The sequence below is a fragment of the Monodelphis domestica genome, chromosome X (assembly GCF_027887165.1).
Source record: "Monodelphis domestica isolate mMonDom1 chromosome X, mMonDom1.pri, whole genome shotgun sequence".
Classification (NCBI taxonomy): Eukaryota; Metazoa; Chordata; class Mammalia; order Didelphimorphia; family Didelphidae; genus Monodelphis; species Monodelphis domestica.
Genome location: NC_077235.1, coordinates 43,430,169 through 43,500,813, shown reverse-complemented (window position 1 = coordinate 43,500,813; position 70,645 = coordinate 43,430,169). Strand labels below are relative to the sequence as shown.

The 70,645-nt window shown below is 45.1% G+C and overlaps 1 protein-coding gene across 1 annotated transcript; it reads right to left on the bottom strand.

Annotated features, from left to right (window-relative positions):
* Window positions 1-33,181: 33,181 nt before the first annotated feature.
* LOC103101901 (uncharacterized) lies at window positions 33,182-67,700 on the bottom strand. The gene is made up of 9 exons (XM_056808718.1): window positions 67,639-67,700; window positions 63,036-63,130; window positions 62,759-62,881; window positions 61,818-61,910; window positions 46,278-46,370; window positions 43,211-43,333; window positions 41,056-41,155; window positions 38,394-38,596; window positions 33,182-33,528 (listed from the first exon to the last, which is right to left on the bottom strand). The coding sequence occupies exons 2-9, from the start codon at window positions 63,118-63,120 to the stop codon at window positions 33,257-33,259; spliced, it is 1,092 nt and encodes a 363-aa protein (XP_056664696.1). The 5' UTR covers window positions 63,121-63,130; window positions 67,639-67,700; the 3' UTR covers window positions 33,182-33,256.
* Window positions 67,701-70,645: the final 2,945 nt, after the last annotated feature.

Below are 70,645 nucleotides of genomic sequence, written 5' to 3'. Positions count from 1 at the left end.
TGTATTCATCCATATCACTTAAATTGGTATATTTATTGCCATATAATTGGGCAAAGTAATTTTTAATGATTGCCTTAATTTCCTCTTCATCAGAGGTGATGTCCCCCTTTTCATCTTTGATGCTGTTAATTTGCTTTTCTTCCTTCCTTTTTTTAATTAGATTGACCAGTACTTTGTCTATTTTGTTTGTTTTTTCAAAGTACCAGCTTCTTGTCTTATTTATTAAATCAATAGTTCTATCACTTTCGATTTTGTTAATTTCTCCCTTAATTTTTAGGATTTCTAGTTTGGTTTTCTGCTGGAGGTTTTTAATTTGGTCACTTTCGAGTTTTTTTATTTGCATTTCCAATTGATTGATCTCTGCTCTCCCTAGTTTGTTAATATATGCACTCAGGGATATGAATTTACCTCTGCTTATCGCTTTGGCTGCATCCCAAAAGGTTTGAAAGGATGTCTTGCCATTGTCATTTTCCTCGATGAAATTATTGTTTCTATGATTTCTTCTCTAACTAAAAGATTTTGGAGTATCATATTGTTTAGTTTTCAATTAGTTTTTGATTTGGTTTTCCATGTACCATTACTGATCATTATTTTTATTGCCTTGTGGTCTGAAAAGGCTGAATTTATTATTTCTGCTTTTCTGCATTTGTGTGCCATGTTTCTGTGACCTAATGTATGGTCAATCTTTGTGAATGTGCCATGTGGTGCTGAGAAGAAGGTGTATTCCTTTTTATCCCTATTTATTTTTCTCCATATGTCTATTAATTCTAATTTTTCTAAGATTTCATTCACTTCTTTTACCTCTTTCTTATTTATTTTTTGATTTGATGTATCTGTATTTGATAATGGTTGGTTCAAGTCTCCCACTAATATGGTTTTATTGTCTATTTCTTCCTTCAATTCTCCTAGTTTCTCCATTAGAAATTTGGGTGCTATAGTATTTGGTGCATATATGTTGATTAATGATATTTCCTCATTATCTAAAGTCCCTTTTAACAAAATATAATTACCTTCCCTATCCCTTTTGATCAGGTCTATTTTTGCTTTGGCTTTATCAGATATCATGATTGCCACTCCTGCCTTCTTTCTGTCAGTTGAGGCCCAGAAGGTCTTACTCCATCCTTTAATTCTGACCTTGTGGATGTCTACCCGCCTCATGTGTGTTTCTTGGTAGGGTTTTGGATTCCAATCCATTCTTCTATTCGTCTACGTTTTATGGGTGAGTTCATCCCATTCACGTTCAACGTTATGACTGTCACTTGTGGACTCCCTGGCATTTTGATATCCTTCCCTAATTCTAACCTTTCTTCTTCAGCTCTACCTTTTAGTCCAGTGATTTACTTTAAATCAGTCCCCCTTGTATTTCCCTTTCTACTCCCCTCCCTTCTTATTCCCTCCTTTATTTTCCCCTGTAGTCTTTTTAAAAAATCCCCCCCCACCCTCTCCCTCCCTTGTACTGCTTCCCTCCCCACCAGTCTGTTTTTTACCTTTCTACTCCCCTATAGGGCGCAAATCTATTCTCTTCCCCAATGGATTGGATTGTTCTTCCCTCTTTGGGTCAGTTTCAAAAAGTATGTAAGAGCTGAGTATTTCCTATCTCCAACCTCTTTACCCTTCCAGTGTATCGATTTTCTCCCCCCTCCCGCCATGAGCTTCTTTGTGACATATAAATTTACCCCTATTTGTTTCTTTTCCCATTTCTTTTAGTCATAACCTCTTTTCTTTTTTAGCTTTAGTCATGTGTGTATATATATATATATATATACATACACATGTATATGTATTTATGCCTGCATATATCTATATACCTATTTATGTCTTGTCCTTTCATCCTATACAGTTTGTCACTGTCCCCTCTGAGCGTAGTTCTTCTAGCTGCTTAGGTAATAGCAACAGTTTTTAAGAGATGCCAATGACCTCTTTTCTTATAGGGATACATATCATTTTAACTTATTGAGTCTCTTAAAAAAAAACTTTTTTGTTGTTGTTGTTGTTTTTCCCCTCTTTTTTAATTACCTTTTGATGATTCTCTTGAGTTCTGTGGTTGGACTTCAAATTTTCTGTTCAGGTCTGGTCTTTTATTTATGAATGCTTGGAACTCTTCTGTTGTGTTAAATGACCATACTTTCCCCTGTAAGAATATAGTCAGCTTCGATGGGTATTTTATTCTTGGCTGTAGGCCTAGTTCCCTTGCTTTCGGGAATATCGTATTCCATGCCTTTCGGTCCTTCAGTGTGGATGCAGACAGATCCTGTGTTATCCTCATCATGTTTCCATGGTATCTGAATGGTTTCTTCTTGGCAGCTTGTAATACCTGTTCTTTCATCTGATTGTTTTTGGATTTGGCTATAACATTTCTTGGTGTTGTCCGTTGGGGATTAAATACAGGGGGTGATCTATGGATTCTTTCAATCTCCACTTTCCCCTCTTGTTCTAGGATCTCGGGACAGTTTTCCTGGATAATTTCCTCTAGTATTATGTCCACGTTTTTTCTTTTGTTGTGGTCTTCTGGTAGTCCAATTATTCTTAAATTGTCTCTTCTTGAACGATTTTCTATATCGTCTGTTTTGTGAATGAGATGCTTCACATTTTCCTCAATTTTTTCATTCCTTTTGTTTTGTTTTATAATGTCCTGCTGCCTTGTGAGGTCACTTGATTCTAGTTGTTTTACTCTGGTTCTTAAAGATTGGATTTCATCTTTGGCTTTTTGGTCGTCTTTTTCCTTCTGGTCTGAGTTTCTTTGAAGATCATCTTTCATCCTCTTTATCTCGTCTTTCATCTCCTTTGCCTCATTTTCCAGCTGGATGATTTTGGCTTTCAGGACACTATTTTCTTGTTTTAGTTCAAGTGCCTCTGTTTCCAGATGACTTATCTTAATTTTTAAGTTCTTTTCCCAATTGTCTTCAGCCTCTCTTAGTTGTGTTTTGAGTTCTTCCACAGCCTGTATCCAATTCGCTGGGATTTCTGGTTTATCGTTTGCTGATCTCTCCCCCTCTGTTCCATTTGGTGAGTAGTAGCTGTCTACTGTAATTTCTTTCTTCTGTTTCTGTTGTTTGTTCAAATTCACCCCTTCTTTCTTCCCCGTATTTGTCTGTGCTCTTGTTCCTCTCATTTTTTTGTTTTTTAGGGACTTCTATCAGTCTCCCCTCTTGGAGCTTTAACAGAGGATCTCTTGGTGTAATCTCTGGGGGAGGGTTGTTGGGGGTTTGAGTTTCCTGTCCTCTGGAGGCATTTGATTGGCTTAAAGTCCAGCATTCAATGAGGATGGATGGGGAGCCTGGGCTTCCCTGTGTTCTGGAGACTTTTGATGGGATTGAGTTCAGCTTAGTTGGGCTGGGTTTACTCTGAGTTTTAAACTTCCTGGACAGCTGGAGCAGATATGGAGGATCTCCAAAGCTCTGGCCAGGCTGCCAGGTCTATGCTCCTTCTAGGCTGCCATCTTGACTTCACCTCTAGGTTTCTGTTTTTTCAGAAGACCCTGCTCTCTAAGGGGGGGAGGGGTCGTGGCTTGCCTGGGCTCTGAGGGCTCCTGATGGGATTAAGTTCAGGTGGTGTGGGCCAAATGATCACCTAGCCAAAAAAAGGAAGAAAAAAAGCAGCAACCTCCTCTTCCACAGTCTGTGTTCAATGCCCAGAAATTGGCCTGGGTTACTTTCAAGGTAAGCTCTTTGGAGCAACCCCTTTGCCAGCCCTGAGTTTTCTGTCCTTTCAGTAGCTCTGAGGGCTCCTGATGGGATTGGGTTCAGCTGGTGCCCTAAAGCTGGGACCTCCCTTGAGACTCAGATGGAAGGACCCAGCCAGGGGGCTACAGGCTTCCCCCTTCTCTCTATGTTTCCCTGCCGTCTGTGTTGGGGGCCCGGAGACTGGCTCAGGTTGCTTTCAAGGTGAGTCCTCAGAGCCCTGAGGTTCCCGCTGCGTCCGTGGACTCAGCACTCTGGTTTGGGGGGATGGGTCCTGGGACCTTCTTTCTGTCTACCCCTTAGATCCGAGTGATCTAGGGTTCTGGCTTTTGGGGTGTGGTACCTTTTGATCCAGGTCCAGGAGGAGGTTTCCCCAGGTCTATCCTGTTGTTCAGCTTGAATTTAGGTGGCCTAGGAGCACTATGTTTGCAATCGGTAAGGAAGGGTTTCCGAGGTCTGAACTTTCGCTGCTTCTACACCGCCATCTTGACCGGAAGTCCAATGTGCTCAGATAAGCATTTCTTAATCACTTATGATGTGCCATTTATGGTAGGGTTCTCAGTGCCACCAGCAGGGCTCCAGGCTCTCACTAACTAGATAACCTGGGCACATGGTAGATTATTTCATAAATTAGAATAAGCACTAGACATCTGATTTCTTTGTTATCTGGAGCTCCTTGCAATGGAACCTCCCTCTCCCAAGGTATCTTGTAGTTAGTATGTGTCAGAGGTCGGACTTGAACTCAAGTCTTCTTATTGCTGAGGCCAACTCTTTTCCTATTACATTATGTTGTGTCTCACATCATAAATTGTTGGTTATAAAATAAGGAAAGCTTCAATGAATTCCTAATAACTTTTTGTAGAATTTTTAGTTTCTCCTGGATCAGAGGAAAATTTCCATGATCATTTGACTGAAAATGGTCTAAAAGAACAAACCTAGATAGTTAATAAGGGATGGGCATTGTCATGTCTATTTTATTTATATTTTGCTCTTATGCCTTTTAAAAAAAACCGGCATGACATTTGGATATATTTTAGTACAAAAAGATAGGCCTTTGCTTCATATAAAAGCTTGGAGTCATTAAAAATCTTTTCAATTTCCCAAAGGCATTCTAGCCTGCTTTCCTCCTCCTGTTGAATTTTGGGTTGAACTCATTGTTCATTTTCAGCATCTGTCCAAGATGTACATACAGGTGTAACAACTCTGTGGATTATTCATCCAAATTTACATCAGACTTGTATATCTACTAGGCTTTTTTCATTCACCTGTGTGGGTATTTGGGTCAAACTCTTTTTGAGTTATTATGATTCATTAGGAGGCTCTGTAATGGTTTGGGGCTTGATGCAATTAACACCTCCATCAAGAGGATCTGGAATATCTCACCATCTATAGGGAGTTCCTCTTCAGTTTGGATTTTGCACTGACTTTCCTTTGTGGTGCTGAATACCTTTGGCAAGAATGTAGCTCTGTGTTTTATGCCCCACTTGATACTGACATTCAGAAAATTGTTGAATAAAGTTATCTCTGTGCTTGCACCTATCAAAAATCTTGCGTTCTGAACTTGTACATGGGAGACTCCTTGTTGAAGAACTTTTAAGACTATGTATTGCTTTACTGATTTCAATGCTTTTTTTGTAATCAACATAAAATTAAACAAATTTGATTGAAAAAATAATAAACAAAGGAAAGTCTTGTGTTTTCTACCTACTTAGTTGGTGACTTGGAAGATGTGCTCTTTTGCAAAGTATCGTTTAAGAAATGGAAACTTTTCCTATTTTCTCTCCCTAATCATACTTTCATCAGGTGCACTATCTAATGATATTTTACCTTCTTTCAGAATTTTCCCCTCATTGAGTTATCTTAAAAAACAATTTCTGATCAAGCCCAGCCAATCTTTCTCCATGTTTTTTTTTTTTGCATATGTTTCCATGTCTTCAGGCTTGCATGTCAGGTATTAGAGCTTTATCACCCAGATGTCGTAGAACAGATTGTTGTAGAAATGTCAGCAAATCTGTTTAATTGCACATTGATTTGTTGGTCTTCTAGTTTCATCTGTAAATAACTTTGGCATGCATGATCTGACCTAGTTCACTCTCATGCCAAAGTTTCTCTTGGTTTGGTTTGTTTATCTACTGGGTGGTTTTTTTGTTTGCGCTTTGTTTTTTGCTGTTTTGTGAGTTATACTAATATATATATATAATCTTCTATCATCCTTTTTTGTGTCTTTTACAAATCTATTTTAAGGTGGGTGTGTATTTTCCTGACAAGGTAGCTAATGTGGTTCTTGAAATACTTTGGCTCTCTTACTTGTAGTGATGGTCTCTTGCCAATGCCACTTCCCTAACAAATGGAAATAGCTCAAAGCATCATCTTTGCTTTTCAGTGTGACCAGCTTGTTTTAATTGGTCTTGGTAAAATTTTTGTACACACACATCGTGTCTTACATCTTTTTTTTCCTTCTCAAGTAAACAGAAAGTTTCCCCGTACTGGTGAATGAAATTGCTGTAATTGGAGCTAATGCTGGACCTAGGGGAAGGCAGATGCTCAGTGTATAACAGGCATGGGGACGCAATAGTGCATTTTATACAAATTCAAATTGAAATATTTTGAATGTCAGAAAATTCTGCTTTCCATGGCCTGTAGATTATTCTTTCCTGACCCATTTGGTGTTCAGGGAAAATCCAGTGTCTTTTTATCTTTTGCCCTGGGAACAGTAATAAAATCAGTACTACAGTGCGCGTGCACGCATGCGTGTGTGTGTGTGTGTGTGTGTGTGTGTGTGTTTGTGTGTGTGCAACAGGTGGGACAGTTGACTGCTCAGTATCCCCACTTACCATATCTGTTTCTCCTGAGCCCATAATGGCCCCACCCCCTTCTATGTGTTGCTTCTCCTTATTAGACTGTCACACGTTTTGTGTTTGTATTCCCCACATCTAGCACAGTGTCTCGAATATGGTAGGCACTAAATTACTGCTTCTTCATTCATTCAAATCTATACTTCTATACCTTCCATGTTTATACATTACATATATGCATATACATTTGTACATCTTACACAAAATATGTTCATAACTCATGAAGTCAGTAAATAAGCATTTACCATATGCTAGATGCTGTCCTAAGCACTGGGTATGCCAAAAAAAGCAAAAACCTTTGATCCCTCCCCTCAAGGAGCTTATGTTCTAGTGGAGAGAGCCAGCATGTACACAAATAGGTGCATACAAGATGTGCTGGGGGGTTGGATAGAAGAGCTGATTTGAGCTAAGTCTTAAGGACTTAAAGACTTAAAGGAAACTAGAGAGGTGAAGAGGTGGAGCTGCTGGGGCAGAATATCCCAGACACCATTGTCAGATACACAGAGATGGGAGATGGAGAAACAAGAAGTAACCCCATGGAGCTGAATCATAGACTGCATGTAGGAGAGGGAATGTAAGAAGTTGAAAAAGTAGCAAGGCACCATCTAGTTAGAAAGGGCTTGAAAAGTTTATATTGGATTCTGGGGGCAAGAGGAAGTTCCTGGAGCTTACTGAGCAGAGTGTTGCCACGGCCAGACATGTGCTTTAAGAAAATGGCCTTGGGATCTAAGCGGAGGATAGCTTGAACAAGAGAGGGAATTGAGATATGGAGACCAGTTAGAAGGGTATTTTAATACTGCACAGGACAGGGGACAGGAGCATGAACTAGGTTAGTGACTGTGTGAATGCAGAAAAGAAGACCCCAAAAGAAATTATGTGAGGCCAATAGAGTAAGAAGTCAAGGATAGCACCTAGTTTGCAAGCCTGGGTGACCAGAAAAGTGATAGTGCCCTTCTCAACAACAGGGAAATTGGGCAGAAGGGAGGAAATGGGGGCAAGACTGAGTTCTCTTTAGAATGTGTTGAGTTTGAGACGGGATATGCAATTTTAGATGTCCAAAAGGCAGATGGTCAGGTAGGACTTTAGCTCAGGAGAGTGAGTAGGGCTGGCTTTATGCATCCCAGAATCACCCACATAGAGATTCTAATGAGACCCATGAGAGCTGATGACAACACTAAGTGGAATAACATGGATAGAAAAGAGAAGAGAGTTCAAGATAGAGGCTTAGGGAACACCCACAGTTAGTGACATGAAGAATACGCAAAGAAGACTGCGAAAGAGGCAGACAGAGAACCTGGAGAAAGCAATGTCATGGAAAACTAGAGAGGAGAGAGTATTGAGCAAGAGATGATCAGTAGGATGAAATGCTATAGAGGATGATGGGGACTGAGAACAGCCTATTGAGATGCCACTGGTCATTTTGGAGAGAGCAGTTTCAGCTGAAAGAACACACCAGAAGTCAGACTGCAGAATGTTGAGAGGAGAGGGAAAGGATACAAACTGGAGACACCTAGTACCCTCAAGGAGATTAGGTGAAAAGGAGAAGAGAGGTGTAAGATAGCCCCCAAAGGGAGTGGTTGGTTCGAGTGAGGCCTTTTTAAAGACGGGGGAGACATAGGTGGCAGCTTGGGGCAGCAGCCCATTTTCCAGTGTTGTAAGTTTTTAGACTGTCAGAGTGATGGAATGGTCTTTTGGACTGAATAATTCCCAGTAGCATTTGGGAGTTGTTTTTTTCTTTTTTATATCCCAGGTGATCCTTGACTTTTGAACTCTGATGCTTATGAATCACCTAATGAAAAATGCAAAGAAAAGACCCAGAGTTGAGGCAGGTACTTTGCAAAGACTAAAAACAGATTAGACCTTCCTGTTGGATCTCTGCAAATTATAGCAATTAAAATAATACTTGATGGGGCTGATCCTCCTTAAGGAGGCAAAGAAGGGAGGCAACTATTTGGATCATACAATCCCAGCATTTCTTCACTGAAGGGAATCTCAGAGGCCATCTGACCTATATATAACAAAGAATCTCCTTTTCAGTGTAAAAAGTGATCATTGAAATTGACCAGTGACAGGGAGCTCACTACCTCCTGAGGCAGTTTCTTCCATGTTTTTATGGCTCTCATTTTAGGAGGCTTTCCCTTACATCCAACAAAAATCAGTCTCCAAGAAACTTTTACTCATTGCTTAGAGGTCTACCCTCTGAGGCCAAACAGATAAAGTCCAATCTGCCTTCCATATAACAAGATTTAACATACTTGAAAACAACTGTCATGTCTCCTCTGAGTCTTAGGATCCTAGATTTAGAGGAAAGAGACCTTGAAAATCATCTAATCCAACTCTCATTTGATGATGAGGGACCTGAGGCCCGTGGAGCTTAAGTGACTTGTCCAAAGCCACATTAGGTAGTGTTAGAGGCAGAATTTGAACTCAGACTCTCTGACTAAAAAATACAATATTCTTTCTAATGTACCATGCTGCCTCTTCACTTCTCCAGGCCATTTGCCATGATAGAAACTATGCTTTCCTCAGTTATGTAGACCAGAACCCAAGTTTATTCTGCCCTACCATGTGCTTTTATGGTCTCCTTTAACCATTTGTCATTTGTTCTATCTGAGCCAAAGGGACTCTAGTTGTTGGCAGATATCCAACCAAATGACCTCCAGAGCTTTATTTTGGACCAAGAAAGACCCAAACCAATTGTTCTAACCCTCCTTCTCTACTTGGAAAATGTCGAACTTGGCAGAAAATGGAGCCTTCATCCTTTTGGTGGGACTTCTGAATTTTACCCTGGCTAAGTATTGAATAAACCTTGGATCGTTATGGTAATTAAGCAAGTGTTTCCTCGTTTTCAAGTACAATGGCATCAATAATGAGTGAAGGAATTAGAAACCAGAAAGGAGTCACAGTCATCTTTTTATGTGACTTTTCTTTTCTTTTGCTTTTCCCCCAATGAACAAGCATCATTTTTCTCTCCCATGCCACCCACTGAAACAAATATGGCTAGTCAACATGCCTTGGCCATGTCTAAAAATGTATGTCTTGTTTCTCCCTGACTCCATCAGCTGTCTATCAGGAGATGGGTAGCCTGCCTCCTGGCCTTTGGAATCCTGGTGGGGCATCTAGTCACCTGTCTGCCCATTCCCTGCAGCTGCTTCAGCCCAAAGAGGAAAAAACTATAAGGAGATAATGTAGTCTGGCCATCCATAAGATTAATGACATTGGACTCAAAATAGTCTCGGCCTAGGGAGAAGCTTTCTCTCCATTCAGAATGGAGAGGGGGGCTGTCAGTTCCATGAGGAACTTCCAAATAAGATATGTGGCTGGATGTTGCATGCATGTTGTTTTTTTCTTTAAAATGTCACTCAGTGGACAGTGAGGTGACTCAGTGGATAGAGTGCCAGGCCTGAGGTTGGGAGGTCCTGGGTTCAAATCTAGCCATAGACATTTCCTGGCTGTGTGACTCTGGACAAGTCATTTAACCCTAACTGCCTAGCCCTTACCACTCTTCTGCCTTGGAACTGGTACTTGTATTGATTCTTTTTGATTCTTCATAGAATACTTTTCCATGGTTAGATGATTCATTTTCTTTCCCCTCCCATTTTCCCTCTCCCCTCCCAGAGCTGACAAGCAGTTCCACTGGGTTCTCCATGTATCATTGTTCAAAATCCATTTCCATGTTATTCATATTTGCAATAGAGGGATCTTGTAACACCAAAACCCCAATCATATCCCTATAACACTTTAGGGATACACACACGTTACACTTGTATTGATTCTAAGGCAAAAGGTAAGGATTTTTTTATTTTATTTTATTTTTTAAACCCTCACCTTTCTTCTTAGAATAAATATTGTGTGTTGGTTCCAAGGCAGAGGAGTGGTAAGGGCTAGGCAATGGGGGTCAAGTGACTTGCCCAGGGTCACACAGATGGGAAGTATCTGAGGCCAAATTTGAACCCAGGACCTCCCATCTCTGGGCCTGACTCTCTATATACTGAGCCACCCAGCTGCCCCCATACTGTTCTTTAGGGCCCATTTGCAGATATGAATGTTATTTCTATACAATATGCTTCTCAATTAGTTGCATTGGAGATAGTAGTGGAGAGGGCGAAGTGTAAGAAGCCTGGAAGTCCTATGAAGGGTTTTGAATACCAAATAGGATTTTCTGTTTAATTCTGGAGGTGATAGGAATCCACTGTGGTTTAGTGAGTGAGGAGGGTGTGTGTGTATGTGAGAGACAGACAGACAGAGAGTGAGAGAGAGAGAGAGAGAGAGAGATGATCAGACCTGTGCTTTAGGAGGGGAGAGCCTTGCTCTCACACACCTTGCTGTGCCCCAACCCCAGTCACTGGAGTGTCTTTCAAATGCTGTTAGTCCCAGCAGGAGCTCATTGATGGCATTTACTGAGGAAATTTCTGTTAAAAACCAGGGAGAAAAGAGGGCTTCTGGGCATCCCTTAGTCCTGTTCAGGGGTATTTTGTCTAACAGTAGAAATGGATTAAAGGACCAGGGCTGAAGGGGACCTCAGGGCCTTCTGGATCATCCTCCTGATTTTATGGAGCAGAGAGATGGTGGTGTAATTGAGGCCTAGACAGGAGAATTGACTTATCCAAGGTCACTAAGGTTTTAAGGGTGGAGTCAGACATTGAACCTGGCTATGACACTGAATAGAAAAGAAGTGTTTATACACACAAAAAGCAAAACAAACAAACAACTAGATTCAGGAGCCTTTCACTAGTATGACAGAAAGTTTAAAAAAATTTGTCTAACGATAATTGATGACTTACTTTAAAGTTTCCTGTACAATCATTATATGTAATGTGTGTCTGTGCAGTTGTCATTTCCTCTTTTCTTATACATATTAGACATGAAATGAATGTTTGTTGAAGAGAATGGAATTGAATTGACTTTCAGAACTAGAAGATTTTTTAGAGATCATGTAGTCATCTCCCATCTCCCATTTTATGATGGGGAAACTGAGGCATAGAGAAGGGAAGGGACCTTACCAGGGTCAGTCAGCTAGTTAGTACAGCCAGCTCTCCTGACTCCAAGGGCGGTGGTCTTTCTGCCACATCCCCCTGGTAGCCTTCTAACCACCCACTTGCAGTTTGCTTGGCACCCAAATTGGGTGTTTCAATAAACATGAAATAATACTGTTGAACTCAGAACCCTGGAGGCTTCTCATTCCCTGCCAGTAGAGGCTGTGAAAGTGACCTCTATAGGCAGGTGGTGGTGGGGGGGTATCCTAGGCCAAGTGTCCCCACCTTCAGCAACTAGTGAGGTGCCTTGCATTTAGCAGATTTTCAATCAATATTTCAAATCACCAGAGAGAGGTAGCTAGGTGGCTCAGTGGATAGATCCCTGTCTGGAGACTGGAAGGCTCGGGTTCAGATGTGGCTTCGGGGCATTTCCTACCTGTGTGCACCTGGGTAAATCACTGAATTCCTATTGCCTAGCCCCTAGGGCTCTTCTGCCTCGGAACCAATACTTAGTATCAATTTTGAGACTGCCGGTAAAAGTGTTTTTGAAGAGTAAATAAAGAAAATAAAAGTCAACGGCAGTTATTAGCTTTGTGCCTCCAGGCAGCTGGGTGGCACAATGGACGAATTTTCCTTCTTGAAGTCCTGCAGCCCTGAATTTAAATCCTCCCTCAATCCTTTATTAACTATGTGACTCCAGGAAAGTCACTTCACTTTTCCTCGCTTTAGTTTCTTCTTGTGGAAAATGGGAATAATAGCACCCATGTCAGAGTATTTGTGAAGCTCTGTAATTGCTCTAAATCACCGAACCTCTCTCAGACCCAGTTTTCTCACCTTTAAAATACCTCTAAAGTTGTTATAGAGCATTAAGCTTGTAAGCCTTAAAGCACTATTGAAATCCCAATTGTTGTTCAGTGCCTGCCTGGTACTAGGGAGATAAAGGTCTGAGTGATGGTCCCTGGCTTCTGTTCTACTTAGGGTCGGGGTTAGGAATGAGGCATGAGGGCAGACAAGTATATAACAAACACAAAGTAAAATAAAATGTAGGAAGGGAGAGAACAGTTTCAGCTGGGGAAATCAAGGCAGGTTTCCCTAAGAGGTCCCACTTGAGCTGAAGTTTGAAGCTTATTAAGGAAGATGCTGCAAAGGGGAGATAAGGAAGAAAGTATATTCCAAGGGGAAATGGCTTGCCCAAATGCCCAGAGTCTGGGGAGCTAGCAGCTGCCAGTGAACTTTGATTTGGAATGACTCAAGAAAGAGAAGGGATGGAAAATAGAATGAGTGAGAAAGATAGATTGACACCACCTTATGCAGACCCTTGATGCTGGACCGAATTTGTTAGTTTGTCCTTAAGGAAATAGGGAGCTACTGAAGGCTTCTGAGCTGTAGAGTGACCCCTGCAGAGCAGTGTTTCTATTGAATGCTAAAATTAATGCTTGGGGGGAGGGAGAAGCTTTGCAAAATAAGCACAAAGCTTATAGAGTTACTTTGTCTTTGCCAAAGGGGCCAAGTATGAAAGGCAAAGAATGTGCTGGGATCTCTAGTAAAGTCTTGGCTTTTGGGGTCAGAAAAGGACAGTCAATTCTTTATTTGGTATTAAGTAGAAATGGCAAGAAAAATGCAAAGAGGAGGAAGGAAGGAACGAAGGCCTGTGGGAAAGATGCTTTCTTCCTCTTGAAGCTTGCCTGGCTTAAAAAAAAACTCCAACAACAACAAAAAAGAAATCCTAAAACTAGGTCTCATCAGGCAGACTTTTCAACTCATTCATTCATGAATTCATTCATTCAACACCCATGGTGTAATAAGAGGAACTCAGGATTGGGAGGCAGGAGAGGATCTGGGTCTTCTGAGAAAAGTCAAAGGTTCAGGATTCCCCATCCTCTGCTAACAGCCCTGCTTTTGCAACCCAATTAAGACCAGGGGACAATAGAGTGAGAAGTGGAATTGTCCCAGCCTGAAGGACATTTCTGCTATTGTGATTTGAGGGGAGGGCAGCGGCCTGAAGGAAGGTCCCTTGAAAAGCTTTGCATGGCGGTCAGAATTGAGACCTGTGCTCCTGGGTGGTCTGCTTCTAAAGCATCAGGCCCCTGGAAATGGGGATGTACATTTGGGGATCATTAGCAAAGTGTGATAATCAGAGCCAGGAGATTCTGTGGACCCTATGGCACATTCCTCTGGAATTAAGAGATTTACCCTGTAATTGATTTATTTTTACAAACTCAGATTTTTTCCCCTCTCGGGTTTGTTTTGTACCTTTCTAGCGCCTCTTTTCCAATTTGGTCAGAGTTTTGTGCATGCCTTTTGTGCATATAGTCCTGTGCTTGATGCTGTGGTTACAGGAAAAAAATGAAATCATTTTCTGTCCTTGAGGAGCTCCTTTCTCTGGAGGAACATAGCGCACAAACAGACAAGGACGTACAGGATGGTTTTGGGGAGGGAGAAAGTCCTAATAGCTAGGCTCTTGGAGAAAGTGCCACCTGAGCTGAGCCTTGAAGCGAGCAAAGGATTGCAATTCATCAGCAGGCGATGAGGACAGCCTGGGCAAAGACTGGGTGCACAGAGCTGGGGGGAATCAAGCAGGCTGGCTTGTCTTGAATGCAGGGGGTGTTAAGGGAAGAGACAATCCTTACAGGAAAGATGGACTTGGGAGCCAGGTGGTGAAGAGTTTTGAGTGCCTAGCTGAGGAGTTTGTTTTTTATCTTAGAGGCAAGAGGAAGGCCCAGAAAGGTATTGAGCAGGCAAAGTGCCTCTCTGTGGGGAACCTTGGCCACTCTCTTTGTCCTGCCAGCCTCCTGGGAGGTTCGGCCTTAGGACATGGTTCTCTCTGCTAATGTGGGGGATTTAGAATTGGGAGACTTGGGTTTGAATTCCCCCCCCCCCCATTGCATTTATTAGCTGTGCTCTTGTAGATGGGCCACTGCAATTCCCTGAATTCAAATCCCCAACTGGCATAAGATGTGAGCTCTGGGGAAGTGGGGGATGTGTATGGGAGGCTATAATGCACACAGCAGCTACATGGGAGCTCTGGAGGTTCCTAGGCAAGGCAAGGCACTGGTTCTTTGGGACTTCTCTAAATAGGGCTCCCTAAAGGGCAGTTTCTAGACCCCGGAGTCCCACAGACTTTGTGAAGGAGTGGTGAGGAAGAGTTGGAGCCAGAGCTGCCCACAGTGTGAATCTAGAGACTCCTGCCATTTCAGGGGGGGGGGGGAGTTGTTTCTTGGGCTCCCCTGAGAGACCCAGGAGGGAGGAGTTCTGGTCATCAGGAGGAGAGCTGCCTTCCGACTCCAAAGGGGATTTGTGGGGAGATGTTAAGCCACTTGGGACCAGCAAAATCAATATTCATTTTTTAATTCAATTTTTTTTTTCCTCCTGAGAGGCTCTTACAATGGGAAAAAAATCCTAAAATTGAAGAGATGTTTTTTTCTTCCTCTTGAACCAAATGGATGAGTTGCTTATTTGATGAAAATACTGACAGATGTAGGAATCAGAATGGGAACCCAAGAGGCCAGGTAGGCAAGCTGCAATGACGCATGTTTTCCCTTTTAACCATAATAACAGAAATCCACTTAGCTAGAAAGATGTAATCAAGTAGCCAGAACACATGTTATATGATAAGCAATAATAAATAATGTAAACCCGCAGGAAGACAACCAAGCAGCCACATTTGGTGCGGTTATAAGTAAAAGAAATAATTATATATCTAGAAAAATATAACCAATAGCCAGAATTTAGATATTGTTGTTAGAAATAATACAAAGTAATCCAAATAACCAGAAAGTTCTGCCTGCTATCCCGAAGCTTGCTGTCTTTCCTAAACTAATGTTGTTAATAAATGTCGACCTGTCAAACACTCACAACCTCTAAATGAGGTGGAACAAACGCTTTTCAGCATTCAAAGACCCCGGAGGATCAAGAAGTCTAAAGCATCTCTTTCATCTTGTCTGCTTCTGGAGTTGTGCTGAAGGTGTTTTCAGTGAGACTACAGGAGATGTGTTTACTTTTAATTGCAAAAATGAATCCTTTTTTTCCTATCTGCCTGGCCATCCATCAGTCCACTGAACACCAAAGAATAATAGAGAAGCTACTTATTCCCGGACGATTTCAATCTGAATGCCATCATACATAAAAGAGAAGAAATTATTGCTATTATTAGCAATAATAAGGGTACTTAGAAGTGGCTGGCATTTATAGAATACTTTAACAGTCTCAAGATTTTCTATGCATGTTCTTATTTGATCCTATAAAATGAGGAGATTTTACTGTATGATTTGAATCCCAACTTGGAATCAGAAAAACTCTGCCAAAATGCCTGCCTCAGATCCTCACAAGCTGTGTGGCCCTTGGTAAATAAATCACTTCTCCTTTCTGGCTGTCATAAGAAAAGAGAGGCAGGGCTAATATGAGCCTGATGGCTAGTGCCTTGGAGTCCCAAGAACCTGGATTCCAATCCTGCCTCAGGGATTTCGTAGCTGTCAGACTGTGGATAGATCTGTTTAGTGAAAGACAACTGGATTTGCAATTAGAGACTCCAGCTCGTAGGGGCTCAAATCCTAATTAGCTGGGCGACAAGTCCTGGCACCTCTCTGGGACTCAGTTTGCCAATCTGTAAAATGAGGAGATTAGATTGGATGGCTCTTCCGGCTCTAACTCCACTGAGCCCCTGTTTCCTGCTTTGTAATATGCAGTTCATGAAAGCACCTACCTCACCGGGCTGTTGAATGAGCTATATGAAAGTGAGTCATCGTCAGTCGTCATGATTCTCGAGATCTCCACAGATCCCTTTCCACTCTCTAGAGCAGCACCAGAAAAGACCCATAACCATCAACCAGGACTGGAATATTTCTCGAAAGGGACCAGGGGAAATCTCTCTGTAAGGCAGGACCCCCAGGTTGAACAAGTTACATTCCCCAGAGCTAGCATTATCCATGAGGAAGGCTATCCACTTCCACCCTGATTCACCCCCCCCCAACCTTTATTTCCACCCACTCCAAAGCTGCCCCCTGAGCTTTGGCTGGGGGCCCGAGGCAGGTGTTCACCATGCAGCTCACTTGAAGAAGATGCAAAGCTAAGGAGCACATGCTCCAGCTCAATCTTTATTCTCCTACGGTTTATGGGGGGGTCCGTCTTTCCCCCTGACCAATTACACCCCCCCCTTTATGGAAATGTAACATTTTGTATGAATGGGAAGTAGGAGCCCCTCTGCATGCTAATGAGGAAGACAAAGTACCTCGCCTCTTATTTGCAACTGGGCCAGACCTTCCCATTAGCGAATTAAATCTGTTCAAATTTATTTACTAATATCTTCCAAGACCCTTCAAGCTCACCCCCTGAACTGTATTATATAGCCTCGAAAATAATTAGTAGCGTGTAATGCACCTCCTGTTTATTTCTCCCTGGCGCCCTGGGGTCAGCTGGATGGTGGGGTGGCCATCTGCATTCGCCTGGGAGAGGCTTGATTCTTTTTTTTAAAAAAAATGCCTTAGTCACTTGGGAAAATGGCTTTTCTCCATTGCTATCTTTTAATTCAGGTGTGAGACATGCATATGCCTCTCATCTCTAGCCTGTACATATATGTGTATACAATCAGATAGAAGATATTGTAAATCTAGCTTGGAATGATCCCTTCCTCTCTTTCTTTCTCTCCTCTTTTTGTTTTTCTATCCTCTCCCATTTCCTTTCTCTTTCCCTCTATTGCCTACTTTGCTTTCCCATTCTCTTCCTTCTCTGCCCTTTCCTTTTCTTTTTTACCTCTCTTCTCTTTCTTTCTGTGCCCTTCCTATATCTTCCTCCTCTCTCTTTCTCCCCATTTTCTTTCACTCTTCTGCTTTTCATTTTTTCTCTCTTTCCTTCTCTTTCCTTTATTGTGCTCTTTCCCTCTCTCTCCTTCCTTTTTCTGTTCTGTTTCCCATTTTTCTTTCCCTTTCCCCTTTTTCTCTTTCTCTTTCATCCCCCCTTTCCTGCTTTCTCTTTCCCTCTTCCTTTGTCACTCTTCTCTCTTTTGCTCTCCCTCTTTCTCTGGGTCTCTCTGTCTCCTTTCTTTCTTCCCCTTTCTTTTTCTGTTTCTTCTCTCTGCCCTCTTTCCTTCATCCTTGTTTTCCCCTCTCTTTCCCTCCCCTATGCCCCTCTTTCTTTCTCTTCCCTCTTCCTCTTCCTCCCTCTGGTTCTCTTTCCTCATCTCTCTCTCCCTTTTCCCTTTTTATCCCCTCTCCCTCTCTCCTTTCTCTTTTCCCCTCTGCATCTCTTTCTCCATTTTCTCTCTCCTCCCTTTTTTCTTTTTTCTCCTCTTCTCTCTCCTCCCTCCTTTCTCTTCCTCTCTTCCAGTCCCAATCATTCCTGATGAGGCTAAGATCTGGGTTTTATCCATCTCAGATTTGCAAACACCTTTTTGCCCTTCTCTGTAGCCTGCCTGATGTTTATATTTACTGCCTGATCCCAAGGGCCAGCCTTTATTCCTCCTCATTATACTAATGCTAAAATGATTAGCGCTCACTCTGTCTTCTCTTAGGAAACCTTCTCATAATTACCTTGTAGTGGGGTTCCTTCTTTGGTTGCTAATGAGCATGCAAATTGCAAGATGCCAGGCATGGTTTGGGAATGAGGGAAGACTGTGCTTTGCTGACCCCTACCTTTCGTTTGAAAGAATAAACCTGAGATTTTTTTCTCCCCTCCAGAAATCTGTTTGGAGGTCCAGGGTGAGCTGGCAAGAGCCCAGAGGAGGGCAGCCAAAATGGTGACGTTCATGCCATGTAAAAATCTCTTGGTTGAAGGAACAGAGTGTTTTCAGTTCGAAGAAAAGGAGACAGGGCACACTAGACACTGACTCCCGGAATATGCAGGGGGGCTGGGACTGTCTGGAAGGAAGGAAGGAAGGAAGGAAGGAAGGAAGGAAGGAAGGAAGGAAGGAAGGAAGGAAGGAAGGAAAGAAAGAAGGAGGTAGGAGGTAGACTGGTTCTACTTGACTCCAGATGGTAGTATCAGAAGGAGTGAGTGGAAGTTGAAGAGAGAGGTGGAAGGGCAGAGCAGGAAAACAATCATTTCCTAACAAAGACAGCTGTTGCAGAATAGAATGGAATATCATAGGAGATAGTGAGTTCCCCAAAACTGGATGCCTTTGAGCAAAAGCTAGAAGACCCATTGTGGAGGGTGTTATGAGTTGTACCAGATGGCTTCTAGGGTCGTTCCCAAAGTGACTATTTTAAAATTCTGCAAATGCCATCCTGTTTTTATTTAATTTTTATTTTTAAACCCTCACCTTCTGTCAATCAATGCTATATATTGGTTCCAAGGCAGAAGAGTGGTAAGGGCTAGGCCATGGGGGTTAAGTGACTTGTCCAGGGTCACACAGCGAGTGAATATTTTCTTAGCCTGCAATGTATGGTATCCCTCCTCACTCTGACCCCAAGCTCTGCATATTGAAATGCTCATCCTCTTGGGGAAAGCTATGGGGGTAGTGAATAGTAAGCTGCACTTGCTCCGAAGATCTTGGTTCAAATCCTAGCATTCTCACCTTTATTAGCTAAGTCACTTCAGCTACTGCATCCACTTCTCACACCCCTTTCTAAAACCACACCTTCCAACCTCACCGTTCAACTGAAACTGTCACCAGTGATATATAAATGAATTAAAAAGCATTTAGTGTGCACCTACTGTGTCTAAAGCATGTTGCTAAGTCCTGGGGCTACAAAGTTAGACAGCTCCTGCTCTCAGAGAGCTCACATTCGAATGGGGGGAGGTTTTGGCTGCATAGAAGTCCTTAGGATGCAGCAGCAACAAAGCAGATGGCAAGGCCTCTTCTTTAATGTCATGACCACTGATTAAACCACATCATTTTCTGATGCAGAGTCATCTGACAGCACCAGTGCCAAGGACTTTAGTAATAAGAACTTTCTTTTCTGCTCTTTGGTAGCTGTGTCTGAAACGCCTTCAGAAACAGTTGCCAGACCACATTTCCACAGTGCTTGCTCCCTAGGGTGATGACTGTTGGGACTGGACAGGAAGGAAGGTCCTAGGACTTTTGAGCTTAAGTGATTGAAGGTAGGATTGGTTAGTAATTGCTGCTGATGGTGACAAGGAAAGAGGATCCTTCTTTGTAACTGCTTCCCTCAGGATCCAAGCAGGTCCGGTGGTTTTGGTGGAGTGTTGCTATTCCCAAGATTCTAGGTTCAGGGTTCTGGACTCTCTCCATCAGGGTCTGAGATGGAGTGGAAGTGGAAGTGTTGGTAGGAACCAGGTTTGCTTTCTGAATGACTAAATCTAATGATCTTCTCTCAATCCTCCTCCTTGTTGACTTCCCTACAACCTTCTGGATATTTTCTTCTCTAGGTTTTTGTGATGTTGTAGAGGCCCTTATCTCCTCACACCTAGTTTACTTCAGGAACCTTCCGGTTGATCTCCCTGTCCCTCCCCACTCAGGTACTTCCTCTGCTCAACTGTGAAAGTAATCTTTCTAAAGGGTAGGTCTAAGTCTGTCCCTCTGAGAGTTCTATTTGTTCTTTCTTACCTCCAGGATCAAAGATAAAGTACTCAGTTGTTTAAAACCCTTCCCAAGCTGGCCCCAGATTCATTCACTTCATCCCCTCTGCATAGTCTGTGATTTTGCTGCATTGGCTGACTTGCTGCTCCTTACCCGTCACCTGTGTGGGCCTTTGCTCTGGCTTTTCTCCATGCCTGGAATGCTCTCTCTCCTCACCTCTGTCTCCTGGTGTCTATCCTGACTTCCTTCAAGAATCAGCTCAAACTCCCCCTTCTACAAGGGGGACATTTTCCCAGTCCTGCTCACTGCCAGTGCCTTCTATCGAAGGGGATTTCTCTTCTATGTACATCCTTCTTGACTTCTTGTCTTTCTCATTAGAATGGAAGCTCCTTCAGGGCAAAAACTATTTTTCCCCTTTTTATATTTTTAGTACTTGACACAGTGGCCTAGCATGGAGTTGGCCCTTAATAAATGCTTGCTGACTGACTAACCTTTCTGGAACTCAGTTTCCTGAGCTGTACTCCTATGATCTGTAATTTTGTCAGTTTGGAAAACTTCTGCCATCACAGATCATAGAGAACTCCTGGGAAGTTACCTGAGGCACACAGAAAGGAAATAACTTGCCCAGGGCCATACCACCAAGTGGCAGAACGGGGATCTGAACCTATGGTTCCCTGACTCTATTTACTAGTTTCATTGTCTCATTTATAAAATGGGGATAATGATATTTTTTACCACTTGCCACATAGGGTTATCATGGGAAAAGTGCTTTGCAAAGCTTCAAGTGCTCTAGAAATGAGAGTTATTACTCCCTAAGGTTTAGCTCAGTTACCACCTCCTCTGTGAAGCTTTCCCACATTGCAACCATAATCACGCTTTCCTCTGATATCCCAGTGAACTTTCTACCTTCTGCCCCCAATTTAAGTTTTATTTTAACTTTTTAAAATCTTAATCTTAATTTCATTTTACTTTTTATTTTAATAACAAATTTCCACATAAGTTTCCCAAAGTTATATGATCCAAATTGTCTCCCTCCTTCCTATTTCTCCCCCCTCCCAGAGCTGACAAGTATTTCAATCTGAGTTATACATGTATTATCACGTAAAACATATTTCCATATTATTCATTTTTGAAGTAAATAATCCTTTAGAACCCCCCCCCCCCAACCCAAATAAACAAGTGATTAATCATTCTTCATCTATATTCTGACTCCCACAGTTCTTTCTCTGGAGGTGGAGAGCATTCTTTGTCCTAAGTCCCTCCGAATTGTCCTGGATCATGGTATTGCTGTTAGTAGCACTGTCTATCACAATTGATCATTCCATAGTGTTTCAGTTCCTGTGTACAGTGATCTCCTGGTTCTGCTTATTTCACTCTGCATCAGTTCATGGAGGTCTTTCCAGTTCTTATGGAAATCAAGCAGTTCATCATTCCTTACAGCACAGTAGTATTCCATCACTATCATATACCACACTTTGTTCAGCCATTCCCCAACTGATGGACATCCCTTTTGTTTCCAATTCTTTGCCATAACAAAAAAGTGACTATAAATATTTTTGTACAAGTAGGTCCTTTCCCATTCTAACTTATCAGAAGGGCAGTAAAGGCTAGGCTATAGAGGTTAAGTGACTTGCCCAGGGTCACCCAGCTAGGAAGTTTCTGAGTTCAGATTTGAATGTAGAACCTCCCATTTCTAGGCCAGGCTTTCAATTTACTGAGCCACCCAAGCTGTCTCCCCTCTTTATATGTTATCTTTTTTTCATTTGTGTCCATGCTAGATTTGGTTTGAACTCTGAGAGTGGAGAGACATATTCATCCTCATGTTCTCGTATAGTTGAAAGTATGGAATCTGGAAAAGAGGGTTAGACGTAGTCATTGAAGAGATGTGGGTTCAGATTCTACTTTGGTCATTTACTAGCTGTGTGACCAATGCAAATCTCTCAGTCTCTCTGAGCCTCAATATTCTCATCTGTAAATTGGGAATAGTAATGTTATAAGGCTCAACAAAATCTTCTAGCCATGGGTATGAATGACTGCAAACCACTTTGTGGATGCGAACTATTATTATTTATTTCAGTAGGAAATCTCGTTAGTACTGGGTCATCAGAAGTTACTTACAGGGAACTGGTCATTGGGGATCTAGTGGAACCTCTGTGCCTGTGCAGGAGCTCTACCTACTACTAATTCCCTGCAGGCTTTGGGGGGAGCCTGCCTCTAGAAGTATTTGATGAAATGCCAGAGAGGGCCTACCCTCAATTCAGATGACACAGCTGACACTTTTTGTGTCCTCTAAGTGGAAGAAGTGAATTAAGTGATCAAGAAAAGTCTTTTAAATGAGGTGGCTGGGTGGTACATTGAGTTGATGGAACATTATTAGATCTGGAGTCAGGAAAGCCCGAGTTCAAATATGACCTCAGACTAGCTGTGTGACTGTGGGCTAGTCACTTAACCTCTGTCTACCTAGTTTCCTCTGTTGTATAATGGGGATAATAATAGCACCTATCTCCCAGGGCTCCCGTGAAGGTCAAATTACATGGTAATCATGAAGCACTTTGTAAACCTTAGAACACCATATAAATGCTAGGGAAAACAAAACAAAACTGTTGAGTCAGGTCCTACCAAATGTTCCCAGTAGAAGAAGAGGCATTTTTTTCTTCCGATGGCCACAGTGCCCAAGGAAGAGGAAGACACTGATCTCCAGAAGGCCGGTAATGGAGACCAGTCCTCCTTCCCACTGAGTTGGCCTCCTAGGTAAGCCGGTGTCTGAGATGGTGCCTGCTTCCCATTGGCCTTGTAACAGCTTGAAAATTGGGAAGAGTCACCAGAGGCCCAGCAGCTTTGCCTGGGAAGGAGCCAGCCCTGAGGAGCTACTTGCTTGTCTGAGCTCAGAAAGTAGATCAGCCTAGCAGTAGAGTGATTCCATATCTTAAAACCTGTAGAGTATTGCATCCATTAGCAATGCTGTGCAGCCCCAAAGTTAACTCACTGAAGGGAAGGGTGTTTTTAGCTACCATTTTAAGTCCGAGGCCCAGAGACTGAGAGGTGGAAAGGAAAGAATGCCCAGTGTAGGGAGATATTTTGGTACTTTGGTTGCTTTTTAAAAAAATTTTATAGTATTTTATTTGATCATTTCCATGCATTATTCATTAAAGACAAAGATCATTTTCTTTTCCTCCCTCCCACCCCTGAAGCCGACGGGTGATTCCACTGGGTATCACATGTGTTCTTGATTCGAACCCAATTGCCATGTTGTTAATATTTGCATTAGAGTGTTCATTTAGAGTCTCTCCTTTGTCATGTCCCCTCAACCGCTGTAGTCAGGAATTTGCTTTTCCTCGGTGTTTCTACTCCCACAGTTTGTCCTCTGCTTGTGGATAGTGTTTTTTTCTCCTACATTCCTACAGATTGTTCAGGGAAATTGCATTGATACTAATGGAGAAGTCCATCACCTTCGATTGTACCACAGTGTCTCAGTCTCTGTGTATAATGTTCTCCTGGCTCTGCTCCTTTCGCTCTGCATCACTTCCTGGAGGTCGTTCCAGCCTCCATGGAATTCCTCCACTTTATTATTCCTTTTTGCACAATAATATTCCATCATTTGGTTGCTTTTTTTAAACCCTTGCCTTTTGTCTTAGAATGAATAATGTGTCTTGGTTCCAAGGAAGACGAGCAGGAAGGGCTAGACAATGGGGGTTAAATGACTTGCCCAGGGTCACACAGCTAAGAAGTATGTGATGCCAGATTTGAAGCCAGGACCTCCTGTCTCTAGGCCTCACTCTCAATCTCGCTTCAGTCTAGCTAGATGAGCCACTGAGCCGCCCCTGGTACTTTTAGTTCTTGATATATACTCTCATTAATACATCTCCACAAAAGCTAATTATTGTTCATTCTTTATTCATGCTATCCAGATATCACCTGAGTAAACTGATATATAGCTGCTAATTACTGATACTGATGCTATTAAGCAAGTATTAACTGACCCTTTCGAATGGCAGTATTTACTGGCAGTGATCATTGGTGGCCAATGTTGGGGCAAACTGACAGCATTAGAAGAACTCTACTGCCCCCCAGGGGTACACCTAGGTCTCTGAGGGACCCTGCCTGCTAATGTCCAGGTGGGCTGGGGAAGTCAGTGCAGACTCTTGCTACATTAAGATGATAGCTACAGACAGAGCTGGGAGGGAAGTGAGAGTCCATCATTTGACAAATGAAGAAAACAGGCCCAAGGGAAGTATGGTGACTTGTCCAAGGTAAGGTGGATAGTTTACCTCTGAAGTTGGATTTGAACTCGCAGTTTCCAGTATCGGCATTTTTCTTGTTGAGCTATGTCTCCTCCCCCAACTTATAGTTATAATATTGTTTTTAATGTTTTTTGCCATAGAAAATTCCTCAGGGTTTCCCTAAGTTTTTGAAAGATCAGTCTTATTTGTCCCTTTTGTTTTCGATTGTTTCTGGGGATACCCTCCCTTGACACCTCCTCTTGAAGTGAACTCTCCATTGGAAGAAGGAAAAAACAGATTAGGTGCTACATAACCTGTACCAGTGGCCTTCTCTGGCAGTGGTGCATCATTGTGGCCTAGAGGAGGAAGGTATTTTTTAATCCATGCTCTGGGACTATCTCTCTGGTTTTTTAAAAACCCTTACCTTCCATGGTTCTAAGGCAGAAGAGTGGTAAGGGCTAGACAGTGGGGGTTAAGGGACTTGCCCAGGGTCACACAGTATCTCCCTGTTTTTAATGGTCATGTGTGACACCTGTATTAGAAATTAGTACAATGCAGAGAACTGGCCCTCCTTCCACTTTCCAGGTCGGCAGAGGTAAAAGCAGGCGTAATTCCACAAGAAGAAATTTCTTTTCATTTATGCTTACAGGGAGAATGGTCTTCCCAGGGCTCCCTACTGTGGCCAAACTAAGTAGCTGGCTTGCTTCGGAGCTGCTCAAAACCGGGTCATGAGAATTGATTGAAGGTGCTGGGGATGTTTAGCCTGGAGAAGAGAAGACTTGGGGTGGGGAAGATTAGGCAGCTTTCTTCATGTATTATGCTTGGCTCCGGAGAACAAAACTAGGAGTAATGGTGGAAGTGGCAGAGAGGAAGATAAATGTGGGCCCAATGAAAGAAAACCTTGCTAACAATGGGAGCTGTCCCAAAGCAGGCTGAATTTTCCCAGGCGGAGTGGCTTTCTCCATCCCTGGACGTCTTCGGGCAGATGTTGGGCCATTCAGCGCTTGTCAGGAGTCCCGTCCCAAATATTTCTATTCAGATACAGGTTGGATTAGATGACCCCTGAGGTCCTCCCAAGTCTGCCAGTCTGTGCGGCTCATGCCCAGGAGCCCCAGAGGAGCAAATCTGGAGGCTCTCCAGTGTGCTGGAAGCCAGATCCTTGAGCCAACTCTGTTCCAGGCTGCCTGTGTTTGGGGAATCAGTTTCCCTCAGTGGACGTTTGTGACTTCACATGCAAATAGATGCTCTCCTACACCCTTCCATTTTCACCAGACTCTACTCTTTGTGGTGCTCCACTAGAAAGGGCCAGGATAGGCTCCGTTAAATGAGGTTGGCCTCTCAGAGGCAGAAAGCTCCCCCAGATCTTTCAGTCCAGCCCTTACTCGGTGCCCGTATCCCTTCTCCTGCATCCCTACTAAGCCACGTCCTCCAGGAACAGGGACCCCCCCCCCCCAGCCGGCCCAGTGCATAGCTCTGCTGGTGAGGAAGCGCTCCCTTTTTTGAAGCCTCCATCACTGCAGTGTCCCTGTGGCTCCAGTCTCCTGATCCTAGCACTGCCCTCAGGACTCCGGCCCCCCCCCCCCCCCCCCCCCCCCCCCCCCGCGGTTCAGTGCTAGGCTTGGAACTGTCCCATTTAGCAAAGTCCTTCCCGAGATGTGGTGTGACGGGGCGGAGGGCAGCACGGCTCCTGCTCCGGGTCCTACTAACTAACCAACCCCAGGCGATTTCTTCAAAGCAATTCCAAGAAAGGAATGCCCTTCAGGCTTTAGGCGAGGGACTGCTGACACCTCGTGGCCAAACGGAGGCATTGTACCAATGACCAATGGAGAATTCCTTGGGACCAAGGCAGTGGGAGAAAACCCTTCTTGCCTAGCCTGTGGCTCCCCTTGAACAGCTCAGTTCAATACTTGCAGAATCACCACCTGTTTTTGGCCGTGGGAGTGGAAGAGGAGGGCGCCTGGCTCCCCGCACAAGGGCTGCTCCTGGAGAGGCTCCCTCCATCCTAGCTCCCCCTGCCCCTCCAGGACCTGGCACTCCCTCTCGTGCATATGTAATCACCACCGCCCAGCCCGAGGGCACCCGTGACTCTCCTTACCTCCGTGGGCAGATTTCCTGCCCTGCCCTGCCCTGCCTCCTTCCTACCAGGTAGATTGGACGGTCAGATCCTGACTTAAGCCCCTCTGGGTTGAGCCGACTTTCTTGGTGAGTGAGGACGTGAGTGTAAACTTCACCACCGGAACAGACGCCCTGCTGTCTGTCTATCCTGCCACATTCCTCCCCTGGGCCCGGTTCTCAGCTCAGCCCTGCCATACTACCACCGCTCCCATAAAGGAGCACATGACAGTGGATTGCCCTGTATCAGCTTCCTGTAGCCTTCAAAAGAGCTGCCTCCTCCCTGAGCTTTTCTCTGTCCCCTCAGTTGCTAAAGGCCTTCCTTTCTTCCCCTAGACCCTTCCCCCTGACTTCAGATAGCACTTTCCTCCCCTTCTCAAATGCCCTTGGCATGTGGTCTCCTTATAACTCTTTGTAGAAGTGCTGTACCTCCCCTGCTAGACTTTGTGGCTTCATGGGGTCAGGAAGTTTGTGCTCTCAACATAATCACTATTCAGTCACTATTTGTGGAATTCAACAGAGAAGCCAGGGGGCAGCTGGGTGGCTCAGTGGATGGAGAGCCAGGCCTACAGATGGGAGGTCCCAGGTTCCAATCTGGCCTCAGACACTTCCCAGCTGTGTGACCCTGGGCAAGTCACTTGACTTCCATTGCCCAGCCCTTACTGCTCTTCTGCCTTGGAGCCAATGCATAGTATTAATTCCAAGACAGAAGGTAAGAATATTTTTTAAAAAGGAAAGAGGGGGCAGCTGGGTGACTCAGTGGATTGAGAGCCAGGTCTAGAGAGGGGAGGTCCTGGGTTCAAATATGACCTCAGACACTTTCCAGCTGGGTGACCCTGACTAAGTCCCTTAACCCCCATTGCCTAGCCCTTACCACTCTTCTGACTTAGAATCATTGATTCTAAGACGGAATGTGATTGTTTTAAAAAAGAGAGAGACAGACCCAGAGAATGTATAAAAATATACCTTCTTCCTCTAGGCAGAGAGGCTAACCCTTACCGCCTAGCCCTTACTATTCTTCTGCCTTAGAACCAACACACCATATTTATTTTAAGACAGAAGAGAAGGGTTTAAAAAAATAGAAAATAAACTGAGCATCCAGGGGCCCGCCCTGTCAATGACCCAAAGCTATTGCTGTTAGCTCCATTTTATAGGAGAGGAAACTAAAGGAGAAACTAGTGAGATGACTTGCCCAGGGTCAAGTTGGCCAGTATCATATATCATTTCTTCACATACATAATGAAACTGGTAGGAAAACCAGCACACAGGTGAGGAATAATCTCTGTCATGCCATTCATTCTTATGGGATATGAGCTACAGATCTGCTAGTTGAGTTTTTTCCTGTTCCCTGTCCAGTGTCAGACCTGGTCCTTCTGGATCTGGGATCTCTTCTTGTTCTACTGTCCAGTCACACTCCCCAGTTCAGGTCCTATAATAGAAAGTTCTAGGTAATGACTTTCTAGCTGAACCTTGTGCCTAATATGACAAACCTCTACCCCTATGCTGACTTGGGCTAAAAAAATGACTCACTGCTATTTTCCCCTTGGCCTCTTGATCACAACTTGGTGTAATGTCCTATATACATCTTCTTTGGAGTGATTCTAGGAGAGAGCTGGGCTATACTCCTTCCTTCTACTCCTCCATCTTTGTTGGCATCCTTCAATGTTCTTTCTTATTTTATTTTATAATTGAAAATTCTTATTTAATTAATTTAGAATATTTTTCCATGGTTACATGATTCACATTTTCCCTCCTTTCCTCCCCCCCGCCCCGGTAGCCTACACACAATTCCATTGGGTTTTACGTGAGTCATTGACCTTTGATGTTCTTCCTGACAACATCCTTTTTAAAAATAAAAAACCCTCACCTTCAGTCTTGGAATCAATACTGTGTATTGGTTCCAAGGCAGAAGAGAGGTCAGGGTTAGGCAATGTGGATTAAGGGACTTGCTCAGGGTCACAGAGCTAGCAAGTGCTTGAGTTCAGATTTGAACCCAGGACCTCCCATCTTTAGGCCTGGCTTTCAATCCATTGAGCTACCTAGCTGCCCCCGTGACAACATTCTTGACAGGTATTCCTTCAGCTCCTGCTTGATACCACTAGTGACAAGATGCTCAGCACCTCAAAAGACAGCCAGTTCCATATCTTTTGTAATTTTAGTCTCTCTTTTTGAACCTTTCACCTGATCCTCATAAAATTGGTTTTCTTGACTTCTCACTATCTTGATTATGACCTTCTGGACATGGCCCTGTTGTATAGTGGAAAAAGTCCTGGATTTGGGAATCAGAAGCTTTGAGTTCAAATCTCAATCCTGCCACTACATCTTTTCTACAATGCAATACTCATGAACAGAATGCTCATATTATAGGCGTGGCGGGACAAGAATGGGGCACGGCAGAATAATCACCTCTCTACAACTCTTTCTTCAGCCTAGGATAGCATTAAATGTTTTGACTTCCACATCACATTGTTGACTCACATTGAACTTATAACCCATTCATTCCCCTTCGTCTTCTCCCTCCCCCCTGTTTTTAGTAGTCTTTTGTCCTGACACAGTAAAGTGGACTACTGTAATATCAGTAGATCTTTTTCACAGGACCTGCTGTCTAGTCATGCCTCACCACGCCTGTATTTGTGAAGCTCAGGTACAGAATTTGTCATTTATCTCAATTACATTTTGCTTTACTTAGGTGATATGACTCCTTGTTTTAGCTGGGTGATGCCTTTTGGTATGGCAACTCATTTATCTGTGTCCTTAACTTTCTCTCGAAGGCAGGAGAGGTGTAAAAGAAAGAACACTTGCTTTGGAATCCTCAACTTCTAGCTCTTTGCCCCTTGCTACCTGTGGGATCTAGGGTCAGACGTTTCACCCCTCTGGATCTTGGCTTATCCCTCCTTGAAAAGGAGTGAGATGAATTGACTCCAGCTCCCAATCTTTGATTTTTAGAAGCTCTGTGTCCTCTGCAGATTTTATTATGCTTTCATAGAAGCATTCTAAGACACAGGACCAAAGTCCCATCCTTTAGAGACAATGGCATTGACTTATTAATGATTAGTCATTGGATCTAGTCATTCAGCCGATTAAAAACCTGTGTATCAATACTATTATCTCGCCCATATCTTCCATTTTATTCATAAGCACAGCGTGAAAAGCTCTCAAATATTCTGAAGTCTAAGTAGACTTCATCTGTAACATCTACTGCTCAGCAAGTCCAAAAAGGAAACGAGGTTACTATGTTCTTGATGAAGCTGTGCTGGCTTTTAGTGATCATGCCTTCTTCCCTTTCTAATCTAATCATGAACAATCTCTTTAATAGTATATTCTAGAATTTAGCCAGCGATAGAAGTCAACTCATTGTCCTACAATTTGCACATTCGATCTCCTTTCCTTTTTTTAACCTTTCTTTAAAATTGGTACAACAATATCCTTTCTCCTGGCCTATGGCTCTACTTTTCTTCTCTAAGATTACAATTGCAAATCCTTTTGTTAAATGAAGTTCATTTTGGTGCAGTGACTTGAATTCATTGAGTACTCCATCTCCTCACTTTTTTGGAGTTTCTACTCCTTGCTAACCCCTTTCTCTTCTTCTTCTTCCCAGTTCTGTTGGCACAATTGAGTTACTCTTTAATTGATCAGATTTTTTCCTAAACAGTTGTCAAGGGACTCTCATTATCAAGAATATCGTAAAGTCATTTTGGATGTATTTAATCAGTTAGAAACTGATGAGAGCTCTCTGATCCCCCCCTTGGGTTCTCCAATATTGGACAACTCATAAAAGATTTAAGAAAGACACCAAATACCTCGTTTCCTTTCTCTGAGGCTGCCAGTCAAGAATGCTATGTCCGCTTAGCAAGGGCTTTTCCTGTCTACAGAGATCATATAGATTATGAGCTAGTTACTGGATTAGCCCGAACATAATATGACCCCGATTTTAGTGCGATCCCAAGTATTTTGAAGGATAACTCAGAAAGAGGAAACACCCATTTTATTTTCTCCTTTTCAATTACAACTTTCTCTTAACTTGTGAATAATGCAGGCACTTTATATTCAAAGTTTTTTCAAGATCCTGAAAACAAGTTAAAGAAGTTTTCATGCCAACACTTTTATTAAAAATGCATTTTCCCAACTGTGTGACCCTGGGCAAGTCACTTGACCCCCATTGCCTACCCTTACCACTCTTCTGCCTTGGAGCCAATACACAGTATTGACTCCAAGACGGAAGGTGAGGGTTAAAAAAATCCATTACTTCTTTAGGTACTTCTGAGAAATTACCTTCCAATATTTAATCATGTTCTGCTTCCTCTTCTATTTCCTCATCTCCTGAAGTGGATACATCCTTGGAGTCTTCGCCGTCACCCTCTTCTTCCCACAAAACACTATCTTCACTACCATCCATATTGTTTGATATACAGCATTTTTTAAATCCAAGCACAATGGACTCCATGGAGATTTTGTCCCAAGTGGTTTTGACCCAGTTCCCTAATACAGTGACTGATGATTTCTTTATTTTCCCTGATGGAGTAAATTCAACATCCACTCGTTATATTCTTTCCTCAAAATGATCTTTGAATGGCTTATTAATTACTACATCTAACACTTGTAATCGTGATGCCATTTCCTCCCAGAATGACAACTAGGGCCACGTGCATTTCAGCAATTCTCTTCTTCACATTTTCAGTCAGGTGACCCTTGAACTTGTCTAGAACGAGCATTCATTCCTATCTGACACCATAACGCACTGACGCCTATCCTAGACCACATTCAACCAATCTAACACAAGTTCTTCATTTATCCATCCATCCATCCCTTTCCCTGCACATGAAAGATCACTCCTGACGTAACTTTTCCTTAGATAATGTTTTACACCTTAAAATTACGTAAGGAGTCAGTTTTTGCCCCTGCTGTGATTGCAAGCATCCCAGTCATTTTAGTTTTCTCATTTCCAGTAGTCTGAATCAACACTGATTTGGCACTGTTAGTATTAATGGTGACATTTGATGGAATATCAAAGCAAACAGGTGGTCGGCATTTCGCATCTGCCCCAGGAGAGAGCCATGCTTTTTAGGCATGCTGAGGTGCACAATATACAACTTATGGTTTCAAAGTTGGAAGTGCTCGAATCTAGTGCAAATGCAACTTTCAAAGGTACTTATTGGAGGAAAAAGTCTCACTCTATTTGGGCCAATACAATGGTGCTCTTTGGATATCATAGTCTTAAATTCTATTTTCTGCCATGTAATTTCCCAAATCCAAGTAATTTAAATGTTCGGGCCAGGGTAGGCCCCAGGCAAAAGGGTTTATAATATCTTCTGTAGTGTGTATGCGTGAGTAGGGGATTTTTTCCCCAACTCCCCACCAGCACCCTGTTCATGTAATCACAGAGAGTAAAGAGCAAGTAAAAGAAGTAAGAAGGTACTAAAAATACTAAGTACAAAGATATATCTATAACCCACCATCCCTTAGGAAGAATGAAAAGACTGAGCTGAAATTGGAAGTGCCCGAGTAACTGGCTGGTCAGCTAGGTGGTGCTGCAGGGGATAAAGTACTAGACATGAGTCTGGAAGACATGTTTGGGAGTTCAAATCTGCCCTCGGATACTTGTATGACCCTGGGTAAAGCAATTGTTTGCCTCAGTTTCCTCATCTGTTAAATAAGATGGAGAAGGATGGCAAACCACTCCAGTACCTTTGCCAAGAAAATCCCAAATGGGGGTCACAAAGAGTCTGATACGAATGAAGATTGAACAACAAAAGTAACTGGTGGGGGAAAACTTGGCCGTACCCTAAGTGGGTTTTAAAATATAAGCCAGTGATTCCCTGAGCAGAAATCTTTGAGGAAGGAAATAACTACAAGGAATTATAACCCTGGCCACAGAGAAGAAAGCTGGCTGTGGATGCAGGAGAGAACTAGTCCTGGCAACTAAGAGTTGAACAGCCCCAGGAAAGCCACCTAAGCAACACCCCTATCTCAGCTGGCATGTCACTTGGCTTAAGAAGTGTTTTGTTTTCCTTACAGAAGGCCATGTGTATTGGGTAAAGGGTATTGCTACCGCTAAGGGGAGTTCCCTAGAAATTCTTCTGCTTATCTAATACTTTGCTGTAGCCAGGCTTGGAAAAGCAAATGGCAGGGATACCACCTCCCCTGCCCTATTTAACTGGTAGCATCGTACTTTACAATAGGAAACCCCATTGAGAGGCTCAGGCTGATGGCCTACTCCACACTCCTTGTAAAGAGCTGATTGTACAGAGGTCTACTTTGGAAAGCAGCAAAGCCAAGGTAGATAGCAGAACAGCTAGGTGAAGTAGGGATGCCCTTACTCAGGCATGTATGTCAAGAGCTTCCTATGCCAACTATGTAGGATGCCACATACCTCACTGAACAGTTCCTATAGAAAGCATAGTCTAGGCATGGTCTTGGAGACTTTCAAGACTGACTTGTGATTGCCAGCATCTATATATTCACAACTGAGAAGGACCTCATATAAGAAATGTACAGTTTAGTTCATGTTCAGTCTCTATCTCTACTGTCATACCACTATCACTGTGGAAGCAGAAAGGAGCTACGCAATTATCTTTTGATTTACGGATTGCTATGAACAAAGAATTAATCTCCAATGGGCACTGTACTAGTGACGTGTCTCTTAATCTGTTACCAGGACAATACGTGAAGCCTTTGACCAGCCAGAGCCTGTGCCCAGGGTTACTGCATAGTCTGAGGCTTCATCATAATAGTCATAATAATCACTGAGCTGAGCAGACTGGGAATTTGCCAATCACCCCATTTTGATTGACTCCAATAGAGTCAACCTTCTCTTGTCTCCTTAGGTTCTTGTTATTCTGGAAATGAAGAAATGAAAAACAAGAGCTATGATTTCACACAATTTTTATTTCCTTTCTACTTCTACTTCCAACCTTATTTTCTTTTGCTGTAAGGTTGATGTTTAAAGGTTGATTGTGTCTGTTGGAAACATATTAGGGAAGCCTGCTATGTGGACCTGGTTGTCCCACTCATCATCTTGTACGTTCTCTTCGATAGTTTTCCCGATGTAATACATTTGCCCATTCAGCTTGAAAAATTTGGTGTCTTCCATGTCAATTTCTAAAATTCCACTTTCCTTTTTCTGAGCTAATATTCTTTTTCTTGTTATATCCAGTTTGGGATCTGATCTTCGTCTTCTCTTTCGTCTCTTTTTCTTCCTTTCAATTTTCAAAACTAAAATAAAACATAATCGTGAGTTAACTAATACAAAGGCACAAATCTACCTTTCAGAACAATGTCTGTTGTCCTGAGCAATGTCATTTCCTATCACTTCTATGGATATATTAGAAACCCCACCCAGGCATTAATACAATGATTAGAATTGTCCCTTTGAAAGCAACTCTCCCCACTAATCTCCTTTCCCTTTATGTTATGTTTTCATGGAAGCAGCTAATGACAGGTACTGTAGGGGGCTGTAGAGTTCATGGGTCCAGTTGAATTCCCCTTTGCAGCCAGTTTCCCTGACAATTTCAGGATCTTTCAAATTTAGCTAGAAGTGATATAAATTGGTTGTACATAGACACGGCTCATAGGAAAACCAGGGAATCCAGTGACTGGGAGACCAGCAAGGAGATACAAGGATGTTTGGGGAGATTTCTGTTTACATGCAAAAATGAAGGGACAGAGAGATAAGATAGAATGGCCCTGTGATTTCACTGGTGTAGGATACTATTCCCAGGTGAGGAAATTACATCTACCAATGAAAGTTGACACTTTCTCTGCCAATTATACTCATAGTTTCACTGAATCAAGAATGTAATTTTTATATTAGCCTTCAAGATCACATACACTAGCAGCGCCAAGATGGCAGAGAAGGTACATGGACCCATCTGATCTCTTCCAAACTGCCCTTGGAAAACTGATATGATGCTTCAGAATGAATTCTAGAGCAGCATAACTCACAGAAGGATGGGATGAAATAATTTTTCAGCCCAAAACAACTTAGAAGACCACACAAAGCATCTAGTGCACCCGGGTGGAAGTGGAGCTTAAAGCAGTATGCTTGCTTGACTACAGGGGTGGAGGGGATATGACTGAGGAGAGACTCTAAATGAACACTCTAATGCAAATACCAACAACATGGAAATGGGTTCGAGTCAAGGACACATGTGATACCCAGTGGAATCGCGTGTTGGCTGTGGGAGAGGTGGGGGGGAGGAGGGAAGAAAAGAAAATGATATTTGTTTCTAATGAATAATGTTTGGAAATGACCAAATAAAATAATGTTTAAAAATAAATAAATAAATAAACAAAAAATAAAAATAAATTAAAAAAAGCAGTATGCTAAGACATATCCCACTGTGACTGTGGGCCTTGGGCACAGCTAAAACAGCAGCAAAGGCTTCTGGAGTTCTCAGTCACAGATGGGAAGTGGGGTTGGACAACTGCTCAGAAGGAGATTATAGGGGTCCCCTTGCTGGCTTCAGGTATAAGACTCTTTGGCATTGCCCATATTCAGAACCAGGTCACAATCTGGGGGAACAGTTTCAGGATGAGGAGGAGCGCTAGCACACATCAGTGCGTGCAGTTACAGGGGAGCAGGGAACCCTGATGACAGTTCCAAGGGGTAAAAGAATGCTTGCGATTACCCATTGACCAGTGCACAGGCACACCTGTCTTTACATCATATCACCTTGGAATAATTGAAAACAGATAGATCCCCAGAGACAACTCTGAAGGCAGCTACGTATAATAGATTGGGTATAAAAATCTATCTTTTCTTACAGGATAGTAGGAGGGAATAGGGATAAGAAAAGAGGGCAAATTGGGGTAGATCATGGTCAGAAGCGAAATTGGGGAAAATAGGATAGAAAGTAATAGTAATCAGAATGGTGAAAGCAGTTTTTACAAGAATATAAAACATAGGCCTCATTTCTCAAATACAGAGAAATGAGTCAAGTGTATAAGAATACATGCCATTTTCCAAGTGATAAATAGTCAAAGGATATGAATAGGCAGTTCTCAGACAAAGTAATTAAAGCTCTCTAAAGTCATACAAAAATGTTCTAAACCACTACAAATTAGAGAAATGCAAATTAAAAACACTCTGAGGTATTACTCCACACCTATCAGATTAGCTTTTATAATGGAAAAGGAAAATGACAAAACTTGGAGGGGATATGGGAAAATTGAGACAAATACACCATTGGGGGAGTTGTAAACTTATTCAATCATTCTGGAGAGTAATTTGGACCTATGCACACAGGGCTATAATATAGTCCTATATGTACCCTTTGACCCGGCAATACCATTACTAGGTTTGTATATCAAGGAGAAGGACTACAATATGTACAAAATATTTAAAACAGCTATTTTTGTTGGGACAAAGAATTGTAAAGTTAGGGGATACCCATCAATGGGGGAATGGCTAAATAAGACATAGTATATGATTGTAATGGAATACTGTTGTGTTGTAAGAAATGAGTAGGAGCTCAGAAAAACTTGGAAAGACTCACATGAACAGAAGCACAGTGAAATAAGCAGAACCAGGAGAATGATTTAGACAGTGACAATGAACAACTGTGAATAACTTGGCTATTTTTAGCAATATGGTAATTCAAAATAATCCCAAAGGATTAATAATAAAAAATGCCATCTGCTTCCAGAGAAAGAACTGATGGAGTCTGAATCTGGACCAAAGTAAACTTTTTCCACTTTCTCAAATTTTTGTTGCTTGAGGAGTAATATAAAAAAAGAACACATATACTAACCAAAGAGGATTACATGGTGTTAGAGAATGACTGAAAGGCATAGCCAGCTAGAAGAAGAGGAAGACCTGCCTTCTTTGAAGCCAAATGCACTGGAACGTAGACAGGGAGACAAAGAGCCAGAAAGCATTGTTTCTAGGACAAGGATTCAGTGATTGCCTATCTTCCCATCCACTTGTTTCATCCCTCATCCTGCCCCAACCTCTACTCTCTGAAAGCAGAAAAAGATAGCATTCTGCATTTTGAATCCCTTTTCCATATGGCAGTTCTTCAAATACCTGAAGACAATTTTCAGATTTCTTTTAAAGTCTTTTCTTCTCCACGTCTAAACAAATCCCAATTACTTCAAAGTTCAAATAGCATCATGTCAAGAATCTTATCACCCCTCTATGGATGTGTATCAGCTAATTAATGCCCTTTATGACTATAATACCAGTTTCTTTTGGAAGTGATGCTTTTTAAAATGGAACAGGTGCATTTCGGATCAAGTTCCTGTCCTGGTAGCAACAGAAAACTATTTCCCTACAGCACGTCATGCTGCTAAAAGATCTATTAATGCTCCGTTGACTCTGGAAGGAATCTGAAACACAGTGGAAAATCAGGATTTTAAATCATTGAAGGAAATGCCCTCTTTCCACTTAGAGGTCAGTGAAAATAAGATTGGAATTTTTTCTCCCTCCATGTACCACCTATTCTATCCACACACCCATGTTAAGAATCTCCACTTTAGATGAAAAAATCAGAAGAGTTTATAGCAAACATCAAGGTGGTAAAAAAGAGGAAACTTGAGGTAATGATGAGGAAAATTATTCCATTATGAAAATGACATTAAAATAGGGTTGTTTTAAAGTTACATCCCTACTCTCTTGGTTTGAACTCTGAAAGCACAGCAGTAGTAACAAAGCATCTGCCTCTATTATGAAGTTATTGTTAATAAAAGTGGATATTTATAGATAGGGCATGATTGGGGACAGCGAGGTAGCACAATGGATAAGAGTTCCAGGCCTGATTGTGCCCTCAGACACTTCCTAGTTGTATGCATGAGACTCTGGGCAAGTCACTAAACCCCAAATGCCTAGCCCTTGCCACTCTTCTGTCTCTTGGAGTTGCTTTTAGAAAAGAAGGTAAGAGTTTAAAAAATGACTGAATTTGAATCTCACAACATCTCCATGAGGTGGGCATTGTAGGTACTATTATTCCCGTTTTATACATCAGAAAAATGAAGCTTACAGAGATTGTGATTTGCCTATAGTAACTCAGCTGGTGCATGTAAGAGGCAAGACTCAAATCTGTATCTTCCTTGCTTCAGGCCAGATACTCTAAACACTGTCACACTGTCTCTCATCAGAAGCAAAATGGCAAATTTCTGTATTATAACAAGGGCTATCTACCACAGAGCTCGAGAGCATCTTTTTGTCTCACATTCCACCTCTCCCTTTTTTCCTCTGTCTGTGTATATCATTGTATGTGGTGTTCTGTCACATCTGACTCTTTATGACCCCATTTCAGGTTTTCTTCACAAAGATACTGGAGTGGTTTGCCATTTCCTTTTCTAGCTCATTCTACAGATCAGGAAACTGAGGCAAAGAGTTGGTTAAGTGACCTGCCCAGGGTCACGCAGCCATGAAGTATTTGAGGTCAAATTTGAATTCAGGTTTTCCTGCCTCCAGGCCATGGGCTCATCTGGGAAGAGCCAGTTCTTTTTCCTTTACCTTTTCAAGGGGTTTGAGGAAGTAGCCTTTGGTAGTACGAATCAAAGGGCCTGGCTGCCCAAGGAAAAGGCAGGACTGTTTGGGAAGTGTTGGCTCTTCTCCTTAATCCTCTCAATCCAGGAGGAAGAGTCAGGCCAAGAAGTCCCTTCCAGCTTTGCAGTTCTGAACTTTTGAGACTTGGGGTTAGAGAGTAAGGGAATACAGAGGAAATTGGTGATCTGGGATGAGCCAGCTTGTCTAAGGATGGGGTAAAAGCCAGGTTTCTAGGCCCGTGACAGATTTCAGCAGACCACGTAGGAAGCTGAAAAAGGGCACAGGCTGAAAGTTAGAGACCTGGCTTGTAGGTCATGGTTGCCACTAACCAGCCACAGCATCTCTAGGCAGGGCTCACTAACAGTGGATTTAAATAGACAATTAATTAGTCCAACCATAAATACCAGGGACTTGGAGGGCAGCTGAGAAGGGTCCACACTTGAGAGGGGTCCCAGAGCTTCCACTTAGAAATGTGAGTCTCATGAGGTGTGACTTGAGAGGGGCAGTTTTCCTGCCCTTTGATGCCCCTTTTTCCGAGGCTCTGATTTTCCTTGTTAAGCTCATGGATCTTTTACATAAACCATACCTGAATGGAGTAAAGCTTTGAAGTGCTTTTCCTTTTCAGAGTCCATACCAGATGAGTCCCTTACTTCCCACCTGGAATCAATTGGTGATTGTGAGGAACTTATCATTTCAGCATAATTTCTAAATTCCAGGCTGTTTCTCCCGTTGTTTTTCCCATTGTTTTTCCCATTGTTTTTCCCATTGTCTTCTTGCTTCAAGAGGTTACTAGAAGAAGAGCACACAGGAAAGCATTTCAGCAATGAAGGCTTGTCATTTGAACTGATATCCTTTAATGACACATGTAAGCTCTTGATTTGGAAATGTGAGAAAACCTAAGCAAGGAAACCACACATGAGAAGAATCAACTCTTCAGCAACTCTTGAAGATCTGGAGTAAGACAAACAGTGGCCCAGATCAGCCCCAAATGCAGATAAGATCCATTTTGGCCTTGGGAGCCCAATAAGATTCTTTCCCTCCACAGGTTTCTTTTCCTACTCGAGGGAAGACTTCAATTCAAACCAAAGCTGCTATTTGGCCTGTGATAATATGCCACAAATGGAAAGGTGGGGAGGAAGATCTCGGAAGAGTACTGCTTGGCAAGAGATGGTTAGTTTGGTATTAATGATAGCTCAGAGATCAGTCCCATATGATGAGCCTAGAGGATTAATGAATAATGGTACCAACCTCCTAACGGACAGGTGATGGAGCAGTATATAGAGTGAGGCCCACCCTCTGGGATATGGCTGCCAACAAGAGAATTTGTTTTGGCTAACTATGCTCATCTGTTCCAAGGGTTTTCCTTCCCTTCTCTGCCTTTCCTGACCCTTTCTCTTTCTTTCTTTTTCTTTTGAAAAAGTGAAAAAGGGAGGTAGGAGAGAGAAAAATGCTTTATCATTGAAAAAAATAAAATTAATTGATCTGGGAGAATAAATTGTAATATAGATAATCTACTTGTGGCTAATAGTTAATGTTCTCAATGGCCCACATTTTTTTTTTTAACCCTCACCTTCCCTCTTGGAGTCAATACTGTGTATTGGCTCCAAGGCAGAAGAGTGGTAAGGGCTAGGCAATGGGGGTCAAGTGACTTGCCCAGAGTCACACAGCTAGGAAGTGGCTGAGGCCAGATTTGAGTTGGCCCACATTTCTATAACCCTTTCCTTATAACAACTCTATTAAGCGGGGAGTGCCAGCATCCTCATTTTATAGATGTAGTGAGTGAGACCCAAAGGGGTGAAGTGACCTGCCTACAGCTAGTAAGCAGTGCTGCTCCCCACCCCCCCAGCCTCCTAATTGGACTCTTCACCTTGAATCTTTACCAACTCTTGTCCATTTGCCGCACTGCTCTCAAAACAATTTTCTTTAAGTACAGCAGTAGACCAGTTTTACTCCTTGGATGCACCTTTAAAAGGCATTCTGATCCACTTCATCTGTATTATATTTACAAAAGAGAGTGTGGCAGGAGAGCCGGATTCCTGGGTTCTAGAACTGGCTTTGGTTTTCACTAGCCATGTGACTTGGGGCAAGTTATAGAATGTCTCTCAGCTTTTGCCCTCACTTGCCTAATGGGAATATCAGTCCTGCTGACCTCACAGAGTTTTGGATAGGGTCTTCTTGTACACAGAAGAGCTCAACTAATGGCTTTTCACTGAAGAAAATAATATACATGGAAGAAAGAATTTGGGAAATAGTAAAGTGCTAGACAGAATCAGTGAGTCATGGAATGTTAGAAGAGAAACAAATCTTAAAGCCCACGTAGACCTGCTTTATATTGCTGAGGGGGATGTGAGGTCCAGAGAAGGGAGAGGAGTTGCCTGAGGTCATCAACATTTTGCGAAGAATCAGGAGGAGACCTGACTTCGAATTCTCTTGTCACTCTTTCCTAGCTTATTTCCAACGCAAAGTTCCCGACTTAAAAATTAAAAAGCCACCAAAGGAAATGAGATATCCAAGGAACTTCGTACATTAGACAATCTAGACCAAGGCCTTAGAAAACAGAAAAAGTGTGAATCTGTTTGTGCCACTGGCCTACAAAGCGGGTAGACAACGTTCTTACATATACAGATGAGAATTTGGCACCCTTGGCACCGACCTTTTGCAACTGGTCCACAGGCAGGGTTCCCTTTTCCAGGGGTTAATAAAGCCCTCAGGGTTGATTTCTGGCCTAACACCTAAGCTGAAGGGAAGGAAAGCTCTACTGTCTGCTTCTAGAGCAGGTCTTATATGTAATGGCAATGAGAATGGCTCAGAATGGCTGCTCACTGCTTACACTAGGCTGGATTACAACATCATCCATCACTGGCTTGAGCAAAGAGCAAATGGCTCTTTCATTTCCATTTGCCCTTTCTCATAATTTGTAATGTCTCCCTTCAGTTCCTGGAAAGCCAGGAAGGATTTATTGTCCTGTATAATTCACGTATTGATTTAGTCATGGAGCTGGAAGGCAACATTTGAGAGCTGGAATGGACCTCTAAGGTCATCTCAGCCAATTCTGCCATTTTACAGTTGAAGGAAACTGAGGGTGAAAGAGGGACAGTGATTTGTCCAAGATCACACAAATAAAAACAGCAGAGGTGAGATGTGAACCTAGTTCTTCCAACCTAAAACCCCACCCATTGCATCATATCAAATCTAGGCTTATCAAAGAACAAGGAAAACATCATAAATGTGCTCACAAGTATACTTACTATAATGTTAACCACAGAACTGCTCCACCAGTCAAAGCAAACAGGATGGACAGACAGCCGAACACAATGATTTCTGCAAGAAGAGGCCTTTTGGGCATCACTATTTAAAATGGAGAGAGGAAAAACCACATACACACAAATTCAGTTGATCCGTCATGATTCTGTCTGATACGTCCATTGATTCCTATATTGGTCTACTGGCTAATCATAGGACAAAATTCCTCTGTATACGTGGCTGGGGAAAATGTGCAAAGGTACCTACTGACCACTTAAATAGCTCAGATTTCTGGAGTGCTTTGTATTTTATGTAGCCACTTCCATGTGTGTTACCGTCTCATCGGGGCATCAGAACAGTTCGGCCAGGTAGGTATTGCAAAGCTTAGTAGAGCCATTTTACAGAGAGGAAATGGAGTCTAGGAGAAATTCGAGTTAAGTCACACAGCTAGTAAGTGGCTAAGGTTGGCTTTTTAATAAAAACCATCACCTTCCCTCTTGGAATCCACACTGTGTATTGGCTCCAAGGCAGAAGAGTGGTAAGGGCTAGGCAATGGGAGTCAAGTGACTTGCCCAGGGTCACACAGCTAGGAAGTGGCTGAGGCCATATTGGAACCCAGGACCTCCCGTCTCTAGGCCTGCTGATCTCAACCCACTGAGATACGCAGCCACCTCCTAAGGCTGATTTTAAACTAAGGTTTTTTGATCCTAGATCCAGTACTCTCACCACCATACCATAGTAACCTTTGCATTAAAAAAAAACTTCATAAAACTCTATCAATGTATACATTGTAACTTGAGGGAGGATCATTGCCTCAGTTTCTTAATTTGTTTTTTTAACCCTGTGCCTTCCATCATGGAATCAACACTGTATTGGCTCCAAGGCAGGAGAGTGCTTAGGGCTAGGCAATGGGGTCATCAAGTGACTTGTCCAGGGTCACACAGCTGGGAAGTGTCTGAGGCCAATTGGAACCCAGGACTTCCCATCTCTTGGCCTGGCTCTTGATCCACGGAGCCACCCAACTTCCCCCTCTTAATATTTAATGTAAGTCAAGTGCCACTCGTGTCCATGTCCTCCTATAAATATTCCATGGAAGTCCACACAACATGTTGGGAGCCTTAGGCTTCAGTATCCACACAGAAAAAACCAAGCAGATAAAGAATTCCATGAACTTGGATGGACAGCCCATTGAGATGGTCCATAAGTAAACAGAGGACAAATACTCTGAATGGAAAATGAAATATGCCTAGAACTGAACAGGAGGAGGAGAGAGGGCACAGTGCTTTCAATGATCTGCATTTTCAAATAGAAACAAATGAAAAATTGGTATTTTCCCAATGATATCATAAAGCTGGGATTCTTTTCTTTAAAGAAACCCTTACCTTCCATCTTGGAATCAATACGGTGTATTGGTTCCAAGGCAGAAGAGTGGTAAGGGCTAGGCAATGGGGGTCAAGTGACTTGTCCAGGGTCACACAGCTGGGAAGTGTCTGAGGCCAGATTGGAACCCAGGACCTCCCATCTATAGGCCTGGATCTCAATCCACTGAGCCACTCAGCTGCCCCCCAAAAGCTGCGATTCTTATTTGAGGGTTCCCCACAGAACAGAGAGGATGTGAGTAGGCTATAACTAATGGTCAATGGGGAATGGAATAAGAGAACTTCAATGATGGCTATCATTAGAAAGATAGATGCCTAGGAGGTGGGTAAACCATTTGATGAGAGTTCCAATGTCAAGAGGTCTGGAGGAAGGCCCCTGCCCCAACACCATGGGAGATGTATGTGAGGATACAAGGAAGAGTGCTACAGTCGGAGTCCCGAAGGATGGGCTGTGATTCCTTTCTCTCCTGACCACATACTACTTGTGCTACTTATGTCATACCCTGCACGTCTTCTCTTCCAAAAATTCTACTCGAACCAGTCACTCCTCCCTGGCTGCCAGGCCTCCACTGGTGTTGTTTCCCCCATTCGAATGTATCTCCCTGAAAAGAGCTGACTGTCTTTCCTTAGCATAGTGTGTTTTTCACATGTTACTAAATACCCTCTCTTCCTTCTTTCCTTCCTTTCACCTTTCATCAAAGACACATTGATACAGCAATGCACTTAGTCATCTTTTTGCTCTGAGTTACTTCACTAATGATTCAAATTAGGCTTTAAGAACCTTCATCCCAATTGATTTCCTTCCTCTTCTTTATCTTCCTCAAAGAGTCAGAAAATTCTTTCAGAAACTCATACAGCTGAAGTTGTAACTCCGTCTGTCTCATCTTATTAAACATTTTCTTATCTGGAATAAAAAGGGAGAATTCAACAAGAAGTGACTGTTAGGAGCAACAAGCTACTTGTGACTCCATTGCTCACAGGTTCTCGTAGAGTAGGGTCACCAAGCTATTGGTACCAACCACTCCAGTTCTGGGGCAGAAGCACTCATGGGCAAGAATTCAGGGAGAACAAGTATTTGTCATGCAACCATCAACAACTATCTCAAGTGCACATATATGTGTCTGTGTATGTATAGATTTCTGTTTGTATGGACACATCATTGTCTGTGCATCCTCCCCCAAAGATACAACTAGTCCATAATTCCTCATCACAGAGACTGTCACAACACTCTGGTTGGCAGCTCTTTATTCCTTTTATTCTCTTTATCCCCTTTATTATCCTTCTAGAGGTCCCTTTATAAGAATCACTCTGGGCAGAGTGCCTAGTGAAGTGGGACTTTAGCTGTCGCTCAGTGAGAGACGGGTATTAGCAGAAGGCCACATAATCCAGGGTAAAGAGTGGGGGTGTGTGCATGTGTGTGTGTGATTCAGCCGAGTTTGTGCACTGCAAAGTGTATGCTTTTGTTTTATTTTAATCCCTCACCTTCTGTCTTGGAGTCAATACTTAGTATTGGTTCCAAGGCAGAAGAGCGGTAAGTGCTAGGCAATGGGGTCAAGTGACTTGCCCAGGGTCACACAGCTGGGAAGTGTCTGAGACCAAATTTGAACCCAGGAACTCCTGTCTCTGGGCCTGGCTCCCAATCCACTGAGCACCCAGCTGCTCCCTTTTGTATGTTTAGCAGTTACTGTGCCCACCATGCCTAGTAAGGGGCATGTGTTTGTCTGGGAAAGAATTCCTAGGGACTGTATGACCTGTGCAAGGTATATGCATGTGGAGGCCAAGGAGTCAGTCAGTAAGGAGAGGTGTGTACAGTCACTAAACTGGTTTGTGTATCTCTACAAGTCACAAGAGGTCAGAGCTGGGGAGGTGTACATAATACTGTGGCAGTCATGGGGCCATGGCAGTTAAAAGAGAGGTAGTGGTCAGTGAGGAATGTGTATATAAGCCACCAAGAGGGATGTTTCCACTAAGGGATTTGTACCTCTGTGTGTTTCGGTGGTCATGCATGTTTGTGGCAGAGTTTCTTATGTAGGGGAGTATGTGTGTGCCTATGTAGGAGGCCATTGTGACTAGTGAGGGTGTACGTATGTGTGTGTCTGTGTGTATGAATCATAAATACATGTTTCCATTGAGAGCTGTATGCATCTTTGTGCAGGAATCCCTCAAGCTAACATGTCCAGGAAGGGTAGGGTGGGTTTGTGTGTGTAGGTCACTCTTGCAGTGTGTTGTGAAGATTGGATTTGGCTATCTCCCACTGTAACAATGAAGGTACTTAGCTCTTCCTTTATTGGGAAGATTGAATAGTAATCCCCAATCTATTTTTAGATTTAAATCCCCAAAAAGTGTTAACTCAGTATTTGAAGTAGATCTACTTACTTTAATCTACAAAAAAGTAACTAACCACTAAAGGTGCGAACTAACTACAAAAGGTGCGAACTAACCACAAAAGGTGTGACATAATCAAAAAAGGTATAATCTAACCCAAAAAGGTGTTAACTAAAGAGTGGGAAGTCCTGGAGAGGGCGTCTGCTGTGAATGGTAGATGTAAAATTTAGGGGAGGGGACACAAGAGAAAAAAATCCTTAAATAGAGGAAACAGGCACACAAGATATAGATCAAAGAACTCTGACTTGGAGTTGGACTGGAGGATCAGTCTCTCGAGCTTGGAGTGAAGAACAGTCACTCAGAGGAGACACTGGAAGACAGACACTCGGACTTGGCTGTGGAACTTGACCCTGGAGGAGCTCGTGCAGGAGACTTCAGACTGCTTTCTTTTTAGATGGTCACCATGGTGAGTGAAAGGTTGACTTAGTTTCCCTGCCTTTCTGGAGATGTGAACCTCTGAGAAAGGCCCATCATCTTGAGACTCCTTTCCCTGATTAGGGCCTTAAAATTTCTACCTGGCTCTGAGGAAGCAAAGCTCTCTCTCTCCTTTTATCTCATTTCTTAATATCTTCCCTCTATTGTAAATAAACTACTATAAATTCGATTCTACTTTAGTAATTCATTTTGGGATTTAGAAATTAAATCCTTGGTGAGCACCAATTAATATATTTGATCCAACCATAAAAAATTTAACAGTGTTCCATGACAGGTGTGTGTTTGTACTCATGTGGAAGCCGATTCCTCAAGTGCATATGTCTATCTGTAGGGGTCTTTCTGCTACTCTGTCCTGGGAAGAATATGGGTTTGTGTGTAGGAGTTCCTCAGCTGTTGTGTATCCACTGAGAGGGCACGTGTGTGCGCAAGTTCCTGCTTAGGAACCATTCAGGCCAGCATTTTCAAGGAGAGGCATGTCTATGTGTAGAAGTTACTCTGGCCAATGTGTCCATCAAAGGGAGTGTGTGTGTGTGTGTGTGTGTGTGTGTGTAACTGTGTGAGACATCAGTCAGGTTGATGTGTAGAGTGTACACTGGCTGTGTAGGACTCAGAGCTAGTTATGTCAGTGTGTATTTGTTGTGTAGGAGCCCCACAATAGGGGCCTGTATGTGCACACATGTGCACATACTTTCACATATATGTGCATGTGAACGTTCCACCTAGTGGTGTGTACTTGCAGTAGGCTATATGACATCAGCCTCAGGAGGCCTGGGGGTCTATAAAGGCCAAGAATAGCAAGATCCCCCCAGAGAGGAAATAGTCAGAAAGTGAAGGCCCAAATGGCTTGTGTGTGTGGCGTGGCTTCTGGGTCTGAGCTGTAAAAGTATAGGTCTGGCTTAATTCTGTGCCCGGGCCCTGCTCAGTGTGTATAGAACTAAGGTGGATCTGGCAAGGATGCAGCTACTGGCCTAAACATTCTGCATCTGGATCAATGAAAGAACCATTTCTGACCATTCAATGTCACTAACCTCTAGAAAAATAGATATTCCCCAAGAGTATATCATGATCTTCCGAACTGTTCTCAAAATTCCTTAACCACAGGTTTTTGCGAAAAAGAGGAACTAAAAACAAAGAATAAAAAATCTTGGAGATTATTGCAGCGACTGAATAACACAACCAGCTCTGGATGGAGATCCCCTCCACAAATGGCTTTCCCTACAACAGCCTGGGCCCAGCCCCTTTCCCTGGCCCAAAGGGCTCTTCCCACAGCACACACCAGGGTGTGGGAATGGGCTTGGAGGCTTTGAAAAGAAAGCACCAAGTTCATGCCCAAGGCCAGATGATACTGTCTTCCTCAGAAACTACATCTCCCACAATTCTCTGGGCTAGGTTTGTGGGATAGCCCTGTGCCTGCTCAATTCTGCAAGGGAACAAAGATATATAGAGGGTTGTAGACAAAGCTGCAGGGCAGAAAGGAAATAACTGGGAGGCAACAGAAGGGCAGGTGAATGGAAGCTGGTTAAGCAGGATGGCACCAGACTTTAGTAATACCTCCTTCCCAAGTGCACCCTACAGCTTCCCTCTCTACTATCTTTGCTCAGATGGTTTTCCAGGGTTGCAATGCCCAAACCCCTTTGGGGTTTCTATCTATGTGTCTGTCTGTCTGTCTCTGTGTCTCCTTTCACCCTCCTTTTCTGTCTCTCTCCTTTACACATACATAAGATCTTGGAAGAAAGATTATCACAGGGCAGGGGATTGGGGGGAGGTCAAGATAGAGACAGATAGACAGACACAGAGAGAGACAGAGAAAGAGAAAGACAGAGACATGGGGGGGGATAGAGAAACAGAAAGAGAGAGGAGAAGGGTGGGAGGGAGGGAGAGAGAAAAGGAGGGGAAGAGGTATATAGAGAAATGGGTGCAAGAAACAGAGGAAGAGAGAGGAAGTGGGAGGGAGGGAGAGAGAAGAGGAGGGGAAGAAGGAGAGACAGACAGAGAGACACGGGAGAGAAGCAGAAAGAAAAAAGAAGAGGGAGGGAAGGAGAGAGAGAGAGACAGAGGGAGAAACAGAGAAAGAGAGGAAAGGGAAGGGAGAGAGAAAAGGAGGGGAAGAGGGAGAGAGAGAGACGGGGGGGGGGAGAAACAGAGAAAGAAAGAGGAGAAGGGAGGGAGAGAGAAAAGGATGGAAAGAGGAAGGGAGAGACACTGGCAGGGGAGAAACAGAAAGAGAGAGGAGAAGGGAGGAGAGAGAGAAAAAGATGGGAAGAGGAAGGGAGAGACACTGGCGGGGGAGAAACAGAAAGAGAGAGGAGGAGGGAGGAGAGAGAGAAAAAGATGGGAAGAGGAAGGGAGAGACACTGGCGGGGGAGAAACAGAAAGAGAGAGGAGGAGGGAGGAAGGGACGGACAGAAAAGGAGGGGAAGAGGGAGAGAGAGAGGGGTTGGGGAGAAACAGAGAATGAGAGAGGAGGAGGGAAGGAGAGAGAAAAGGATGGGAAGAGGGAGAAAGAGAGACACTGGGGCTGGAGAAACAGAGAAAGAGAGAGGAGGAAGGAGGGTGAGAGGGAGAGAAACAAGGAGGGTAAGAGGCAGAGAGAGACCAGGAGGGAGAAACAGAGAGAGGAGGAAGGAGAGATAAAGGGAGGGGAAGAGGGAGAGAGACGGGGGGGGGGTGAAGTAACAGAAAGAGAGGAGTGAGGGAGAGAGAGATGGGATGGGGGAGAAAGAGAGAAAGAGAGAGGAAGAGGGAGGGAGGGAGAGAGACAGAAAAGGAGAGGAAGAGGGAGAGATACTCTGGGGAAGAAACAGAGAAAGAGAGAGGAGGAGGGAGGGAGGGAGGGAAGTAGAAAAAGGAGGGGAAGAGGGAGAGAGAGATTGGGGAGGAGAAACAGAAAGAGATAGGAGGAGGGAAGGAGGGAGAGAGAAAAGGAGGGGAAGAGGAAGAGAGAGACACATGGGAGGGGTAGAAACAGAAAGAGAGAGGAGGAGGGAGGGAGGGATGGAAAGAAAAGGAGGGGAAGAGGGAGAGAGACACGGGGGGTGGAGAAAAAGAGAAAGAGAGAGGAGGGAGGGAAAGAGAGAGAAAAGGAGGGGAAGAGGGAGAGATGGGGGAGAAACAGAAAGAGAGAGGAAGGAGTTGGAAGTGAGAGAGAAAAGGATGGGAAGAGGGAGAGACAGAGAGAGGCATGGGGGGTGAGAAACAGAAAGAGAAAAGAGGAGGGATGGAGGGAGAGAGACAGACAGGGAGGGAGAAACAGAAAGAAAGGAGTGAGGGAGAGAGAGAAAAGGAGGGGAAGAGGGAGAAAAAGGGGGAGAAACAGTGAAAGAGAGGAAAAGGAAGGGAGAGAGAAAAGGAGGGGAAATGGGAGAGAGAGATTGAGGGTGGAGAAACAGAAAGAGAGAGGACAAGGGAGGGCGGGAGAGAGAAAAGGAGGAGTAGGGAGGGAGGAGAGAGAGAAAGGAGGGGAAGAAGAGAGAGATGGGGGGAGAAACAGAGAAAGAGATAGGAGGAGGGAGGGAGAGAGAAAACGAAGGGAAAAAGGAGAGACAGAGAGAGGCGGGGGGGAGAAGTGGAAAGAGAAATGAGGAGGGATGGAGGGAGAGAAAAGGAGGGAAAGAGGAAGAGAGAGACAGGGAGGGAGAAACAGAGAAAGGAGGAAGGAGAAATAAAGACAGGGGAAGAGGGAGAGAGCCGGGAGAGAAACAGAAAGTGAGGAGTGAGGGAGAGAGAAAAGGAGGGTAAGAGGGAGAGAGGAGGGGGAGAAACAGAGAGAGGAAAAGGAAGGGAGAGAGAAAAGGAGGGGAAGAGGAAGAGAGAGACACAGTGGGAGGAGAAACAGAGAAAGGGAGGAGTAGAGAGGGAGGAGAGAGAGAAAGGAGGGGAAGAAGAGAGAGAGATGGGGGGAAACAGAAAGAGAGAGGAGGATGAAGGGGGGAGGGAGAGAGAAAAGGATGGGAAGAGGGAGAGATAGACAGAGAGAGGCACGGGGGAGGGAAGAAACAGAAAGAGAGAGGAGGAGGGAGGGAGGGAGGGAAGTAGAAAAAGGAGGGGAAGAGGGAGAGAGAGATTGGGGAGGAGAAACAGAAAGACAGAGGAGGAGGGAGGGAGGGACGGAGAGAAAATGAGGGGAAGAGGGAGAGAGAGATGGGATGGGGGAGAAACAGAGAGAGAGAGAGGAGGAGGCTGGGAGGGAGAGAGAAAAGGAGGGTAAGAGGTAGAGGGAGAGACAGTGAGAGGCAGGGGGGAGAAATAGAGAAAGGGAAAGGAGGAGGAAGAGAGAATAGGACGGTAAGAGGGAGAGAGAAGCATGGGGGGGAGAAACAGAAAGAGAGAGGAGGAGGGAAGGAGGGAGAGATAAAAGGAGTGGAAGAGGAAGAGAGAGACACACTGGGGGGGGAGAAACAGAAAGAGAGGAGGGAGGGAGGGATAGAGAGAAAAGGAGGGAAAGAGGGAGAGAGAGAGACAGGGAGGGAGAAACAGAAAGAGAGGAGTGAGGGAGAGAGAGAGAAAAGTAGGGGAAGAAGAGAGAGAGATGGGGGGAGAAACAGAGAAAGAGAGAGGAGGAGGGAGGGAGAGAGAAAATGAGGGAAAGAGGGAGAGAGAGACAGGGAGGGAGAAATAGAAAGAGAGGAGTGAGGGAGAGAGAAAAGGAGGGGAAGAGGGAGAAAGGGGGGAGAAACAGTGAAAGAGAGGAATAGGAAGGGAGAGAGAAAAGGAGGGGAAGAGGGAGAGAGAGACTGAGAGGTGGAGAAACAGAAAGAGAGAGGAGGAGGGAGGGAGAGAGGAAAGAATGGGAAGAGAGAGGGAGAGACACGGGGGGGGGGGGAGAAACAGAAAGAGAGAGGAGGAGGGAGGGAGAGAGAGACACTGAGGGAGGAGAAAGAGAGAAAGGGAGGAGTAGGGAGGGAGGAGAGAGAGAAAGGAGGGGAAGAAGAGAGAGATGGGGGGAGAAACAGAGAAAGAGAGAGGAGGAGGGAGGGAGAGAGAAAATGAGGGAAAGAGGGAGAGAGAGACAGGGAGGGAGAAATAGAAAGAGAGGAGTGAGGGAGAGAGAGAGAAAAGGAGGGGAAGAGGGAGAGAGACGGCTTTAGGGGGGGGGAACAGAAAGAGAGAGGAGGAGGGAGGGATCGACGGAGAGAAAAGGAGCGGAAGAAGGAGAGAGAGTTCGGATGGGGAGAAACAGAGAAAGAGAGAGGAAGAGGGAGGGAGGGAGAGAGTGAAAAGGAGGGGAAGACGGACAGAGAGTGGGGGAGAAACAGAAAGAGATAGGAGGGAGGGGGAAGGGAGAGAAAAAAGATGGGAAGAGGGAGAGACAGAGAGAGGCGGGGGGGGAGAAACAGAAAGAGAAAAGAGGAAAAGATGGAGGGAGAGAGAAAAGGAGGGAAAGAGGAAGAGAGACAGACAGGGAGGGAGAAACAGAAAGAGAGGAGTGAGGGAGAGAGAGAGAAAAGGAGGGGAAGAGGGAGAAAGGGGGGAGAAACACTGAAAGAGAGGAATAGGAAGGGAGAGAGAAAAGGAGGGCAAGAGGGAGAGAGAGACTGAGAGGTGGAGAAACAGAAAGAGAGAGGAGGAGGGAGGGTGGGAGAGAGAAAAGGAGGGGAAGAAGGAGAGAGAGAGATGGGGGGTGGAGAAACAGAAAGAGAGAGAAGGGAGGGAGAGAGAGACGCGGTGGGAGGAGAAACAGAGAAAGGGAGGAGTAGGGAGGGAGGAGAGAGAGAAAGGAGGGTAAGAAGAGAGAAATGGGAGGAGAAAAAGAGAAAGAGAGAGGAGGAGGGAGGGAGAGAGAAGAGGGGAAGAGGGAGAGAGATTGGGGGTAGAAACAGAAAGAGAAAGGAGAAGGGAGGGAGAGAGAGACACTGTGGGAGGAGAAACAGAGAGAGTGGAGTAGGGAGGAAAGGGAGGAGAGAGAGAGAAAGGAGGGGAAGAAGCAGAGGGGGGGTAAAAACCAAGAAAGAGAGAGGAGGAGGGAAGGAGGGAGAGAGAAAAGGAGTGGAAGAGGAAGAGAGAGACATACACAGGGGAGAAACAGAAAGAGAGAGGTTGAGGGAGGGAGGAGAGAGAGAAAGAGGGGAAGAAGAGAGAGAGATGGGGGGTAGAAACAGAGAAAGAGATAGTAGGAGGGAGAAGTAGGGAGAGAGAAAAGGATGGGAAGAGGGAGAGAGAGATGGGAGGGGGAGAAACAGAAAAAGAGAGGAGGAGGGAAGAACGGAGAGAGAAAAGGACTGGAAGAGGGGGAGAGATGGGGGAGAAACAGAGAAAGAGATAGGAGGAGGGAGGGGGGAGGGAGAGAAAAAACGATGGGAAGAGGGAGAGAGAGATGGGATGGTGAGACAGAGAAAGAGAGGAGGAGGGAGAGAGAAAAGGAGCGTAAGAGGGAAAGAGAGACAGGGAGAGACACGGAGGGGGGGTGAGAAACAGAAAGAGAGAGGAGGAGGGAAGAATGGAGAGAGAAAAAGACTGGAAGAGGAGGAGAGATGGGGGAGAAACAGAAAGAGATAGGAGGAGGGAAGGAGAGAGAGACACTGTGAGAGGAGAAACAGAGAAAGAGTGGAGTAGGGAGGAAAGGGAGGAGAGAGAAAAGGAGTGGAAGAGGAAGAGAGAGATACACAGGGAGAGAACAGAAAGAGAGAGGAGGAGGGAGGGAGGGATGGAGGGAAAAGGAGGAGAAGAGGGAAAGAGAGAGAGACGGGGGGAGGGGGAGAAACAGAAAGAGAGAGGAGAAGGGATGGAGAGAGAGACACTGTGGGAGGAGAAACAGAGAAAGGGAGGAGTAAGGAGGGAGGAGTGAGAGAAAGGAGGGGAAGAAGGAGAGAGAGACGGGGAGGAGGAGAAACAGAAAGAGAGAGGAGGAGGTAGGGAGGGAAGGAGAGAAAAGGAGGGGAAGATGGAGAGAGATTGGGGGGAGAAGCAGAAAGAGAGAGGAGAAGGGAGGGAGAGAGAGAAACTGTGGGAAGAGAAACAGAGAAAGAGTGGAGTAGGGAGGGAAGGGAGGAGAAAGAGAAAGAAGGGGAAGAAGGAGGGGGGGTAAAAACAGAGAAAGAGTGAGGAAGAGGGAAGGAGGAAGAGAGAAAAAGAGGGAAGAGGGAGAGAGAAAGACGGGGGAAGAAACAGGGAAAGAGATAGGAGGAGGGAGGGAGAGAGAAAAGGAGGGTAAGAGGGAGAGAGAGATGGGAGGGGGAGAAACAGAAAGAGAGAGAAGGAGGGAGGGAAAGAGAAAAGGATGGGAAGAGGGAGGGAGGGACAAAGGGGGTGGAGAAACAGAAAGAGAGAGGAGGAGGAAAGGAGGGACAGATAAAAGGAGGGTAAGAGGGATAGAGAGAGACACGGGGGGTGGAGAAACAGAGAAAGAGAGAGGAGGAGGGAGGGAGAGAGAGAGAGAGAAAAGGAGGGGAAGAGGGAGAAACAGAAAGAGATAGGAGGGAGGGGGGAAGGGAGAGAAAAAAGATGGGAAGAGGGAGAGACAGAGGGGGGGGAGAAACAGAAAGAGAAAAGAGGAGGGATGGAGGGAGAGAGAAAATGAGGGGAAGAGGGAGAGAGAGACACGGAGGAGAAACAGAAAGAGAGAGGAGGAGTGAGGGAGAAAGAAAAGAATGGGAAGAGAGAGGGAGAGACACAGGGGGTAAGAAACAGAAGAAAGAGCAGGAGGGAAGGAGGGAGAGAGAGAAAAGGAGGGTAAGAGGGAGAGAGAGAGACACTGGGGCTGGAGAAACAGAGAAAGAGGGAGGAAGAGGAGGGGGGAGGGGGGGGGGGGGGGGGGGAGAGGGGAGGGGGGGGGGGAGAGAGAGAGGGGAGGGGGGGGGGAGAGAGAGAGAAAGAGGGTAGAGGGAGAGAGGGGGTAGAACAGAAAGAGATAGGAGGGAGGGGGGAAGGGAGAGAAAAAAGATGGGAAGAGGGAGAGACAGAGAGAGGGGGGGGGAGAAACAGAAAGAGAAAAGAGGAGGGATGGAGGGAGAGAGAAAAGGAGGGAAAGAGGGAGAGAGACAGACAGGGAGGGAGAAACAGAAAGAGAGAAGTGAGGGAGAGAGAGGGAAAAGGAGGGGAAGAGGGAGAAAGGGGGGAGAAACAGTGAAAGAGAGGAAAAGGAAGGGAGAGAGAAAAGGAGGGGAAGAAGGAGAGAGACTAAGAGGTGGAGAAACAGAAAGAGAGGAGAAGGGAGGGAGAGAGAGACAGGGTGGGAGGAGAAACAGAGAAAGGGAGGAGTAGGGAGGGAGGAGAGAGAGAAAGGAGGGGAAGAAGGAGAGGGGGGGGAAACAGAGAAAGAGAGAGGAGGAGGGAGGGAGAGAGAAAATGAGGGGAAGAGGGAGAGAGAGACAGGGAGGGAGAAATAGAAAGAGAGGAGTGAGGGAGAGAGAGAGAAAAGGAGGGGAAGAAGGAGAAAGAGGGGGGAGAAACAGTGAAAGAGGAAAAGGAAGGTAGAGAGAAATGGAGGGGAAGAGGGAGAGAGAGATGGGGGGGAGAAGGGAGAAACAGAGAAAGAGAGAGGAGGAGGGAGGGAGAGAGAGACATGGTAGGAGGAGAAACAGAAAGGGAGGAGTTGGGAGGGAGGAGAGAGAGAAAGGAGGGGAAGAAGAGAGAGATGGGGGGGGGTAAAAACCGAGAAAGAGATAGTAGGAGGGAGGGGGGAAGGAGAGAGAAAAGGATGGGAAGAAGTAGACACACGGCGAAGGGGGGAGAAACAGAAAGAGAGAGGAGGAGGGAGGGAGATAGAGAAAAGGATGGTAAGAGGGAGAGGCAGACAGAGAGAGCCCGGGGGGGGGGGGGAGAAACAGAACGAGAGAGGAGGAGGGAAGGACGGAGAGAGAAAGGAGGGGAAGAGGAGCAGAGAGATACACGGGAGGGGGAGAAACAGAGAAAGAGAGGGGAGGAGGGAGGGAGAGAGAAAAGGAGGGGAAGAGGGAGAGAGAGTTTGGGGGAGAAGCAGAAAGAGAGAGGAGAAGGGAGGGAGAGAGAGAAACTGTGGGAAGAGAAACAGAGAAAGAGTAGAGTAGGGAGGGAAGGGAGGAGGAAAGAGAAAGGGGGAAGAAGGAGAGAGGGGGGTAAAAACAGAGGAAGAGTGAGGAGGAGGGAAGGAGGAAGAGAGAAAAGGAGGGAAGAGGGAGAGAGAAAGATGGGGGAAGAAACAGGGAAAGAGATAGGAGGAGGGAGGGAGAGAGAAAAGGAGGGTAAGAGGGAGAGAGAGATGGGAGGGGGAGAAACAGAAAGAGAGAGGAGGGAGGGAAAGAGAAAAGGATGGGAAGAGAGAGGGAGGGACACAGGGGAGGAGAAACAGAAAGAGAGGAGGGAGGGGAAGGGAGAGAGAAAAGGATGGGAAGAGGGAGAGAGAGAGAGACACAGGGGGTGGTGGAGAGAAACCGAAAGAGAAAAGAGGAGGGATGGAGGGAGAGAGAAAAGGAGGGAAAGAAGGAGAGTGGGTGGGAGAAACAGAGAGGAAAAGGAAGGGAGAAAGAAAAGGAGGGGAATAGGGAGAGACATGGCGGGGGGGGGGGACGGGAGAAACAGGAAGAGAGAGGAGGAGGGAGGGATGAGAGAAACACAGTGGGAGGGGAAACAGAGAAAGGGAGGAGTAGAGAGGGAGGAAAGAGAGAAAGGAGGGGAAGAAGAGAGAGAGATGGGGGGAGAAACTGAAAGTGAGAGGAGGACGGAGTGGGGAGGGAGAGAGAAAAGGATCGGAAGAGGGAGAGACAGACAGAGAGAGGCATGGGGGGGTTGAAACAGAAAGAGAGAGGAGGAGGGAGGGTGGGAATGAGAGAAAAGGAGGGGAAGAGAGAGAGAGAGTTCGGATGGGGAGAAACAGAGAAAGAGAGAGGAAGAGGAGGGAGGGAGAGAGTGAAAAGGAGGGGAAGACGGACAGAGAGTGGGGGAGAAACAGAAAGAGATAGGAGGGAGGGGGAAGGGAGAGAAAAAAGATGGGAAGAGGGAGAGACAGAGAGAGGGGGGGGGAGAAAGAGAAAGAGAAAAGAGGAAAAGATGGAGGGAGAGAGAAAAGGAGGGAAAGAGGAAGAGAGACAGACAGGGAGGGAGAAACAGAAAGAGAGGAGTGAGGGAGAGAGAGAGAAAAGGAGGGGAAGAGGGAGAAAGGGGGGAGAAACACTGAAAGAGAGGAATAGGAAGGGAGAGAGAAAAGGAGGGCAAGAGGGAGAGAGAGACTGAGAGGTGGAGAAACAGAAAGAGAGAGGAGGAGGGAGGGTGGGAGAGAGAAAAGGAGGGGAAGAAGGAGAGAGAGAGATGGGGGGTGGAGAAACAGAAAGAGAGAGAAGGGAGGGAGAGAGAGACACGGTGGGAGGAGAAACAGAGAAAGGGAGGAGTAGGGAGGGAGGAGAGAGAGAAAGGAGGGTAAGAAGAGAGAAATGGGAGGAGAAAAAGAGAAAGAGAGAGGAGGAGGGAGGGAGAGAGAAGAGGGGAAGAGGGAGAGAGATTGGGGGTAGAAACAGAAAGAGAAAGGAGAAGGGAGGGAGAGAGAGACACTGTGGGAGGAGAAACAGAGAGAGTGGAGTAGGGAGGAAAGGGAGGAGAGAGAGAGAAAGGAGGGGAAGAAGCAGAGGGGGGGTAAAAACCAAGAAAGAGAGAGGAGGAGGGAAGGAGGGAGAGAGAAAAGGAGTGGAAGAGGAAGAGAGAGACATACACAGGGGAGAAACAGAAAGAGAGAGGTTGAGGGAGGGAGGAGAGAGAGAAAGAGGGGAAGAAGAGAGAGAGATGGGGGGTAGAAACAGAGAAAGAGATAGTAGGAGGGAGAAGTAGGGAGAGAGAAAAGGATGGGAAGAGGGAGAGAGAGATGGGAGGGGGAGAAACAGAAAAAGAGAGGAGGAGGGAAGAACGGAGAGAGAAAAGGACTAGAAGAGGGGGAGAGATGGGGGGAGAAACAGAGAAAGAGATAGGAGGAGGGAGGGGGGAGGGAGAGAAAAAACGATGGGAAGAGGGAGAGAGAGATGGGATGGTGAGACAGAGAAAGAGAGGAGGAGGGAGAGAGAAAAGGAGCGTAAGAGGGAAAGAGAGACAGGGAGAGACACGGAGGGGGGGTGAGAAACAGAAAGAGAGAGGAGGAGGGAAGAATGGAGAGAGAAAAAGACTGGAAGAGGAGGAGAGATGGGGGAGAAACAGAAAGAGATAGGAGGAGGGAAGGAGAGAGAGACACTGTGAGAGGAGAAACAGAGAAAGAGTGGAGTAGGGAGGAAAGGGAGGAGAGAGAAAAGGAGTGGAAGAGGAAGAGAGAGATACACAGGGGAGAAACAGAAAGAGAGAGGAGAAGGGATGGAGAGAGAGACACTGTGGGAGGAGAAACAGAGAAAGGGAGGAGTAAGGAGGGAGGAGTGAGAGAAAGGAGGGGAAGAAGATAGAGAGATGGGGGTAGAAACAGAGAAAGAGATAGTAGTAGGGAGGGGGAGGGAGAGAGTAAAGGAGGGTAAGAGGGAGAGAGAGATGGGAGGGGGAGAAACACAAAAAGAGGAGGAGGAAGGGAGAGAGAAAAGGAGGGTAAGAGGGAGAGAGAGATGGGGGAGAAACAGAGAAAGAGAGGAGGAGGGAGGGAGGGAGAGAGAGAAAAGGAGGGGAAGAGGGAGACAGAGTGGGGGAGGAACAGAAAGATAGATGAGGGAGGGGGAAGGGAGAGAGAAAAAGGAGGGAAAGAGGGAGAGATTGATTGGATGGGGGAGAAACAGAAAGTGAGAGGAGTGAGGGAGAGAGAGAAAAAGAAGGGAAGAGGGAGAGAGTGATGAGACAGGGGGAGAAACAGAAAGTGAGAGAAGTGAGGGAGAGAGAGAAAATAAGGGAAAAGAGAGAAAGGGTGGAGAAACAGAAAGAGATAGGAGGGAGGGGGAAGGGAGAGAAAAAAAGATGGGAAGAAAGAGAGACAGAGAGAGGTGGGGGGGAGAAACAGAAAGAGAAAAGAGGAGGGATGGAGGTAGAGAGAAAAGGAAGGAAAGAGGGAGAGAGAGATGGGATGGGGGAGAAACAGAGAAAGGGAGAGGAGGAGGGAGTGAGAGAGAAAAGGAGGGGAAGAAGGAGAGAGAGACGGGGAGGAGGAGAAACAGAAAGAGAGAGGAGGAGGTAGGGAGGGAAGGAGAGAAAAGGAGGGGAAGATGGAGAGAGATTGGGGGGAGAAGCAGAAAGAGAGAGGAGAAGGGAGGGAGAGAGAGAAACTGTGGGAAGAGAAACAGAGAAAGAGTGGAGTAGGGAGGGAAGGGAGGAGAAAGAGAAAGAAGGGGAAGAAGGAGGGGGGGTAAAAACAGAGAAAGAGTGAGGAAGAGGGAAGGAGGAAGAGAGAAAAAGAGGGAAGAGGGAGAGAGAAAGACGGGGGAAGAAACAGGGAAAGAGATAGGAGGAGGGAGGGAGAGAGAAAAGGAGGGTAAGAGGGAGAGAGAGATGGGAGGGGGAGAAACAGAAAGAGAGAGAAGGAGGGAGGGAAAGAGAAAAGGATGGGAAGAGGGAGGGAGGGACACAGGGGGTGGAGAAACAGAAAGAGAGAGGAGGAGGAAAGGAGGGACAGATAAAAGGAGGGTAAGAGGGATAGAGAGAGACACGGGGGGTGGAGAAACAGAGAAAGAGAGAGGAGGAGGGAGGGAGAGAGAGAGAGAGAAAAGGAGGGGAAGAGGGAGAAACAGAAAGAGATAGGAGGGAGGGGGAAGGGAGAGAAAAAAGATGGGAAGAGGGAGAGACAGAGGGGGGGAGAAACAGAAAGAGAAAAGAGGAGGGATGGAGGGAGAGAGAAAATGAGGGGAAGAGGGAGAGAGAGACACGGAGGGAGAAACAGAAAGAGAGAGGAGGAGTGAGGGAGAAAGAAAAGAATGGGAAGAGAGAGGGAGAGACACAGGGGGTAAGAAACAGAAAGAAAGAGCAGGAGGGAAGGAGGGAGAGAGAAAAGGAGGGTAAGAGGGAGAGAGAGAGACACTGGGGCTGGAGAAACAGAGAAAGAGGGAGGAAGAAGGAGGGTGGGAGAGAGAGAGAAAAGAAGGGTAGAGGGAGAGAGAGGGGGGTAGAAACAGAAAGAGATAGGAGGGAGGGGGAAGGGAGAGAAAAAAGATGGGAAGAGGGAGAGACAGAGAGAGGCGGGGGGGGGGAGAAACAGAAAGAGAAAAGAGGAGGGATGGAGGGAGAGAGAAAAGGAGGGAAAGAGGGAGAGAGACAGACAGGGAGGGAGAAACAGAAAGAGAGAAGTGAGGGAGAGAGAGGGAAAAGGAGGGGAAGAGGGAGAAAGGGGGGAGAAACAGTGAAAGAGAGGAAAAGGAAGGGAGAGAGAAAAGGAGGGGAAGAAGGAGAGAGACTAAGAGGTGGAGAAACAGAAAGAGAGAGGAGAAGGGAGGGAGAGAGAGACAGGGTGGGAGGAGAAACAGAGAAAGGGAGGAGTAGGGAGGGAGGAGAGAGAGAAAGGAGGGGAAGAAGGAGAGGGGGGGAAACAGAGAAAGAGAGAGGAGGAGGGAGGGAGAGAGAAAATGAGGGAAAGAGGGAGAGAGAGACAGGGAGGGAGAAATAGAAAGAGAGGAGTGAGGGAGAGAGAGAGAAAAGGAGGGGAAGAAGGAGAAAGAGGGGGGAGAAACAGTGAAAGAGGAAAAGGAAGGTAGAGAGAAATGGAGGGGAAGAGGGAGAGAGAGATGGGAGGGGGAGAAACAGAGAAAGAGAGAGGAGGAGGGAGGGAGAGAGAGACATGGTAGGAGGAGAAACAGAAAGGGAGGAGTAGGGAGGGAGGAGAGAGAGAAAGGAGGGGAAGAAGAGAGAGATGGGGGGGGGGGTAAAAACCGAGAAAGAGATAGTAGGAGGGAGGGGGGAAGGAGAGAGAAAAGGATGGGAAGAAGTAGACACACGGCGAAGGGGGGAGAAACAGAAAGAGAGAGGAGGAGGGAGGGAGATAGAGAAAAGGATGGTAAGAGGGAGAGGCAGACAGAGAGAGCCCGGGGGGGGGGGGGAGAAACAGAACGAGAGAGGAGGAGGGAAGGACGGAGAGAGAATAGGAGGGGAAGAGGAGCAGAGAGATACACGGGAGGGGGAGAAACAGAGAAAGAGAGGGGAGGAGGGAGGGAGAGAGAAAAGGAGGGGAAGAGGGAGAGAGAGTTTGGGGGGAGAAGCAGAAAGAGAGAGGAGAAGGGAGGGAGAGAGAGAAACTGTGGGAAGAGAAACAGAGAAAGAGTAGAGTAGGGAGGGAAGGGAGGAGAAAGAGAAAGGGGGAAGAAGGAGAGAGGGGGGTAAAAACAGAGGAAGAGTGAGGAGGAGGGAAGGAGGAAGAGAGAAAAGGAGGGAAGAGGGAGAGAGAAAGATGGGGGAAGAAACAGGGAAAGAGATAGGAGGAGGGAGGGAGAGAGAAAAGGAGGGTAAGAGGGAGAGAGAGATGGGAGGGGGAGAAACAGAAAGAGAGAGAAGGAGGGAGGGAAAGAGAAAAGGATGGGAAGAGAGAGGGAGGGACACAGGGGAGGAGAAACAGAAAGAGAGGAGGGAGGGGGAAGGGAGAGAGAAAAGGATGGGAAGAGGGAGAGAGAGAGAGACACAGGGGGTGGTGGAGAGAAACCGAAAGAGAAAAGAGGAGGGATGGAGGGAGAGAGAAAAGGAGGGAAAGAAGGAGAGTGGGTGGGAGAAACAGAGAGGAAAAGGAAGGGAGAAAGAAAAGGAGGGGAATAGGGAGAGACATGGCGGGGGGGGGGACGGGAGAAACAGGAAGAGAGAGGAGGAGGGAGGGAGAGAGAAACACAGTGGGAGGGGAAACAGAGAAAGGGAGGAGTAGAGAGGGAGGAAAGAGAGAAAGGAGGGGAAGAAGAGAGAGAGATGGGGGGAGAAACTGAAAGTGAGAGGAGGACGGAGGGGGGAGGGAGAGAGAAAAGGATCGGAAGAGGGAGAGACAGACAGAGAGAGGCATGGGGGGGTTGAAACAGAAAGAGAGAGGAGGAGGGAGGGTGGGAATGAGAGAAAAGGAGGGGAAGAGAGAGAGAGAGGAGAAGGGAGGGAGAGAGAGACAGGGTGGGAGGAGAAACAGAAAGAGATGAGTGGGGAGGAAAGGGAGGAGAGAGAAAGGAGGGGAAGAAGGAGTGGGAGCGGTCGGGGGGGTAAAAACAGAGAAAGAGAGAAGAGGAGGGAAGGAGGAATAAGAAAAGGAGGGGAAGAGGGAGAAAGAGATGGGGGGAGAAACATGGAAAGAGATAGGAGGAAGGAGGGAGAGAGAAAAGGAGGGGAAGAGGGAGAGAGAGATGTGAGGGCGGAGAAACAGAGAAAGAGAGAGGAGGGAGGAAGGGAGAGAGAAAAGGATGGGAAGAGAGAGAGGGAGAGACAGGAGGGAGAAATAGAAAGAGAGAGGAGGAGGGAGGGAGGGATGGAGAGAAAAGGAGGGGAAGAAGGAGAGAGAGATGGGAGGGGGGATAAACAGAGAAAGAGAGAGGAGGGAGGGAGAGAAAAGGAGGGGAAGAAGGAGAGAGAGATGGGAGGTGGGATAAACAGAGAAAGAGAGAGGAGGGAGGGAGAGAGAAAAGGAGGGGAAGAGGGAGAGAGAGGGGGGGTGGAGAAACAGAGAAAGAGAGAGGAGGGAGGGAGAGAGAAAAGGAGGGGAAGAGGGAGAGAGAGATGGGGGGTGGTGGTGGAGAAACAGAGAAAGAGAGAGGAGGATGGTGGGAGGGAGAGAGAAAAGGAGGGCAAGAGGGAGAGAGACAAGGGGGTGGGAGAAACAGAAAGAGAGGAGTGAGGGAGAGAGAAAAGGAGGGGAAGAGGGAGAAACAGATAGAGAGAGACATGGGGGGAGTAGCAAAGATAAAATAGGGAGAGAGGGAGAGAGAAAAGGAGGGGAAGAGGGAGAGAGAGACACTAGGGGGGAGAAACAGAAAGAGAGGAGGAAGGAGAGATAAAAGGAGGGGAAGAGGGAGAGGGGAGAGAAACAGAATGAGAGAGTAGCACGGAGGGGGGAGGGAGAGAGAAAAGAATTGGAAGTGGGAGAAACAGACAGAGAGAGACACTGGGGGGAGGAGAAACAAAGATAAAAAAGGGAGGGATGGAGAGAGAAAAGGATGGGAAGAGGGAGAGAGACACTCAGAGGGAGAAACAGAGAAAAAGGAGGAGGGTGGCAGAGGGAGAAAGAAGGGAAGATAGACATAGAGGCTCAAAGACAGAGGATGAGGGAAGGAGAGGGGGACACAAAGACAGCATGAGACAGGAGAAACACAGAGACTGAAACACACACACACACAGAGTTCCCATACAGTGATGGCCTTTTCAATGGGGAGTGTGTATTCAGGGTATGAATACATGCCTGAAATAACCACCTCTGGATATAGGTACATGAGAGTATATGTGAAGAAAGGGAAGTTGGAAATAACATTTGAAGTGAGAAATGGCCTGACTGTGTGCCACTTCCCCTGGGTCTGAGCTGTCTAGATGTCTTCACCCTCCACCTTGTGGCTACTTTATTTCTTCTACCTAGTTTTGAACCCCAGAACAGGTCGGAGGTTTCCAGGATCCTCTGGGCCTGCTCTCAGCCTAGGGCCACATTTGGCTGCTAAGAGTGGGGCCTGGTGGGTTTCCCAAGAAGCTGCTCATCTATTTAGTGGGGTCTATGTGGTTCTGAAATGACAGTGTAAGATTATTTAGGATAAAAACATTTCCTCAACCTCCATGCCAGTTGAATTCTTTCATGAATAAAGAATATCGTAGGGCCTTATCCATATTTCCTCTTTTCACCATCATCTTCTTATAAAAGTAGTCTGAAAAAAGAGAGGATTAGCTAGAGGTAACTGCTGCAGTTAAACTACTTAGTGACTAGATATCACAGGGCTCAGACATGCCATTGCCAGGCAGAGACTAAGAGAAACTGAGGTTCAGGGGCAAAGAAGAGGACACGAAAAGCTGCTTCCCAAAAGGAACTGAGGCTCCATTTTTTTTCCTGTCCAGATCTTTGATCTTAACAATGTGGAATGAACTACCAAAGCAGAAACTCCATCTACCAACTGAGATCATCACCCAATTGGTAACTTCTAGTCTTAGAGGGTTGCCTAGAGCACTGGGAGCATCAGTGACACGCCTGGGGTCACACAGATAGAGGCTAATTAGAACCCGGGGCTCCTTTATCCTACTACCCCCCACACCCCCAGCTTTTACATTCTAGCCAAAGGAGACAACTTGCTGGCCCTAGCCACAACCCACTTGGTGCTATTGCTCATGTTCTTCTGGGGCCTCTGACAGCCAATGACACATCACAGATGAAGAAAAGCAAGGCTTAGACCAAGTGAAATGACAACTATGACCACACAGCTAGTCATGTCCAAGGTGGGAGCAGAACCCACGTGTTCTGTATTTCAATAAGTGTACTCTCTGGGAGGACAAATAGAACCTCCCTCCTCCTCTCTTCCCCCTTGTTCTCTTTTGGGTGGCTTAACTGTTGACAGTGTTTACTCATGAGTAACGCATCAGAGCAGGGCCCACATACACACACTACCCCCCCCCAGCTCTTCCCAGTTCTGTTTCCATTGTCCCTTTCCTGGGTAGGTCCCTCCTCTCTTTTTCCCTTGGGTCTATGACAGTTCTGCCAAATGTAAACAGAAAGGGGATTTACCTGGATCGATATTTGGACCATAGAGGCTTTGCAGATCAAACAGCTTGTCATCAAAGTCCATATCTATATCCAGGTCAGCTGCCTCGTCCTTCTTGGCCGGGTCATCACTGAATATCATAGGAGCTAAAAGTACTTTTGGTTATTTGTCTTGAAAATAACATGATTAGTCAAACGACACAATGGCATTCCCCCCCCCCCCCCCATTAAAGCCATTGGCTGGGATAGGAGCGTGATGACCATTTCGGCCCAACGATTAGTCTGGTTAGTTTTTACTCACCGGAATAAATTGAGGCTATATGGAGAAGATATTCCATTGAAAGAAGAAAAAGAAACACCCAACGGTACTTTGGTAAGGAATTCATTGTTCTTAACCTGTAGAAGAGAATGGAATTTCAGAATTAGTAAAGTCTGCTACTTATCCCTGCTACAATAGGCTTTAAACCAGTCTGAGATGTTCTCAGGTCTTAGAAATATCCAGCCTTTTCCCTGACTGTCTTGGCCCTTAACTGATCCTCCTTTATGATGTCATGTTCTAATGACCACTCCCTTGAGGCTGGACTCCAGGTTGTCATGGTGAATAGAACCAAGCCAAAGGGGGCCTTCGAGCAGGGCCAATGGCTCCAAGCTCTGAGCTTTGGTGCCTTCTAGGCTGCCTGCCTGTATGTATGTACCCCCTGTGCTCTCCTCAGGATTACTTGGGTGCCCTGGGAAGTAGATACTCAATAAACTAGTCCCAAATAAGCAAAATCATTTGAGGAATAAAAATGCATCTAGACAACAATTCTCCTTAGGTCAATGATCCAAGGACTGTACCTCAGTGTGGCTGATACCTCTGAGATGGCAAAAGGAAGGAAATGAAAGCAGATGGGGAAGGTCCTGGTAGTTATGGATACGGGGAAGGGGTCTAGGGGCTCTTCTTTACTTCATCCCATGGTTTGATGATGGTACCCAGTTCAATTGCATCTTCGTACCTTACCATGACTACAGTGACTAAGGGAATACTTTGAATTGGGTTGGATTTAGTATTGGTGATTTAACGGTCACCACCTCCATCTGCTGAATTGGGGAATTGGCTCTGTTCAGAGAGATGCTCTATTCCAGAGGTTATTAACCTGGCATCTATGGTTTTACACTAGGTTTTGGGTTGTCTGGGAAAAATGTCAGCTTTATTTTCAAGGTATGTGTAAATGGAATCAGGCATTTCCTTCAAAATTATTTAAAAGTATTAATTAAAAAACCCCTTACCTCCCCTTCTTAGAATCAATACTATGTGTTGGTTCCAAGGCAGAAGGCTAGGCAATGGGGGTTAAGTGACTTGTCCAGAGTCACATAGCTAGGAAGTATCTGAGGCCAGATTGGAACCTTGGCCCACCCATTCCTTAGCCTGGCTCATTCCACTGAGCCACCCAGCTGCCTCCAAAATATTCATTATTTTGAGGAGTACCGTAAGTTTTTCCAGTCTGCCAAAAGGTTCCAGGACTACTTCAGTTCAACCACTTCTTTTACACAGGAGGGAAACTGAGGCCCAGAGAGGGGAAATGAACATGTCAGGACTTTCATCTATGTCTCCTGTCTCATAAATCATGCTGTTTGCTGGTATAATTGACTTTCTGAAACTAGGTACACCTTTGTTTCTCGTGCAAACACTTGTGCTCTGTAATGGTGGGAGATTTTAAGTCTGATTTTTCCTAGCCCCCCAAGAATCTATGAAATGGCTTAGGGAAGGGGCATCTCTTGGGTCTCCAGAATTGTAGTTTCTATAGGAGTATTTCATTCCAAATCAAGAAGTGGTAAATTCTTTTGGAATTTGAATCTAAAAGAGAGTCACCTAGTCAGCGCTATAATACGATGTGACCTTTCCTTCCTTCCTTCCTTCCTTCCTTCCTTCCTTCCTTCCTTCCTTCCCTCGTTCCTTCCTTCCTTCCTTCCTTCCTTCCTTCCTTCCTTCCTTCCTTCCTTCCTTCCTTCCTTCCTTCCTTCCTTCCTTCCCTCCCTCATTTCCTCTCTTCTCTCTCCCTAAGTGTCCTCTTTTCCACTGTCTTTTAAAAGTGGCAGGGTTTATGGCATTTCTAACTGGGTTAAGAAAAGAGAGGCCCAGATTGAGCCAAACTGAGACACTAATACACATTTACTAATACAATTAGTCCTTACAACAACATGAAATACTCATATCAACTTAGTTATATAATTTTAATATTAATACCAAATACTTCTTATTGAGTAATTCTCAGTATTAATACTAAACACTCCTTATTCATGCTTATAAAAATTAAGTGCTTGCCTGGCAGAGAGGGCAGGGCAGGGTACAATAGTGACAACCCCTAATCTGAAATCCAGAGCTCTTTTAATGACTTTCTCTCATTAGCTGGTAGTCATTTCTATAGTGCTTCTATGTGAGAGATGTAGTTCTTGGCCATAGGTCTCGTTTCCCCCAAATGCACCATGCACCAACTTGGACAATTCAATTTTGAATATAACAGTGATACATCAAGTTATATTTTTCTGAGCTCTCTTAAGCCTCAAGTTCAGAGTGGCACCTTTCTTCGCCCTTTCTCACTTAAGTTAAAAGAAAACATGATTATATTTCAAGTGACACTTTAAAAAGTAGTGCCTCACAGGGCAGCTGGGTGCATTGAGAGCCAGGCCTAGAGATGGGAGGTCCTGGGTTTAAATTTTATCTCAGACACTTCTTTTTTTTTTTAATTTTATAGTATTTTATTTGTTCATTTCCATGCATTTTTCATTAAAGACAAAGATCATTTTCTTTTCCTCCCTCCCACCCCCCGTGGCCAACGCGTGATTCCACTGGTATCATATGTGTTCTTGACTTGAACCCATTGCCATGTTGTTAGTATTTGCATCAGAGTGTTCGCTCCGAGTCTTTCCTCTGTCATGTCCCCTCAGCCATTGTAGTCAGGCAGTTGCTTTTCCTTGGTGTTTCTATTCCCTCAGTTTGTCCTCTGCTTTTGGATAGTGTTTTTTTCTCCTTGATCCCTGCAGATTGTGCAGGGACATTACACCACCACTAATGGAGAAGTCCATTATATTCGATTATACCACAGTGTGTTTGTCTCTGTCTCTGGTTCTGCTCCTCTCGCTCTGCATCACTTCCTGGAGGTTGTTCCAGTTCACATGGAAATCCTCCACTTTATTATTCCTTTTAGCACAATAGTATTCCATCACCAACATATACCACAATTTGTTCAGCCATTCCCCAATTGATGGGCATCCCCTCATTTTCCAATTTTTGGCCACCACAAAGAGCGCAGCTATGAATATTTTTGTACAAGTCTTTTTGTCCATTATCTCTTTGGGGTACAAACCCAGCAGTGCTATGGCTGGATCAAAGGGTAGACATTCTTTTATCGCCCTTTGTGCATAGTTCCAAATTGCCCTCCAGAATGGCTGGATCAGTTCACAACTCCACCAGCAATGAATTAATGTCCCTACTTTGCCACATCCCCTCCAGCATTCATTACTTTCCATAACTATCATGTTAGCCAATCTGCTAGGTGTGAGGTGATACCTCAGAGTTGTTTTGATTTGCATCTCTCTGATTATAAGAGATGTGGAGCACTTCTTCATGTGCTTATTAATAGTTTTGATTTCTTTATCTGAAAACTGTCTATCCATGTCCCTTGCCCATTTATCAATTGGGGAATGGCTATCTCAGACACTTCTTAGCTGTGTGACCCTCGGCAAGTCACTTGACCCCATTGCCTAGCCCTTACCACTCTCCTGCCTTGGAACCAATGCACAATATTGATTCTAAGATGGAAGGTGAGTGTTAAAAAAAAGTAAGCCTCAGTATAACCGAGAGACAGTTTACATGATAAAATGGGCTAAGTGGGACCAAGAGACCTGGGTTCTAGTTCTGAAGAGCTAGAAAGAAAGAACATTTTATTTTTTTAAAAAATTTATTTCATTAATTTTCCCATTTCTTTTAAAAATTCAAATATATTTTACTTTCCCAATGCCACATAATCATTTTTGAGATAGGTTTCCCAAAGTTATAAGATCCAAATTGTCTCCCTCCCCCCTCCATGGTAAGCAATTTCATCTGAGTTATACATGTATGATCAAATAAAACATACTTCCATATTGGTCAGTTTTAATAGAATATCCATATAAAACCAAAACCCCAAATAAAACTGTAAATAAACTCATGTGATCTGCATCTGAAAGAGCATTTGTTTTTTTTTAAATTTTACTAACAAATTTCCACATAAGTTTTCTGAAGAAATAGATATTAGATGGTTTTATAATATGATAATACAAGGGATTGCCTGCCTTCTTGGGGAGGGAAAACCTACGGGTTTTTGGACATAGCTAATCCGTGAGGATTTGTTTCTCTTGGATAAGCCTATTTATTATCTATTAATAAAAACCACTGTTGGCATGTTATATTTTCTTCTATGCATAAACAGTAACCAAAAAATAAGTTTTCCAAAGTTCCTATTATTTCCCTCCCTCGGTCCCTTCCCCTTCCCTCCTCCCGTGCTGGCAGGCGCTGCAGTCAAAGATATTTCTGCATTATTCGCTTGTCAGAAAGCCCCCCCCCCGCCCCCCACCGCATGTACCCAGGTAAGTGAAAAACCGTTTGCGTTCGAACTCGAATAGATCTTTCTCTGTCCTTGGAGAGCAGCGGAGCCCACCCCATCCCACGGGATCCCGCCCACGATACTGCTGCTCTGTGTACAGAGTTTTCCTGGTTCTGCTTCTTCCACTCTGCATCAGTCCATAAAGGCCTTTCCAGCTCAGAAAGTATTTATTAAGCGCGGATTGCGCGCCAGACACCATGCTAAGCGCCGAGCGTGCAAATGCAAGCAAATAAGCCAGTCCGTCCCTGCCTTCGAAAAATGGGGTAAGACAGCACTTACTTAAAGGAGCTGGAACGGGTGTGCTCAGTGAGGTGAACTGCTTTGGAAGCCTGGACCAAAATGTAAAGGCGAAGCCCAATTTTGGGCGGGGCGCGGGGGGGCGGGGCAGGGCAGGGCAGGGCAGGGGAAGAGGAAAGAAAAAAGGAAGGTAACATGTTAAAGCAGCTACTGTGTGCCCCGCGCCGTGTCAAGCACAAGCGCTTTATACTCAATTATTTGATCAAGTGGGGGGGGGGATGTTATTATTAACCGCATTTTTGGAATAAGGAAACTGAGGCGAGCAGAAATTAAGCAACTTGCCCCAGTCATGCGGTTCACAGTTTCCAAGGTCACGTTTGAATGCGGAGCGGACTCCAGGCTCAGCATTCCGTGCACTATGTCGCCCTCTAGCGCCTCTGAATAGAAAGTCAAGCTCAAGAAGAGCGCACATGGCGCTAACCTCAAGGGGGTTTTTGCCCTAAGGAACGTGTCCCAGAGCTCCTTGGAAAGCTGTGCTGCCTTCTTGGAGATCCAGGACTTTCTGAGCCACTCACATGAAGCCCTTTACCCAATGCTGTTCAAAAGCATTAGGGAATTTTTCTTGTCTTTCCAAATGAACTGACTAGCTATACGACTTCGAGCAAGGGGCTGCCTTTCCTGGGGCCTCAGTTTCCCCAACTCTCGAAAACGAGAGGGCGTTAGATTAGATAGATTATAGACTCCCGGAATCAGGGATCTCAGAGACCACCTAGTCTAATTCCTTCATTTTGTAGCAGAGGAACCCGGGACCCCTTCCAGCTTGAAATCCACGAAATAAAAAAGTTCGGGGTGGAACTTGCCACGAAGGCTGGTTTCCCGTCTAAAATACCCCCAAACCCAAAGGAAGAAAGTGAAAATGACCGCACCTTGGAAGATTTCAATAGCAGAACTCTAGCCAGCCTGAAAGTTGTGGGTGAGCTGCAACTGGCCAAGCCTGGCTCCTTCCCGCTGCTTCCCCTCCAGGGATTCTCCACCAAGAGGTTTTTGAAACCCCGGGAGCCCAAAAAAAGCTGCTTCATCGGCCTCCTATTGGATGCTGGGTTGCCTTGACAATCTCCCCTTACACCTTTAGGCGTGAGAAGTGGCTTTCTACAGTTTTAGGAGCACTCCCAGGTATTTTAATAAAGGATCATTGATTGCTCATGCCTGACTCCTTTTTCATACTGCGCCTATGATCACTGCCCCCTGCACTCTATTTTGCAATAGAATTTTACTTTGTATCACTTTCCCCACTTACTTGTTCTTTCTTTTCCAGGGCTTTCTCCCAGTTCTGCTCAGTATGACCCTTCTCCACCCACCACTCCCACCATCCCCAAAGTTGAAAAGTTAGCTTCTCTGGTTTGATTTCGGTCCGTTTTATCTAGTGGCCCGGATCTGGTCAGGGAAATGATCACCTTATAAATTATTATTTCTAGACCAGATCGACATCTCCCTTCCAAATAATTGCAGTGTCTGGAGACAGAAGGCTGGCTGAGAAATCACTGTGAGGGTTGGGTGGGGCTGGGGCAAGGCGGGGCTTCATTCTACACTTTCCTTTGCAGTAAGCCAAATTAACTTTGCTGTAACAAGCGGAGGCTCCTAGAATCCAAAAATGAGAGTTGGAAGAGATCTTAGAGGGAATCTAGTTCTCCTCTCTCATTTTACAGATAAGGAAACTGAGTCCCAAATAGAGTGATTTACCCCGAGTCACACACACAGGTAATAAGTGGCAGGACCACTCAGATCCTTTCAAAAAAGGCAAATAGCATAATAAAGAGTCCATCACCCTTAAGTTTATGTGTATATGTAGAGATATACATGTGTGTATGGATGTAGAGGTCTGTGTTTTGGGTTTACATATTTACATTATATATGTGTGTGTAGCTATTATATATGAGAGAGAGGGACAGAGAGGATTGAGGGAGAGAAAGAGGGGGGAGGGGAGAGAGAGAGGGAGGGAGGGAGGGGGAAGGGGGAGAGAGAGAGGGAGGGAGGGAGGGAGGGGGGAGAGACGGAGGGAGGGAGAGGGAGGGCAGGGAGGGAGAGAGAGGGAAGGAAAGAGACAGAGAGAGAGGGGGAGAGGGAGAGAGAAGGGGAGAGGGAGAGAGGGAGGGAGAGAGAGGGAGGGAGGGAAGGGGAGAGAGAGAGGGAGGGAGGGAGGGGGAGAGAGAGAGAAAGGGAGGGAGAGAGAGGGAGGGAGGAAGAGAGAGAGAGGGAGGGAGGGAGAGAGAGATACAGAGAGAGAGAGAGAGGAGAGAGAGAGAGAGAGGGAGGGAGTATAAGTTTGATGCAGTGGTAATAATGCTGGATTTGAAGTTGGAGGACTTGGGTCTGCGCCCCTTACCTATGAGATTTTGACAAATCACTTTGCCCTTCTTGGGCAGTTTCTCCATCTCTAACAAAAAAGCTTTGGCTACATTGGATGATTTTTTATTTTAATAACAAATTTCCATATAGGTTTTTGGAAGTTATGTGACCCAAATTGTCTCCCTCTCTTCTTCTCTCCCCCTTCCTGATCTGGGATAGATGGAAATATGTTTTGCATGATAATATATACGGAATACATAGAATTGTCACCAAAACATATTTCCAAGCTATTCTTTTTTTGAGTCTCCAGTTCTAAATCTATGACCCTATGACAAAGCAGGTCTCTTTTCAACTCTTGTGCATTAAAATCTGATGAACTCACCACATTTGGTCAACTGGGTATGAGCCTGGTGTTTCTATCTCCCAGGAAAGGCCTTTCCAGCAGGTAAAGACTGTGCCATTTCCTGTGTCTGGTGAGCTTGAGGCACTCCCAAGAGAGGCCCTGGAACACACTTACACTTAAAACTTGGGAATGCCCAGCTGCTGGTACTCAGGGGATCAGTCTGGTTCAAGTGAGCTCCATTTGAAACATCTGGGAGAGAGAAACTGTCATTACATGGCACTTAGACAAATAGCTGTTTCAATTCTCCATTTAGCCGCTGGGCTATGGAAAGATGGTGCCAACTCTGTACCTAGGTTTTGG

What these genes read in the sequence shown, in the direction of transcription:
- LOC103101901 (XM_056808718.1), bottom strand. Translation starts at nt 63,120, where the DNA reads ATGAATTCCTTACCAAAGTACCGTTGGGTGTTTCTTTTTCTTCTTTCA. An exon ending in AGAATTCAACTGGCATGGAG is followed by an intron (nt 46,371 to 61,817) that starts GTTGAGGAAATG and finishes CTTTGTTTTTAG; the next exon opens with TTCCTCTTTTTCGCAAAAAC. An exon ending in CAAAGCTTTACTCCATTCAG is followed by an intron (nt 33,529 to 38,393) that starts GTATGGTTTATG and finishes GTTTTATTTTAG; the next exon opens with TTTTGAAAATTGAAAGGAAG.